This window comes from Triticum urartu, chromosome 3A (assembly GCF_056163025.1).
Source record: "Triticum urartu cultivar PI428250 chromosome 3A, HENAU_Tu73, whole genome shotgun sequence".
Classification (NCBI taxonomy): domain Eukaryota; kingdom Viridiplantae; phylum Streptophyta; class Magnoliopsida; order Poales; family Poaceae; genus Triticum; species Triticum urartu.
Window position 1 is genome coordinate 729310599 of NC_141875.1, and position 72089 is coordinate 729382687.

The window sequence follows — 72089 nt, forward strand, 5'->3', positions numbered from 1 at the left end:
ATGGTCTAAGGAAAAGATACTTGACATTGGAAAAACTCTAGCAAACGAACTATACGATCTTGTGCTATGTTTAGGATTGGGTCTTGTCCATCACATCATTCTCCTAATGATGTGATCTCGTTATCAATGACATCCAATGTCCATAGTCAGGAAACCATGACTATCTGTTGATCAACGAGCTAGTCAACTAGAGGCTTACTAGGGACATGTTGGTGTCTATGTATTCACACATGTATTACGATTTCCGGATAACATAATTATAGCATGAATAAAAGACAATTATCATGAACAAGGAAATATAATAATAATCCTTTTATTATTGCCTCTAGGGCATATTTCCAACAGGGGAGCCCCCACCCCTAGGGTTTCCCAACCCTAGGCGCAGGGGGGGCCCAAGGGGAGGCGCACCAGCCCACCAGGGGCTGGTTCCCCTCCCACTTCAGCCCATGGGGCCCTCCGGGATAGGTGGCCCCACCCGGTGGACCCCCGGGACCCTTCCGGTGGTCCCGGTACAATACCGGTAACCCCCGAAACCTTCCCGATGGCCGAAACTGTACTTCCTATATATAAATCTTTACCTCAGGACCATTCCGGAATTCCTCGTGATGTCCGGGATCTCATCCGAGACTCCGAACAACTTTCGGGTTACTGCATACTAATATCTCTACAACCCTAGCATCACCGAACCTTAAGTGTGTAGACCCTACGGGTTCGGGAGACACGCAGACATGACCGAGACGCCTCTCCGGTCAATAACCAACAGCGGGATCTGGATACCCATGTTGGCTCCCACATGCTCCTCGATGATCTCATCGGATGAACCACGATGTCGAGGACTCAATTAATCCTGTATTCAATTCCCTTAGTCAATCGGTACGTTACTTGCCCGAGACTCGATCGTCGGTATCCCAATACCTTGTGCAACCTCGTTACCGGCAAGTCACTTTAATCGTACCGTAATGCATGATACCATGGCCAACCCCTTGGTCACATTGAGCTCATTATGATGATGCATTACCGAGTGGGCCCAGAGATACCTCTCCGTCATACAGAGTGACAAATCTCAGTCTCGATTCGTGCCAACCCAACAGACACTTTTGGAGATACCCATAGTGCACCTTTATAGGCACCCAGTTACGTTGTGACATTTGATACACCCAAAGCACTCCTATGGTATCCGGGAGTTGCACAATCTCATGGTCTAAGGAAATGATACTTGACATTAGAAAAGCTCTAGCAAACGAACTACACGATCTTTGTGCTATGCTTAGGTTTGGGTCTTGTCCATCACATCATTCTCCTAATGATGTGATCCCGTTATCAATGACATCCCCATGTCCATAGCCAGGAAACCATGACTATCTGTTGATCAACGAGCTAGTCAACTTGAGGCTCACTAGGGACACATTGTGGTCTATGTATTCACACATGTATTATGATTTCCGGATAACACAATTATAGCATGAATAATAGATAATTATCATGAACAGAGAAATATAATAATAACCATTTTATTATTGCCTCTAGGGCATATTTCCAACAGATGCTTCACCATCGCACGGGGTCAGGTGGCTACCTCAAAGGCCGGCCTAAGTGGGCAAAGGCTGAGACTGATCTGCTTGATAAAGGGATCGAACCAGAGACAATGAACTGGCCAGACCATTGCCGTTCTTGGTTCTTTGGCGCTGGAGGATCCTTGGACCCTGTAACAGGGAAGTGCTTTTGGACGGACGAGCAACTTGACATACCCTTGAAGAAGCTTCGGTACTATATCGATGCAGCGCAGAAAGGGACGTTCCTTCCAGACAGAGAGAACGACGAGCTCACATAGGCCCTCGGAAATCCTGAGCACCCTGGACGAACACGAGGCACGCCAGGCTCCATTCCGTGGAAGGCTAGGTTTCCGGATGCAGGCGGTTACAAAAGCTACGAGAGGAGGAAGAAAGTGCAGCAGACCGAACTGCAGGCGCTGCACGCAAGGGTACAAGTGATAGAGGAACGAGAAGCAAATCGCAGCAAACGACTTGCCGAAGCTTCCCCTGAAGCTACCCCGCCATCTCAGCGGAGAAGCAGTGTGGCTTCCACCGAGCTGCTTCAACCGGAGCATGTCTTGATGGCTCCTGCCAGCTATCCCGTGGATGCTATCACGGAGACTCAAAATTGCCACCTTATGACGCAATGGATTAATATGAAGGTCAAGGCGGCTGTTGGCTCTGTTTTTCCTAATGAACCCGGCGCAACTTTTCACTGCCGGCCGATTCCAGAAGGATATGCTAAGGTGATGGTGGATGAAATAACGGAGGGATTTGAGGACCTCCCGCTTGACCACCCTACCGGAGAAGGGGAGACTCGGTTGGGTTCTTCTCTGAAGACTCCATGCCTATGGCGAAAGGAGCTCATCAACCTTCCGAACTGGACGCCTCTGCCTCCTCCTCCTCCTCCGGCGAGTCAGGGCACTCTGCCTCCTCCACCGCCTCCTCCTCCGGCGAGTGACGATCAGGGCCCTCGGCCGGCTCCTTCTCCGGCGCATGGCGGCACTCCGCCTCCTTCTCCGCCTGCGCCGATGCGCCCGAGCAGCCAGCCTCCTCCTTCTCCGCCTCGTCAGCAAGGGCAGAAGAGACCCGCCGCCGCTCCGGCAGCTGCTCCGGCGCGTCGTAGTACTTCTCCTCCGCCTCGTAAGCAAGTAAAGAAGATAGCCGCTCCGTCTGCTCGGCCGGCGTCTAGCAGTACAGCCAGAGGCGGGACGAAATACAGATTCGGTCCTTCTCTGAAGACTCCAGAGAAGTTACCATACAAGATGAGCCCGGAGGAGAACGCGAAGATCGCGCGAACCGAAGTGAAGGAATGGTTTGAAGGGTTGAAAGCACAGAGACATCCACCTCTGGAGGAGAAGGTAGATCCGGTGAAAGCGAAGCGCACTCTGGCTGCCCTGGCAAAACCACCCAAGTCTCCGCCGAAAGGCAACTATGAGTGCATTATTGGAAAGACATGGGCCGAAGCGGAGCAGTCGGGAAGTACAGTCAGTGATCAAAGGATGAAAGAACGACGAGCAGCTGGGAAACAAATTGCCCAGCTCGGCGAACAAGGGAATCAATCGTGTCCCCCGCTCAAGGTGCCTAGCGACATCGTCGATCCGAGGATGGTGCCCGATTATAGCAATCTTGGAGATTACTTGCCCGACGATGTACATTATGATTTCATGGACGTGCAGATACACAGATACGAGTACGGGAAGCCTCTCGTCAAAGATGAAAGATCTCTATCAACGATGATGCGAAGATTGCATGATTGGTACTTGAAAATCTGCAGAGAGTCTAGGGGAGGAGTACTTTGTATGTGAGAGTTAAAAAGGAGCATGACCTCGTTGGAATTGATCTGTTGCCTATTCCATTTGAGGAGTTCTATCAGTTTTTCAATCAATTGGCCCTCGATAAAGCAACGGTCACCTGCTACTGTCTGTAAGTAGTACTACTTCTGTCATTAAGTCTCTCTATATAGCTCAGCTCTTTCATTGCATGTATTTATAATTATCCTCACTATATTATGCAGATTGAAGATCGCCGAATTGAAGAAAAGACAAATCGGTGATATTGGGTTCATTAACACATATCTCATAGATGCAACTGAGGTTAAATTTCATGCCGCGTATACCGAGGCCAACTTGCTACGATCATTAAAAATAAATGAAAACAAAGATATAATACTCTTTCCTTACAACTTCAAGTGAGTGTTACTGTCTTGTGCATATTCAGTTTCCCTTATATATTAGTCCAGGTTATAGTAATGTAATTGATGAGTTATGCATGCGTGCGCAGGTACCACTATATTCTCCTAGATATTAGGCTTGAGCAGGGAGTAGTAACTGTCTTGGACTCTAAACGAAAAGATCCCCAGGAGTATGCGGACATGACTGAAATCCTCGAGAAGTAAGTTAAATCGATCATTATCCACCATATCAGCAACTTTGTTCATTTCCTGATATCAAGTAATTGTTTTCTTTTGTCTGGCAAGGTTTGGAGAAAATTCACCAAAAAATCTCCGGGACTGCCGAAGATGCTGCTATTTAGATACCTGAAAGTAAGTACTATAGTAGCATGTTCCGTGTGTCTCCTAGCTATTGATTCAAGCACTAGTTTCATCAATACCATTTGGCATTCTTGCTTAACTGTTTGATTGACCTCTATTTCTTGTAAAGTGGTTGTGGCAGGAACAAGGGAATGATTTCTATGGATACTACGTTTGCGAGTCCATCCGCCACACGACCTGTGAGCGGGGAGGGTACTCTGACGAACAATATGAAGTGCGTAAGAAATAATATTCACAATTTTAGTTTATTACCATCATTTGTGTTGAATTTCATTTATTCATATATATATATATATATATATATGTATTAACCCCCTTCTTCAAATTAGATGTTCCGGATGCGGGATGAACTCCTACCACCAGATCGCATGCGAGCAATTCAAGAGGAATTGGCGGCATTCTTTCTTGACCATGTGATCGCTGAAGACGGAGAATACTATGTGGACCATGCGTCCGTAGTTTAGGAGATTATATTTGTAAGAGATAATTATTGTATATATGTAGCCGGTAGTGTCGGATAGATATACGAGAACTTGTTGTTCGACCAATCTCTCGGAGTAGGAGAGGTGGTCGATATCACTTCTCTGTGTATGCATATATGTTCATGACGATCTTCTGTTTCCTTCGTTTGCTTACTAGCTAGCTAGCATGTCTAGTCCTCTCTATATGTATGTAGTACGTAGCGTCGACCAAGCACGGACATAAGAGAGGACACTTCTCTCTATTAATTAGCTATCTAACACAATATATACCTAAATTAACCCCCCAACACCCCCCCCTTTCAAAAAAACAAAAACCCCAGCCACAGAAATGCTAACACGTGGATGCCTATTGGTCCCGGTGTTGGGGAACGTAGCATAAATTCAAAATTTTCCTACGTGTCACCAAGATCTATCTATGGAGTCATCTAGCAACGAGGGAGGAGTGGATCTACATACCCTTGTAGATCGCGCGCGGAAGCGTTCAACAGAACGGGGTTGATGGAGTCGTACTCGTCGTGATCCAAATCACTGATGATCCTAGCGCCGAACGGACGGCACCTCCGCGTTCAACACACGTACGGAGCAGCGACTTCTCCTCCTTCTTGATCCAGCAAGGGGGGAGGAGAGGTTGATGGAGATCCAGCAGCACGACGGCGTGGTGGTGGAAGTAGCGGGATTCCAACAGGGCTTCGCCAAGAGCTGCGGGAGGAGGGAGATGTGTCATGGGAGGGAGAGGGAGGCGCCAGGGCTTAGGTGTTGCTGCCCTCCCTTCCCCCACTATATATAGGGCCAAGGGAGAGGGGGGGCGCAGCCTTGGCCCTTCCTCCAAGGAAGGGTGCGGCCAAGGGAGGAGTCCGTCCTCCCCAAGGCACCTCGGAGGTGCCTTCCCCCTTTAGGACTCTTCCTTTCCTTTGACTCTGGGCGCATGGGCCTCTTGGGGCTGGTGCCCTTGGCCCATATAGGCCAAGGCGCACCCCCTACAGCCCATGTGGCCCCCCAGGGCAGGTGGCCCCACCCGGTGGACCCCCGGGACCCTTCCGGTGGTCCCGGTACAATACCGGTGACCCCGAAACTTGTCCCGATGGCCGAAATAGCACTTCCTATATATAATTCTTTACCTCTGGACCATTCCGGAACTCCTCGTGATGTCCGGGATCTCATCCGGGACTCCGAACAACTTTTGGGTTACCGCATACTAATATCTCTATAAGCCTAGCATCACCGAACCTTAAGTGTGTAGACCCTACGGGTTCGGGAGACATGCAGACATGACCGAGATGACTCTCCGGTCAATAACCAACAGCGGGATCTGGATACCCATGTTGGCTCCCACATGTTCCACGATGATCTCATCGGATGAACCACGATGTCAAGGACTTAATCAATCCCGTATACAATTCCCTTTGTCTAGCGGTACGATACTTGCCCAAGATTCGATCGTCGGTATCCCGATACCTTGTTCAATCTCGTTACCGGCAAGTCTCTTTACTCGTTCCGTAACACATCATCCCGTGATAAACTCCTTGATCACATTGTGCACATTATGATGATGTCCTACCGAGTGGGCCCAGAGATACCTCTCCGTTTACACGAAGTGACAAATCCCAGTCTCGATTCGTGCCAACCCAACAGACACTTTCGGAGATACCTGTAGTGTACCTTTATAGCCACCCGGTTACGTTGTGACGTTTGGCACACCCAAAGCACTCCTACGATATCCGGGAGTTGCACAATCTCATGGTCTAAGGAAATGATACTTGACATTAGAAAAGCTTTAGCATACGAACTACATGATCTTGTGCTAGGCTTAGGATTGGGTCTTGTCCATCACATCATTCTCCTAATGATGTGATCCCGTTATCAATGACATCCAATGTCCATGGTCAGGAAACCGTAACCATCTATTGATCAACGAGCTAGTCAACTAGAGGCTTACTAGGGACATGGTGTTGTCTATGTATCCACACATGTATCTGAGTTTCCTATCAATACAATTCTAGCATGGATAATAAACGATTATCATGAACAAGGAAATATAATAATAATCAATTTATTATTGCCTCTAGGGCATATTTCCAACACCCGGTTGGTGCCACCAACAGGGACCAAAGGCCCTCCTGTCTGGGCTCAGCGCGCAGGCCACATGGAGGCCCATCTGTCCCAGTTCTGGTTAGAACCGGGACTAAAGGATCAGGGCATTAGTAACGACCCTTTAGTCCCAGTTCTAGAACCAGGACAAAAGGCCCTTATGAACCGGGACAATAGGCCCGTTTTCTACTAGTACAAGTATCTAATTAGGGCCTGTTTTGAACCTCTCCAAACTTCTCAAAATCTGAAAATCTGCTTCTCAAACCAGCTTCACGCTTCAGCTCGCGAACATAAAGCGTTCGGTGCTGTCCTGGCTTCTCCCCGTGCTAGGCCTGTTGGGCGCCCCTCTTCGGCTTGCTGGAGAAGGCCTAGTTCGGCTCTTGGTTCTAAAGAGGCCTAAACAGAGCACAAAAATGGGTTGGTCTGCACCACTTTGTGTTAGTTTGGGCTGAAAATAGTGCCCAAAGTTTTTTTTACATGAGCTATTGCTGCGAATTTTTCAGTACAGAGAGATATACAGAGACCTTCTCAATATTTCTTAGTTAACATAAGGTATTATTTTGAAGACAATTTAGTTTTATCATGTGTCATACAACAAAAGCTTCATTTGCATATAAGTTTGCAAATCAAAATGGCCACACATCTAAAGATATGAACATGATTAGGTAGCTAGTTCGTGCCTAAACAAATCAATGTTAGGACCACTTTCCGCCGGTGTTGAAGCATCGGATGCATTTGCATCTACAGTAGCAGTACACTTTGAACAAAAATGCACATTCAGCAGCCATTCAGGAGCACACTTCACACATTTGCACACATGGCTTAATATTTGCACACATTTAGCACTAGAGTTTTGAACTTTTTGGCAATTTGCATCAACAGTACTTCAAACATTTGCACACAATGCAGCATATTTGCATATTCATCAGTATATATGTGCATTCAGCAGCCATTCAGCAGCACTACAAACATTTGCACACATTGCAGCATATTTGCACACATATAAGCACTAGAGTTCTGAATTTTTGTGGCAATTTGCATCAACAGTAGGAACATCCCTGCACCTTGCTCGGGACAATAGGGAAGAAGACCTCAACTTGCTGCGGTTTGGGGGAGGGGGATCGTCCACTACTAGAAAAAAGGTTGTTAGTGGCGCACCTATTTTGGCTATTAATGGCGCATTATAGGTGCGCCACTATTATCACGCCACTACTAATAAATAGTAATGGCGCACGCCTGGTGTGCCACTGTTAATCTACATAACAGTGGCGCACCACCTGGTGCGCCATTACTATCCCAGACACTAATGGCGCAGCTAAAGTGCGCCATTACTAGGCCCAGAAGTGCGCCACTGTTGTTACTCCAAGGGGTCATGTGTACCTTGTGCTCTAGGTTACTAATGGCGCACTTTTAGATAATGCACCACTGGTGTGTTTATTTCTGTGCGCCACTAAAGTGCAATATGGTGCGCCACTACTATGAATATTAGGAAAAAAAATTGCTTTTCTGATATTTGCACAGGTTACAAAATACATTACAGCACAGAATATAAAGAGCACAACATATAAACAGCAGATTTATCGAATACAATAGAAGATTAGTCTCCGAATACAATTCATCATATTAGTCTCCGTATTCAAAATACCAAACAAAGTTAGAACATTACAAGTCTCGAGACCGCGAGTAGTGAGTTTGTCTTCACATTACAAGTCGATATCTAAACTACCATCACATAGAAGAGGGTTGCGGTCACGATGAGCATCATCGCGATGAAACTGATCTTCATCCGGTTCCTCCTCCGCTCCCTCCTCTCTCCCGCTAGATAGCGCGCGTATCTAGTTTCTGCCTCCGCCCTAGTGGTGTACCCTTTGTAACTGTTACCGCTGAAACAGTGAACCTATCTCTGACACTCCTCCCAGTCGTCGTAGACTCCGGGAACCTCACACTTGTACACGACATACGGCGGCATCTCTATGCACTAGACAAACAAAATATTAGTAGCAATTCATAGATAATATATAAGCAATATATAAGTATGCAACAAAAGGATCGGAAGAGAAAAGCAACACATTAATAGCACGATTCATGGTCCTACTAATAAATAGCATCGATTACATATAAGTTGAACGACTGTCCAAACTAAAGAGACATACAAGTTCATTAAAGTTTAATTACAACATGAGCTAATCGATATTTCAGAACTACATAGCATCAATACTTTCGACTCGACTTAGGGACCGGAGCATGGATGAAGCCACCGTCTTTCGTGATGGTCATGAATGTGCGGTCGTTGTCAGCCTGCATTTGTAGCGTTTTTTCTATTTCACTATTGGACGGTTGATATTTGAGGTAGAACTGCCCCAAGGTACGAAGGACATCTTGATAGATGATTTCCGCAAACTTCGACTAGATGCGAAAGAATTCTTGTCTGATGTCCTCGTCCTGGATTGCCGACAAGCGTGCGGCCCATTCTTTGAGATTATTTGGTAGCATAAGGTGATTATGGTCCCGTACGATCGCTCGCATGTGATGGAGGGCGTAGTAGGCATCCTTCTGACTGCCAGGCGGCTGCTTGACGCAGGAGAACGTCGTTACGTGGGTGAACACATGCTTGTCGTACCTACAAATTGGCCTCCTGAAGGTGCCTCCAGATTTGGCGTAGCCGGGGAGAGCATCATCAAGAACTTTCTTGATATTTGTGTATTCTTTCTTTGACTGACGGTCCGAGTCGAAATACGTGGCCATGGAATATTTCGGGCTTAAGAGGATGAGTGTGCAATGTGTGTCACTGCACAAAACACGGAATGTTAGAAAAAAAAAAGAACGATCGAAATCTAAGAAATCATATGTTACGAGGCGGTGAGGGGATGACTTACTCGGAAAAGTAAGACACGAGGAAGTTATCCTTATCTGGGTTCGCCAGAATGACGTCTTCGAGGTATGAACTCGCGACTTGCCGGTCCCCAGCGCTGCCCAAGATCTTGGCACGCATGTAGAAGGGGTCGACTATCACAATGTCCGGGGTCTTGTCTCTAATGATCCGCATCTCCATACTGAGAGAAAATAGCCAAATGAAGGTGTAGTGCAGCGGATAAAGGTTAAACATAGCGAAGATGTCATCAAACCGCAGGACGATCATACGCCCGATGGTGCTATCGACAAAGCCCTTGCCCTCTAGCACCTTGGCCACGAAAACCGGGTATGTCACATCATTCTCGGAGAGACGCCGGTTCTCCATAAAAAGAACACAGTCATGCAGACTCCGCATAGCACCGGTTGCAGCATTGAGCAGATTAGTCGGTAGCATCGGCCTACCCGCCACATGCACCTTCCTCGAGATATCCTTAGGTATTGGTGGCCCGTCCTGAGCACGAATCGTACTCGGTGCCGGCTGGCTCGCACCCTTGTTATTTTTTTCTTTTCCGTCTCTTCTGCTTCTTCTGCTGTAATGGGATCGAGTTCTGCTCAGAGACCACCTTCCTGAATGTGTTGGGGCTGATAATATTTTGCACCTCGGCTATTTGAGTCTCGGTGAAGGCGGCAGCTGGAGGCGTCTCCTGAGAACTGAACGCCAGACGACGCCTGTTGCAATTGGGTTTCTCCGTGGTACCAGCCAGATCGTGATCGTGTTTTGAAGTGTTGGGTTCTTGAGAAGGAGGCCCCAAGAATTCGTCACCGTACCCATGTTCGTTGATGTACTTATCGACGTATTGCTCAAAAAAAACTTATCGATGTTGGAAAATGTACTGTCGTCATCGTCCGGATCCTGTGCCATATGCATGTCCGGATCAGCTGACGGCGGTACCGTTGCGGCGGTCTTGCCATGGCTTGGCGCCGGCACGACTGGCGGTGTTGTCTGTGGGGTGGTGTCCCCTGCCCCCAAACGAATCTAGCTCTTCAGCCAAAGCATGGACCAGTTTAAGCAGGCGCTGGGGGTCATCACATCATCTTCGTCGGCCCCAGGGGGTCGATACGGAGGTAACAAGTCGTCGCAGCCCCGCAACACCCGAACCAGTTGAACCCTATACACGGTGGGTGGGTCGGATTACTGTGGAACACGCGGTTGCCCGGTTCAACGATTTTGACCTTGGCGACATCGATCAACTTGCCGTCCACGAAGTGCAGGAGAGTGCATGGAATGTTGGCGGCGCCCTGCGAAAACATGTAGGGCGTCAGGGATGCCTAGTCAAAGGCAAGGAGATGAAGTCATCGGCCGAGGCTTAGTTACCTTGATGGCGTCAAGCTCGGCTAATGTCGAGGCACCGCCAACGATGGGCCTACAAGTAACGAAGGGGCCGCTTGCTGCCGAGGTGTCGGCCGACGTCGGAGACACCAATGCCGCCTCCGCCGGAGACACCAATGCCAGCGCATTGTGCGAGTTGCGCCCGTGAAGCTGGGAATCGGGGGCGGCCCCTGTTGGTCGCCCGCAATCCACCCCCGCAGCCCCTCAAGCAAGGAAGGCACAATGGCGGTGATCGTCGCTCCCACTTGGTCTCGCACTTGCTCTTGGACTATCTTCGGAATCCGCGCCACTTGTGCCTTGAGTTCTTTAACCTCGCGCTCCTGGCTTTCCGAGCTGGTCTTTCTCTCCTTTCGCCTAGCCTTATAGTATTCCGACCATTTCGTGGACAAGCCTTTGCCGGCCACACGACCAGCTGACGACGGCTTACTGAACTTATCCTTGTGTTTCATTACGTTCAACGCCCTATTTAAAGTGGTGTCCCAAGGGGTAGACGGGGAGCTTTGAGACCCCGCGCTACTGCTTTCAGTTTCTTGCGGAAGGAACGTGAACCATTTAGAAATTTGGCTTCATTAATTAGAATGCAACCATATGGAGCTAATTACGCGGGGGTGTATTCCTTACCAGAACAAGCTCAAGCGCCTTCACCTTCGGATCCGTGGTAAGCTCCTTTGTTACCGGGTCCACCTTGTACCGGGCCCTGACATAGTTCCTGGTCTGCTTTTCATGGTATTTATCGAAGAGGGGCGGTAGGCCTTGCTCGGCACGCTCCGCGTCATCCTTGTCCCATTTAGGTTCCGCCACTCTCTAACCGCCGGGACCGAGTTTGTGGACCCCTAAGTTCAAGTCCCGCATATCTTTCCCCCACTGACTTGATTCCGCGGATGCGTTGCTCTCGCACTTGATCTTGAACTCCAGGTAGTCAGCTTCGCTGATCGAAGGATTTGTCTCCTTGATCTTCTCATAACTATCACCACTTAGAATCCTTCACTTCACCGCAGCTCTCCAAGTAGCCAGGGCCATGCTCATCTTTGTGAGGGCGGCACTGTTCACTTTATTCCCTGAGAGGCGTGTGTTTGCGAAGTCACCGGGGAACTTGTATCGTTCGTGCAGCTTCGTGAAGAGGAGGTTGCGCAAATTCCCTCGGTCACGATGCCTTAGGTTCTCGGAGTTGATCGAGACGGTGCTCCGGATAATGCACCCGAGTTGTCCCGCGTACCCACTGACTAATTCTTTGGGCCCCGTTGGATGCCCACTGGAGGACACTTCAGTGAATTCCTCCTTGACGGTGCCGAGCATGTTCGGGCGCCGGTCCTTTCGTTGCCTCTTTGGTTGGCTTCCATCTGTGTGTTCGCTGCCATCATCAGTGGTGGCATCCCCGGCGGCACCATCAGTGGTGTCATCCCCGACGCCACTAGGGGTTTTGTAGTCGGGATCGGTGTCTTCCGCGGCGTCCTCATAGTGGTGAGGTTCTTCCTCCATCTCCTGGGACAGCTCCTAGAATGGCTTGCCCGAACCGCCAGCCTCATCGTTGTCAGCCATGTTCGCTCTAAATAGGAAAAAAGGCTACTAGAGTTATTGGATGAGATCAGGGTAGTATCTATTCTTCTATCCTATATATTTTCACATTACAGGTTATAAACACCACTTTACCCAAAAGATTGTTCCAAGTGCACTATTGCTATCCTACTAAGTGCACTATTGCAGGTTATATATTTTCTATCCTACTAAGTGCACTATTGCTCTTGCTGCAGGAAGAAAAAATAGTTTGCATTTCAACTTAAGGGAAAACTATAAAAGCCACTTAGAAATATTTGCTTTGTAGAAATAACATTGTCTATAAATGTTGATTAATTTTTGTTTCGGTTGAGAATCGGGCACCTTCTAGGTCAAGAAAACTGGGCATGACCTTTGCTAATTTTCTTGACCTAGGAGTGCCCCATTCTCAACCGAAACGGAAATTAATCAACATTTCAGGAGAAAGGCGTAACTATTTGTCCCTGCACAAAATATTGAACTGTAGGAGCCTCAGTTCAGTTGTGGCGCCCCTGAAATTTTGGGGAACTTGCAGCAAATAGACATTTTGCTTTGCATCAATCATACAGATAGCATACCTAATACAACGAACATTATGCAAACCACAACATTATGGCATCAATGCCCTATGGCATCTACGAAGTCTGACATGCGTTATAGATTTCATGATTCATCACAGCATTATGCAAACCACAGAAGCAGCATTGAGAAACCAGATACAGCCGAGATTCTCGCAAACACAGACACCATCATTCACTAATAATTCCCTTAAGCAAAGAATATTTATATGTTGACCATGAAGCAAAGCAAAGCAAATCATGGTCATATGTTGATCATGATGCAAAGAAAATCAAAATTAGGACTACTTATATCCAGTTACTCCAGAGCTTGCTGTAGATGTACTTGTTGTAGCTTGTTATAGGAGTAGCCTGGTGTAGGATGAGGAGTTGCAAATTGACTTATAGTACAAGGACAAGGAGTAACTTACAGTACTCATGACTACTCCATTTTGTTACAAGATGTACTCCATTTAACAGAGTAGGAGTAATATTCAGTTACTTTACAAGATGTACTCCATTTAACAAAAAAATCAGTAAAATTTACAGATCCTACAGCAGATAATGGTTTGTTAAATTGAATTTCTGTCAATGTTACTAATTTTTCTGTATTTCTGAATATCGAGCATGCAAGCACATAACAAGCAAAATTTACTGAAATTACAACTACTGAAACTCCAGTGAGAAGAGTACTCATAGCATTAACTGAAATTAACCTTCTCATTGTAATACTCCTTCTCATTGTACTCCTGGAGTAATTTAACTAAAATACTCCATTGAGAAGAGTACTACAACTCCATGTACTCCTAGCAGTTCAGAACTGCAACTACTCCTACCGCAAACAAAATTCAGTAAATTTCAGTGCATTTACTGCAAACAAACCTGGAGATCTAGAGGGGCGAGGGGGAGGGGGGCTTACACTTGCGGCCGTAGCGGATCCGGCGGGGAGGAGGTGCGCGAGGCTGGCGTGGTGGTAGCGCGCGACGTGGGCGAGCACGGCGGAGGCGGCCGCGGGTGTGAGGAGCGAGAGCGGTCGGAGCTGGAAGAGCGCGGAGGGAGCAGCGCCAGAAGGTGTCGGAGGAGCCCCGCTTGGCGAGGAAGTTGTTGGTGGCGGCGGCGAGCTCCTGGAAGGAGTAGAGGACGGGCTGGTTCGGGAGGGAGGCACGCGCCGCGGCGAGGCTGGAGCGGCTGGACCTCAAGGATGTGGAGGAGGCCAAGGCGGTGTTTGTCATTGTTGTTGTTGAAGGGGTGGTGTGGCGGGGTCCCGAGAAGGTGGAGGCCGTGGCCGCGGAGGAGGAGGAGGAGGCAGAGGTGGATGCCGTGCCGGTGCCGGTGGCGGTGGTGGTGGAAGGGGATCGGCGGCGGTGGCGAGAGGCGAGGGGCGAGATGCAGATTGGGGAGAAGGATGACCGGCTGGGTCGTCTTGGATATTTTAGTGGGGGGGGGGGGGGGGGGGGGGGGGGGGGAGGGTTAGCAATGGCGCACCTTTTAGGGATGCGCCATAAAAATTGGTATATCAAATTTTTTTTGCAAGAAATTTCTAATCTATTCATCTTCAATCATGACAGTATAAAAAACAACAAAAGTAATAAAAATTACAACCATATCCATGAACCACCAAGCGATAACTACAAGCATTGGAGCCAGTCGAAGGCGCACCGCGGTCATTGCCCATCCCTCACCGTTGTCAGACAAACATTTTTATAGTAGACAGTCAGGAAGTCGTCGTGCTAAGGCCGCATAGGACCAACGCACTAGGGTAGCCATCATCGCTGATGAAGAAAGTCATAGATCAGAAGGATCAAATCTATAAACACCCAAACAAAGACTAGAAAAGTTGCTAGAATGGAATAAGAGACATATCAAACTAGGATTCAACAAATTGGACGGAAGAGGGAATTAATTCATATTAACTGAAAACTAATTACTTAGTAATGTATTTCTTTAAAATGAATTAATAGGTAATAATTACGCACATGTATGAAATCTATTACTGTTATGCTCCACCAAGGGAAGGAATTAATAAAAATTGACGAATTAATCCTGACAGATTCACGTTACCAAAACAAATATACCTAATTGGTTGGGTGTGATTAATGAGTAACACTATAAATTAGAGGTAAATACACCATAAATCATAGAACTTTTACGTGACGGTCAGTTTGGTGCACAAATTTGTAAGATACATGTTTCTGGTCATCTAACTTATCCTTCCATTCATATACTGCTTTCTACTGTATCATGTGCATGCATAGCTTGCCAACGTGGCAGGGGTCGTGGAAACCAAGTATACAATGTGACATAATTGTTAGTCGCGACGCATGTGCAACATGAAAATTAAGAATTAAAAATAAGAGGCATAAAAAACATATGAAAATACAAGGCCTACACAAGCAGAAGTGAAGCTTCGTAGAACAACAAAGAAGAAAAAATTAATCTCCATGGTTGAGCAATAAAAATCTCATTTATTCGCAAAAAGAAAACCAAAGAAGAAAAAACTCACACATACCCTAGGCCCAAATCAGCAGACTAGTAAAAAAAAGCCCATGCGTTACGAACGAGCTGTGTTACAATTATATTAATGAAGTGTGTGGTTAGCCTAAAAAATATAAAAAGGACAAACAACAAGATTCAACATGAATCTTGGCAGCCCGAATCCGACGGTTATGATGTTGACTTGAATTTAGGACCCTCTTGACGTGTGGCACAAGCACATGGCAACTCCGAACGTTTTTTTATGGCAAGTTTAGTGATGCGAGTAGGGCAACTTTAGTTGTCAAGCATGGCAGTTTCCGTGCTTCAGTTTATTTTGGCAAAAACTTGTCGCGTGTCATCAAAAAACATGAGGGTCGGAGTGTCTCGCACCTGATGTGTGTCACTTGTCATATGGGTAAATTTACTTATTCTCATCTAGCTTGTAAATTTGATAAATTAATGTATTTTTTGGGTGTGACTAATTCTCGGTCGAACGAGAAGTAAGTTATAGCCGCCTCAGCTCCAAAAAAAAGCCTAGGGTTGCCCTGCCTCCCAATGGCACCGTCGTCGGTCCGTCTCGTCTCCGATGGCCTTAGGGCCGTGGGTTCGCGGTGGATCCCGGCTCTTGCCGGTAGGAGGACTTCGTTTTTAGATGTTTTTTCGAGTTTTGTCTGGGTTTGTGTGCTGCTCAGGAAGACGAAATGGTGGTGGATCGCTGAAAATGGAATAAGGTTTTTTCTTGCCTAGCACCCGCCCGGATGTCACGTCTACCATCATCTGTGGACGTGTGGAGGTGTGTCTCCGGCGGATCTGTTTTTGTGGATTTGCTTGATCTATTCGTCGTTCATCTATGTTCTTGTGTCTTCGGGTTGAAACATTTCAATATACACTATTCTTCATCGGCAGCGGTTGCTGCTCTGGTGTGTTGATCCTTTGGGACCTTAGCATGACAACTCCCGATTGTATACTACAACAATTTTTTTCCTGGCTTCGGCGAGGGCGGGACGATAGGGTGGCGCGACTTCGGCTCGATTGAAAATGTATAGATCGGAAGTTTTTCAAAAAAATAAGTAAGTTCATTCTCATTAAGGCGACGTCATCAAATCTCCGTTGCAGACCATCAAGCCATGCATGCGCGGGTCCAGTAACGGAAGGAATTGACTACAGTAATAAAGATTGACGAATCAATCTTGACTGCCGGATTCACGTTATCAAATCAAATCCCTAATTCACTAATTGGTGGGTTGTGACCTACGTCTGTGCTGTGCCCCTACCCAAGAAATCTGCAGAATCCACCATAGAATAGAATAGAATAGAAGCTGCAATGGCCTCCTCCTTCAATGGCGGCAGTGTCCTCTTCGTGCTCTCCGCCCTCCTCCTCTGTGGCGCCACTCAGGTCACCCCCATGGACTATCTGCTCCCCATATGCAAGACCGTCGGCGGCGGCAGCACCTTCGTCGGCATCCAGTTCTGCATGGACACCTTCCACTCCGATCCCCGGACCGCACACGGTGCGACGTACCAAGAGCTCGCCGCCATCGCAGTCGACCTCCTGACGGTCAACGCCACCAGCACCAAAGCCAAAATCGGCGGCCTTCTCGGCGGCAAGACGGCGGACGCCGCCACCGCGCAGTGCCTCAGATCCTGCCAAACTCTTTACGGCGGCATATTGCAGCGGCAGCCTGGCAGCGCCGCCGCGGTCAAGGACGGCAAGTTCAGCGAGGCAATCTCGCCCCTGGAGAAATCGGCGGCCGCGGCCAAGGAGTGCGAGGATGGCTTCAGCAAGAGCCACGTGCCGTCGCCGGTGACGGTGGAGAACGGCAACGCTTTCCAGCTCGCCAAGCTCGCCGTCGCCTTACTCCAAGTCTAGAACGTACTCTCTCTCTCTTTTCTTTTTGTTGAGAAAATATATATATTCGAATAAGATGCGATGCTCTTTTTCGAATAATATGTACTCATTTTGGCAGAAAGTAAGGTTCGATTGCTCAATAGTTTTCCACTGAAGATTGCAAAGGAGAGGGCCAAACGTTTTGGCACTAGTCGGAGTTGAACGAATGAGATAATTTCTCATAAGGCATATACAAGGCTTGAGTTTAGGGTTCAAACATAAGGAAAATTTCCGTTTGTTCTATTCTCGTTCTGAATAAGCACGAGACATTTTATTCTCATCCTCAAATGACACGCAGATACTAATTCATCAAATATAGCATAATTTCAAGCTTGAGAATAAAATGTCTCATCTTCCAGCCAATCAAATTCAAGGGCCTTACAACTCTGTTTTTCAGCTTAGATATGGGTACCCCATCGAAAAAAAAAAGTTTGAGCACTGCTACACAGACGATATCCTAGAGCCGATTTATGCACGACACGTGATCGATGCCATCCATCACTTTGGCTCCATGAGTTAGAGCCATCGATCACAGCATCGTCCATAAATCGTCCGCCAAGGTGTCGTGTGCACAGTAATATCGAAAAAGTTTAGACATGGAAAAAAGTGAGAGCTCAGAAGCCGATATTTGTTTCCTTTCAGACTAGCGCATTTGGCCGTACGATTGAAAGAGGCGTGGCCTCCGGATTTTCAACCAGGCCCCGCGCGGCTCTCTGGGTGATTCCAAATCAAATTGGATCCGGCAATGCACATCCCATCTCTATCTGAAACAATCCCTTACTTTTAGGAAATAAATTTGCGAAATTATGAGTAGTTTCCTAGTAATATAGGAGTAATAAAAACAAAAAATCCTTTTCTGAGGTCGGGCTCATCTGCACCCGTGTTGAATAAAAAATTCAAAACAAATACTAGAAAAAATTAAAAATTTCTAAAAAAAATTCCCATGGTAGACAATTTGGTGAGTGAGATCCGACCCAATTTTCATATGATTTGGACAACTGAGAAACTCTCGGCAAAAAAGACAAATTCAGGGTCTGTAAAATAGTTTACTGTTCACGTACTGTTTTGACTCGATTTGTCTTTTTTGCTGAGAGTTACTCAGATGTCCAAATGAGCTAATATTTGGAGTGAGTCTCACGCAATAAATTGTCTACCATAGGAAAAATTGGAATTTTTGAATTTTTCTAGTATTTGTTTTGATTTTTTTCTGATCGGATGCAGATGAGCCTGGACATCGAATCGCTGCACTCAAAAACAAATAGCAAATTATTACGTTTTATCCCCAGTCACATAAAAAAATCATACAATCAGTATTTCCACCAATGGAAGCGATATTTTTTTGATAAAATCATATTTTTTAAATAGCCGCTATAGCATCGCTATAGCACGCTATAGCGTTTATAAGAAGTCTTGCACTAAGGGACCTTAATTCAAACACATGGACAAACATTCTAAATAGCGGACTTTGATTCAAACACATGGACAAACAGTCTAAATAGCGCGCTATAGCACGCTATATCGCTTAGAAGAGGTCCGCCGCTAAGAGGCTTAGCGCACTATTTAAAACTATGGATAAAATATACTTGCTAGTGCAACTTAATGTGGCTTCCTACCGACAATATTTTGCTTCTGTTGGCCAGCTAGATTGCTTCCAAGAAAATATGAGATTATTACCTTCTACTCCATCCGTCCCATAAGATAAGATAAGAGTGCTCAAGAGTGCTCTTATCTTATGGGGTGGAGGGAGTACTATTTTATTTCCATCTTAAAAAGGATGCAACAAATATTCTTATGTCGCAATAAAAAACTTCCAACGGAGAATATAATTTTCTTACAAATTTTCTTCCAATGTATGAAATATTTGTTTCTACAAACATTTGTTAAGTAAGAGCATATAATTTTCTTCTAAAGGAGATAGTATCTACTTTGAATGAAACTAATATTTGTTTCCTATAGAGGTTATCATTTTCTTCCAAATGAAGTAGCGTTTGCTTTTCTACTCGTCCATCATAAAGGAAATTAAATACCTTATGTCTCTTCGTGAAAATTGTATTACTCATGTAAATCGTAGCAAGAATAATTAGTGTTAGCCTAGCTAATTTTGCTCGCATTGAGGGTAGAGTTTTGAGTAATACAAGTTTTTCACCCAAAAAAAATCATAATTTGCTTCTTATATGAAGAGCGTATACACTAGGCATACAAAAGGTTGCACGGTAGGTGTGCCAACTCGTACAAGAACTTGAAAATGGGGTGAACCGGTCCACCAACTTGTGATACAGATGCAAAACTGGTCGAAATCATTCTCATGTGGACACGTGGCAGTGGTAATTTTTTTTAAACGCCCCTGAATTGTTTTATCGAGCACAGGTGACATTTTTTAGAAAGGCCATCATGACTAGCTTTATTAAAATCAAAACAGCCGATATATTGTCTACGAGTTTACTGACAATACAATCTGGAGCTCGCCCAACCAACTAAAAGTAGTTTATTAGAATAACTGGAATTTGCTAGCACATGAGCTACTTTTTTTTTTACAACAGGAGGATTACTCCCGGCCTCTGCATCCGAGTGATGCATGCAGCCATTTTATTAATTATTCTCATAGACTTTACAAATCATTACATCAATAAGCCCGAAGCCACCATCTTGGCGACACATATCGCTACTCCTATCCCCTTGATGCAGGGGTGCCGAATGCCCGAGCCTAATACCAAACAAACATCACACCAAACTAACATTTAATGTCGGTTGCCTCATCCCAGCGACATACCGGGAATGGGTCACACACCGGTCCGGCGCACTCACCGATGCTACAGCAGCCGTCATCCACATAACCATTTTCAGAGCAGGTACCGGCACAAAGACCTTGCCAGGTCAGCTGTCGACGCCACCATGGCGCCAAACAGCGCCGCCGCCCTGTGCTCGTCCATCCAGCTGCATCTGTCATCGATATCCGCACCATGCCGCCAATACTTGTCGTCATCGTCGCGGTAGAAACAACGCCGCATCTCCTGGAAACCTCCACACTGTCGCCGTTGCTGAAGCTACACGGAGTCCATCACCCACAGCATCTCTCCGCCGAACAGCAGAACCTCCCAAGATGGCGCCTCCATGGAGTGTACGATGAGAAGGACGCCGCCGCCGCCCAACCCAGACTGGATTTTGGACTTTCGTTCGGGAGGGGTTTGGAGGTGGATAGGAGAGACCTGGACAACGCCTCCACGGAGGGTAACAACGTCGAAAGACGTTGCCGATGCCAGACCAAACAAGCCGGTCAAAGTTTCCTCCGGTCCTCATCCTATACTACCAAACCTCCGTCGGCTCCGGATCCGGCAACGGAGCATGAATCGAAACCTGCAGAGATCAAAGAGCCATGGGGCTCAACCCACCATGAAGGAGGATCGAGAAGAATCCATTGTAATCTCCACGCGCCGAATCCAGCGACCCGCGCGTGGTCAGCGACGACCACCACCACCCGGCGGCGGCTGACGGCGGTCAAGCCCAAGATCCAGATTGGATTCGATATAAACCCCGCAGTGCCCACGACCACCGGTCTTTCCCACCACACAGTTGTCACCATGCCGCGAGCAGGCCACCGCCGCTGCCGTGCCACACACGGAGTCGCCAAGAAGCCCGACCGCCGCGCCGCTCGACCCCATGTTAGTCCAGCGCCTCGCCCGATCTGGCTGCACCGCGCCAGCCGTGACAGACAAGGGGGAGAGACGCCCCGCAGCCGCCCAGCCGGCCAAGCTTTGCCCAGAAGCGATGCGGACGACGGCGAGGAGAGGTGGAGGTGAGAGGAGGGCCGAGAGGAACGCGGCTAGTGTTCCCCTGGGTCGCCCGCGGGGGCGACACGAGGGGGACGAGGAGCCTTTAGGGTCCCCAACTCTGCACATGAGTTGCTTGATTACAAGAATGAGAACAATTCTTAAAAATGACCTTTCCAAACAGGGTACGTAAGTTCACATGTTAAATAAAATTGCCGCTGCCGCATCCCATCATCTAGGTTGTCCAGTGCAAAGATTTATGACTTGTAAGGGATATGACTCCGCCTCAAGACGATTACACCCCAAAAGATTCAGCAAGGGCAAGCCCATACCTCATGCCCATCACTTCTGTACTCATCACGTCAGCTGCATGCGGGAGAAACTTATATTGGGCCGCCAAAACTTTTCCCCTGTCATCTTGTTGTATTACAGCAGCAGTCGCACCTGGCCTTTAATCAGGAAAGAATGCTGCATTCACATTCAGTTTTGTGAATCTAGGGTCCGGCCTACTCATTTATTTTCAGATATAACAAGCGTTGGGAATGAAGACTTTTGGAAATTGCTTGCAATCGATAAAACTGAATGTGTCCATCTCCATGTTGTCCATCTCCATGTTGTCCACTGGCAGCGCCTGGTCAACCATCTGTATCATGCCGAGACATGACCAGAGGTCCCTCGCATGCCTGCATTGGAACAATAAATGCCGTATGTCCTCAGCTCCCTGGTGGCAAACTGGACAAGCTCCATTGGACCCGACATGCCTGTTAGTTAGGATAACTCGGAGAGGGATTATTCCATGCAAAACCCGCCAGTACAAAAATCTGAAGTTTACCTGGAACATGCAGTTTCCATAGCATACTCCATACTGCCGAATAGTTTGATCCACCAGGGATATCCATCACGTTTGCATGAACCCGAAAAGTATGTAACCATTTAACATGATAAGCATTCTTGAAAGAAAATATCCATGTTCTGTTCGGCTGCCGCACAATGAAATCATCAAAAGCTTGGAAATTAAGTGAAATTTGTAAGATCCTTCGGACGTCAACATGACTGAATATTTTAACAAGCAAAGCCTCATCCCAAGTCCCGCTCACCGGATCAATAAGTTCACACACCCTGGATAAGATTGTTGGCGTGATGACATTCTTGTTTGGGCGAGATGGGATCCATGGGTCCTTCCAAATATTTACCTCCTCTCTTGTACCACTTCTCCAAATATATCCTCTCTTAAAACTATCAAAACATTTGAGTATACGTTGCCATGTAAACGAAGACCCGTTTTTTTGAGTAGCATGCACTAAAGAGCCATTTGGATAGTATTTAGCCTTCCACACTCTCAAAACCGGTGAGTCTGGATCAGTAATTAATCTCCTGCATTGTTTTGCCAACATTGCCAGATTAAAAGAGTAGAGATCACGGAGTCCCATACCCCCTTCTGACTTAGGATAACAAAGTTTCCACCACGCTATCCAGTGGATCATTCTATGCTCTTCACTGCCGCCCCACCAGAACTAAGCAATTATATCTATTATTTCCTTACAAATCCATTGGGCAAGCTGAAAATAAACATAGCAAAAATAGGTATAGCTTGGTCGATAGCTTTCAATAATGTTTCCTTCCGTCCTACGGACAACTATTTGTTCATCGATCCCAATAGCCTTACTTTAATTCTTTCTATAAGATGCCTGAAACAATCACTCTTGTCTGCAGCAACCAAAGTAGGAAACCCAAGATATTTATCTGACAGGGCTAGGGCTTCAGTATCACAAATTTCTCCTTTAGAGATAACACTTGTATTTGGGCTGAAAGGTTTAGCCAAACTCACCATTTTTCCTGAGTTTTGACAATAGGTTTCTAGTATATGTTGTAAGGAAGTTGCATTTAACACATTTGCTCTCATAAAAATTAGAGTATCATCAGCAAATAAAAGGTGTGAAACTAACAGTGCGTTCGCACACTCTAATCTCATCTATGCCACCAACATACTAGAAAGGCCTTCTACATAAAGAAGGAACAAATATGGGGAGAGCCCCCCCCCCCCCCCCCCCCCCCCCCGAATCCCCCTTGTTCGGGTGAACACTTCAGTTTCCTGAGAATTATATGTCTCTTTATATCTACTGAGCTCACAGAAGCCATTATCATTTCAATCCATTGACCGCGAATGTCTTACATATGTGGTATGTGACAAGTAACCTGATAAACCATGTCTATTAACATAACAAGCAAGTGATTATAACCTGATAACTATTGAGAATAGTATTATTGAAACATTTGAATATGAAATCTAGTTCCAAAAATCTCATCACAACGAAACCGATGGTGATATCAGATCGTTTGTAAGATACGCGATGTGAGAAATAAAAGAGTTTAAAAGTTAAATGGTTTAGAGAATTTGATGATGTCATGGTACTGCCATATGTTGCAATGTCCAAGAATAAAATAAACAAGAAGATGAGAAATACTCCCTCCGTTTCTTTTTACTCCGCATATAAGATTTGGTCAAAGTCAAACTACGCAAACTTTGACCAAATTTATATATAAAAATATGAACATCTACAATATTAAAACTATAAAGTATGAAAATACATCTCATGGTGCATCTGATAATGTTGATTTCATATTGTCAATCTTTATATTTTTTAATATAAAGTTAGTCAAACTTTACAAAGCTTGACTTTGACCAAACCTTATATGCAGACTAAAAAGAAACAGAGGAAGTAATAAATACAAAAACCACAAACCAAAACGATTGAAACAAGCAACCTTGGGAGTTGGATGAAATAAAAGACTATTACTATTTGGGGGATTGGATGATTTGCCCCCCTTGCCCCACTTTACAAGGGGTTGGATGATTTGCCCTGTGATTGTCTCAATGACAGTGGCCCCGGACCCCACCCGGTAGCCTCTCAGGGAGGGGGGGGGAGCAAATGATCAAATGGAGAAGTAAATGGGACAAAAGATCCAATTTCTCATTACTATTTTTCTAAGAAATACAGTACAAACACAAACACTCACATATATGACGCACTGTCGTGGACGTCTATATACATGACTGGACGTAAGATGAAGGCAAAAGGGAGGTAGTGCTTCTTCCTCCCGCCAATGAAGCCAAAAGGGAGGTAGTGCTTCTTCTCCACGAAGTCTGCGACGAGGCGTCATGGAGGCCTCACTGTCCCAAGTGGTGCCGTCCCCAGCGACGATGAGGTTGCGCCCGTGAGGAAGATGCAAGGAACCCAATCACATTTTCCATCAGTTTGTTGGGGTCTTTTGTGTCAAAGTCAAGGACCAGTTTGTAATTTAGGTTTAATTTTGGGTCCTTTTTGTAAATCGCTGTGTACCACCACTTTCGTATTAATGCCCTTGTTTGTCAAAAAAAAGGGTGACGTTAACGTTCCCAATTCCGCTCCTCATTTCGTCATGCCCTGTGTGCTATAGTGGTCGTCCAAGATGCACACGAAGGAGTTTCTCGTGAAGGAGATGTTGGATGCCAAGAAGATTTGACTAGGTAAAGTGTAGTTATATCATACACGATGTACACTAACGGTGACGGAGAGGAGGAGGATAAGTTGCGACACACGTGTTGCACTTGCACCATGTCGAAATAGAGGATCTGGAGGGATCTTCAGCGATGCTCATTGGACTAGGAGTGTGTGAAATATTTGCAATGCACGGACATGTTTTTAGTGAAAAGAAGAAGAATTAGCCCTAGCAATCCAAGCCATACACGAGCGTACATACATGGCAAGTTTAGATCTTGAAAAATTGAAAATCTCCTAAAGATAAGAATAGCAATTGGTTGTATTGGCGTACCCCTTGGCTCTCACATACGAGGGCACCCTAAGCGCTAGGGCTTCTTGTGCCTCTTGTCGGCGCTGCCGCCGGTCTATCTCGTCTTCTATGGTCTTAGGGCCATGAAACGACGGTGGATCCCGATCCTTGAAGGCGGAAGGGCTTCGTTTTCAGATAGTTTTTCGAGTTTTTTTGTGTTTGTGTCCTGCTCGGAGAGACGAGACAGCGGCGGCTCTCTGAAAATAGAATAAGGTCCTCTCCGTCTAGCCCCCGTCCTGATGGTGTTTCTAGCATCGTCAGAGGGCGTCTGCAGGTTTGTCTCCGTCGGATCTCGCGGGATCCGGTCGGCATTTGTATTCGATGGATCCATGTGGATCCGATCTTTGTTCGTCTGTATTCATGTGTCTACAGGTTGGATCCTTCTGATCTACGCATCTTTTCATCAGCGGCGGTTGTTGTCCTGATGCGCTGGTTCTATGGGGCCTTAGCACGACGACTTGCTGACTGTCTACTATAATAAGGTTTGCCCGGCTTCGATGAGTGAGGAGCGGTGACGGCGGCGTGATTTCGGCTCGCTCCAGTACTTGTAGTCGTCGCTAAGTGGTCTAGATGTATTTTTTTACTTGGTGTTCTTTTTTACTACCTTAACAGTTGATGAATAGATTGAAATTTTTTTAAAAAAATAATAGCAGATAACTAGTTGGAAATTTATAATTAATTCAGTAGTCAGGAAACACCTAAAATATGTTCAACCTCCACTAGACGCCCCCTTTCCTGGATGGAACCGTATAGTATATCTAAATCTGATTCGATTCATGCACGTCACCAAACAAAAATATCTCCGGTCTTCTCACGTTTTGTTCTCTCCTCGTGATCGATGGATAGAGGGAGCGCCGCCGAGATGCCCACGCGGCGCATGGGGCCAGCCAGGACGACGATGCGGCCTTGCCCGTCGTTCTCCACGCTCCCCGGTGATCTCCTCCTCGTCGTCTACCGGTTGCTGGCCAAGTCCACGAGCAGCCGGGCGCGGTTCGCCGCCGTCTGCAGGTCGTGGCGCAACGCAGTCGCCGCGGAGCCGCGGGTGCCCGCTCTGCCATTGCTGCTGCTCTCGCCGCGCGACGAACACGACAGGACGTGGCTCGCGCACTGCCCCGAGGACGGCGCCACGATGCGTGCCCAGCTGCGGCACGGGGCTGTCGGGAGGTACCTCGTCGGCGCCTACGACGGAGGATGGGTCGTCTCGTCCAAGCCGCCGCCGCTCAGGATCGTCAACCTCTTCACCGGCGCCGAGGTTGGGCTCTCTGAGAAACAGAGGACCATCGCCTGTTCGTGCTCCTACCATAGGCGCGGTGATGCTTGCGGGCCGATCGTCTCGAAAATCGTGTTCTCCGAGACGCCCACCTCGGACGGCTGTATCATGGCCGCCATGACCGAGAACTGCAGAATCGCGCTATGTAGGGTTGGTTGTCCTGGTGGCGGGTGGACGACATATGGATGTCGTATGTTGAGATTCATGGACATCACCTTTTGCAACGGTGAGCTCTATGGCATCGAAGATAATTACAAGAAACTTCTCAAGTTTGTGATCGGTGTGAACAAGGATGGCGCGCCAATGGTCATGGCTAGGTACCAGATAGACATGGGAATGGTTAATCATTCCACATCCGCCAACAGTTGCAACGAGTATGCTTGTTACATCGTTGATCTACATGGAAAGCTTACGATGGCCGTGATTAACCAGTGGTGGCCTAAACCCAAGCCTTACTTTAGGGTCTTCGAGCTCATCGACAGTAACACTTGGTCGGAGCTCACAAGCTTGGGTGACCATGCCTTGTTTTGGGGACCGACATTTTCCAAGGCAGTGCACATGCCAGCGGATAGGCATGGCGACGTAGAGAGAAACCACATCTACTACTGCAGCCGTCGCCTTCTAAGTCCAAACTCTACCTTCCATAGTGATGCAGTAACCTTCACGATCTCAAACAACGATGGCGATCTTAAGCATCACAAGGAACACAAAAAGAGCATTGCCGACAATTTTGTGATTGCATCGGTAGGCTACTTCGTGGAAGATGATCGATATGATAGGATGTGGCTTCTTCCTCCTGATATCTAGCTAGCTGCTCATAAGGATGTGCACCTCCTTACTTGTACTTCAAAGAAAAATTGACGGTATTAAAAAAATGAAGGTTCAGGTCTTTCAAAACAAAAGGTTAGTATCTGAGCTAAATATTTATATAAAATAAAATAAGGGTCTGTCCATATGTCATCTAGATGTGAGATACTATCTCACATCTAAGTATGACATCATCAATTATTTGTGATATGTTTGTTTGTTTTTGTCACGATCGCTAACCTCGCTCATGTAGCTAACGTCCAGCCCAAATGTTTGTTTCTGTCATGATCCTTAGTCCAGCCCATCACTAACGTGACTCACGACTCCCACTTGGGCTGCTCCAACAAAAAAACGATCATGAAAACAACAGTCGGTTGTACCTTGTATCACATAACCTTAAGAAAAAGCACAAAAATCATGTATGTCCCCAAAAAAATATCTAAGCGGGCATTAAAAATTATTTTTTTCTTTTCAAATGATGAGAGTGCATTCGGGTAAAAGAGCTTACATTTTTCAAGTAAATACTTTAATAAAAGTTGATGAATTTAAATATTATGCACTACTTTAAAAAATGTTCGTGAACTTGGTGAGTACAAAAAATGTTCAGGAGTTTGAAAAATGTTTGCGACTATAAAAAATGAAGAATATGAAAAAAATACTCACGAGTTCCGAAAATATTTGTGATTTCAAAAAAATCACGAGTTCAAAATTTGCTTGTGGATTCAAAAACTAGTCGTGAATTTGGAGCCCAGTTGTGAGTCACGGATGATCGACTTGCAATTGAGGTGAAATTTAATTGAGGTGGCAATAAAAAACTTCAAAGCCTTGTTGCAAGTCGATGGTGGACTTGCAACTTGGGCAACAACAAAAATTAGAACCTGGTTGTGAGTAGAGGTGGACTTGCGATTGAGTGTGAACAAAAAAAATGACAGGCCATGTTGCAAGTCGAGGGCGGGCTTGCAACTAAGCGCGAATAAAAAAGGTCGGTCCCAGTTGCAAGCCGAGGGTAAGCTTGCAACTAAGGCAACAACAACTACACTCCTAGTTGTGAGTTATGGGTGGGTTGCAACTGGGGTGAGAACAAACTATGGGCTTGGTTGCGAGTCGAGGGTGGAATTGCAACTGGGATGATAAACACACTACATGCCTAGTTGCGAGTCGAGGGTGGGCTTGCAACTGGGATGAAAATAAACTACAGGCCCAGTTGTGAGTCGAGGGTGGACTTGTAACTAGGGCAACTACAGCTACAAGCCCTCGTTGTGAGTCGAGGGTGGACATGCAACTTGGGAAACTACGACCACAAGCCCAGTTGCGAGTCGAGGGTGGACTTGCAACCGGGACACCTACAACAATAAGGCCAGTTGCGAGTCAAACATGGACTTGCAACCCGGACAACTACAACTATCGGGCCAGTTGTGAGTCGAATGTGGACTCCCAACCGGGACACCTACAACTACCAGGCTAGTTGCGACTCGAACATGGACATGCAACCGGGACACCTACAACTACTGGGCCAGTTGTGAGCCGAGCATGGACTTGCAACTGGGACAACTACAATTATAGGGCCAGTTGCGAGTTGATGGTAGGACTGCAACTGAGGCAACAACAAAAATGGGCCCAGTTGTGAGGTCCAGGGTGTTGGAAATATGCCCTAGAGGCAATAATAAATTAGTTATTATTATATTTCCTTGTTCATGATAATCGTTTATTATCCATGCTATAATTGTATTGATAGGAAACTCAGATACATGTGTGGATACATAGACAACACCATGTCCCTAGTAAGCCTCTAAATGACTAGCTCGTTGATCAATAGATGGTTACGGTTTCCTGACCATGGACATTGGATGTCATTGATAACGGGATCACATCATTAGGAGAATTATGTGATGGACAAGACCCAATCCTAAGCATAGCACAAGATCGTGTAGTTCGTATGCTAAAGCTTTTCTAATGTCAAGTATCGTTTCCTTAGACCATGAGATTGTGCAACTCCCGGATACCGTAGGAGTGCTTTGGGTGTGCCAAACGTCACAACGTAACTGGGTGGCTATAAAGGTACACTACGGGTATCTCCGAAAGTGTTTGTTGGGTTGGCACGAATCGAGACTGGGATTTGTCACTCCGTGTAAGCGGAGAGGTATCTCTGGGCCCACTCGGTAGGACATCATCATAATATGCACAATGTGATCAAGGAGTTGATCACGGGATGATGTGTTACGGAACGAGTAAAGAGACTTGCCGGTAACGAGATTGAACAAGGTATCGGGATACCGATGATCGAATCTCGGGCAAGTGTCGTACCGATAGACAAAGGGAATTGTATACGGGATTGATTAAGTCCTTGACATCGTGGTTCATCCGATGAGATCATCGTGGAACATGTGGGAGCCAACATGGGTATCCAGATCCCGCTGTTGGTTATTGACCGGAGAGTCATCTCGGTCATGTCTGCATGTCTCCCGAACCCGTAGGGTCTACACACTTAAGGTTCGGTGATGCTAGGGTTATAGAGATATTTGTATGCGGTAATCCGAAAGTTGTTCGGAGTCCCGGATGAGATCCCGGACGTCACGAGGAGTTCCGGAATGGTCCGGAGGTAAAGAATTATATATAGGAAGTGCTATTTCGGCCATCGGGACAAGTTTCGGGGTCATCGGTATTGTACCGGGACCACCGGAAGGGTCCCGGGGGTCCACCAGGTGGGGCCACCTGCCCCGGGGGGCCACATGGGCTGTAGGGGGTGCGCCTTGGCCTATATGGGCCAAGGGCACCAGCCCCAAGAGGCCCATGCGCCAAGAGAAGAGGAAAAGGAAGAGTCCTAAAGGGGGAAGGCACCTCCGAGGTGCCTTGGGGAGGAGGGACTCCTCCCTGGCCGCACCCTTCCTTGGAGGAAGGGCCAAGGCTGCGCCTCCCCCCTCTCCCTTGGCCCTATATATAGTGGGGGGAAGGGAGGGCAGCAGCACAAAAGCCCTGGCGCCTCCCTCTCCCTCCCATGACACATCTCCCTCCTCCCTCGGCGCTTGGCGAAACCCTGTTGGAATCCCGCTACTTCCACCACCACGCCGTCGTGCTGCTGGATCTCCATCAACCTCTCCTTCCCCCTTGCTGGATCAAGAAGGAGGAGACGTCGCTGCTCCGTACGTGTGTTGAACGCGGAGGTGCCGTCCGTTCGGCGCTAGGATCATCGGTGATTTGGATCACGACGAGTACGACTCCATCAACCCCGTTCTCTTGAACGCTTCCGCGTGCGATCTACAAGGGTATGTAGATCCACTCCTCCCTCATTGCTAGATGACTCCATAGATAGATCTTGGTGACACGTAGGAAAATTTTGAATTTATGCTACGTTCCCCAACAGTGGTATCAGAGCTAGGTCTATGCGTAGTTTCTATGCACGAGTAGAACACAAAGTAGTTGTGGGCGTTGATTTTGTTCAATATTCTTACCGTTACTAGTCCAATCTTGATTCGGCGGCATCGTGGGATGAAGCGGCCCGGACCGACCTTACACGTACTCTTACATGAGACCGGTTCCACCGACTGACATGCACTAGTTGCATAAGGTGGCTAGCGGGTGTCTGTATCTCCCACTTTAGTCGGATCGGATTCGATGAAAAGGGTCCTTATGAAGGGTAAATAGCAATTGGCATATCACGTTGTGGTCTTTGCATAGGTAAGAAACGTTCTTGCTAGAAACCCATAGCAGCCACGTAAAACATGCAAACAACAATTAGAGGACGTCTAACTTGTTTTTGCAGGGTATGCTATGTGATGTGATATGGCCAAAGGATGTGATGAATGATATATGTGATGTATGAGATTGATCATGTTCTTGTAATAGGAATCACGACTTGCATGTCGATGAGTATGACAACCGGCAGGAGCCATAGGAGTTGTCTTAATTTATTTATGACCTGTGTGTCAACATAAACGTCATGTAATTACTTTACTTTATTGCTAACCGTTAGCTATAGTAGTAGAAGTAATAGTTGACGAGACAACTTCATGAAGACACAATGATAGAGATCATGATGATGGAGATCATGGTGTCATGCCGGTGACAAGATGATCATGGAGCCCCAAGATGGAGATCAAAGGAGCTATATGATATTGGCCATATCATGTCACTATTATTTGATTGCATGTGATGTTTATCATGTTTTTGCATCTTATTTGCTTAGAATGACGGTAGTAAATAAGATGATCCCTCATTAAAATTTCAAGAAAGTGTTCCCCCTAACTGTGCACCGTTGCGACAGTTCGTTGTTTCAAAGCACCACGTGATGATCGGGTGTGATAGATTCTAACGTTCACATACAACGGGTGTAAGACAGATTTACACACGCAAAATACTTAGGTTGACTTGACGAGCCTAGCATGTGTACAGACATGGCCTCGGAACACAGAAGACCGAAAGGTCGAGCATGAGTCGTATAGAAGATACGATCAACATGAAGATGTTCACCGATGTTGACTAGTCCGTCTCACGTGATGATCGGACACGGCCTAGTTGACTCGGATCATGTAATCACTTAGATGACTAGAGGGATGTCTATCTGAGTGGGAGTTCATTAGATGAACTTAATTATCCTGAACATAGTCAAAAGGTCTTCGCAAATTATGTCGTAGCTCGCACTTCAGTTCTACTGTTTAGTTATGTTCCTAGAGAAAATTTAGTTGAAAGTTGATAGTAGCAATTATGCGGACTAGGTCCGTAAACTGAGGATTGTCCTCATTGCTTCATAGAAGGCTTATGTCCTTAATGCACCGCTCAGTGTGCTGAACCTCGAACGTTGTCTGTGGATGTTGCGAACATCTGACATACACATTTTGATAACTACGTGATAGTTCAGTTAAACGGTTTAGAGTTGAGGCACCGAAGACGTTTTGAAATGTCGCGAAACATATGAGATGTTTCGAGGGCTGAAATTGGGATTTCAGGCTCGTGCCCACGTCAAGAGGTATAAGACCTCCGATGATTTTCTTAGCCTACAAACTAAGGAGAAAAGCTCAATTGTTGTGCTTGTGCTCAGATTGTCTGAGTACAACAATCGCTTGAATCGAGTGGGAGTTAATCTTCCAGATGAAATAGTGATGGTTCTCCGAAGTCATTACCACCAAGCTGCTAGAGCTTCGTGATGAACTATGATATATCAGGGACATATATGATGATCCTTGAGATATTCGCGATGTTTGACACCGCGAAAGTAGAAATCAAGAAGGAGCATCAATTGTTGATGGTTGGTGAAACCACTAGTTTCAAGAAGGGCAAGGGCAAAAAGGGATGCTTCATGAAACGGCAAATCAGCTGCTGCTCTAGTGAAGAAACCCAAGGTTGAACCCAAACCCGAGACTAAGTGCTTCTGTAATAAGGGGAACAGCCACTGGAGCAGAATTACCCTAGATACTTGGTAGATGAGAAGGCTGGCAAAGTCGATAGAAGTATATTGGATATACATTGTGTTAATGTGTACTTTACTAGTACTCCTAGTAGCACCAGGGTATTAGATACCGGTTCGGTTGCTAAGTGTTAGTAACTCGAAACAAAAGGCTACGGAATAAACGTTGACTAGCTAAAGGTGAGCTGACGATATGTGTTGGAAGTGTTTCCAGGGTTGATATGATCAAGCATCGCACGCTCCCTCTACCATCGAGATTGGTATTAAAACCTAAATAATTGTTATTTGGTGTTTGCGTTGAGCATAGACATGATTGGATTATGTCTATCGCAATACGGTTATTCATTTAAAGAGAATAATGGTTACTCTGTTTATTTGAATAATACCTTCAAATGGTCTTACACCTGAAATGAATGGTTTATTGAATCTCGATCGTAGTGATACACATGTTCATGCCAAAAGATAGTAATGATAGTAAGACCTACTTGTGGCACTGCCACTTAAGTCATATCGGTATAAAACACATGAAGAAGCTCCATGTTGATGGATCTTTGGGCTCACTCGTTTTTGAAAAGTTTGAGACATGCGAACCATGTCTATTGGTGTATATGCATGAAGAAACTCCATGCAAATGGATCGTTTGGACTCACTTGGTTTTGAATCACTTGAGACATGCAAATCATACCACATGGGTAAGATGACTGAAAGCCTCGTTTTCAGTAAAATGGAACTAGAAAGCAACTTGTTGGAAGTAATACATTTTGATGTGTGCAGTCCAATGAGTGCTGAGGCATGTAGTGGATATCGTTATGTTCTTACTTCACAGATGATTTGAGTAGATGTTGAGTATATTTACTTGATGAATCACGAGTCTGAATTATTGAAAGGTTCAAGTAATTTCAGGATGAAGTTGAAAGATCGTCGTGACAAGAGGATAAAAGATCTATGATATGATCATAGAGATGAATATCTGAATTACGAGTTTGGCACATAATTAAGACATTGTGGAAATTGTTTCACAACTGATACAGCCTGGAACACCATAGTGTGATGGTGTGTCCGAACATCATAACTGCACCCTATTGGATATGATGCATACCATGATGTCTCTTATCGAATTACCACGATAGTTTATGGGTTAGGCATTAGAGACAACCGCATTCACTTTAAATAGGGCACCACGTAATTCCGATGAGATGACACCATATGAACTATGGTTTAGAGAAACCTAAGCTGTCATTTCTTAGAAGTTTGGGGCTGCGACGCTTATGTGAAAAAGTTTCAGGCTGATAAGCTCGAACCCAAAGCGGATAAATGCATCTTCATAGGACACCCAAAACAGTTGGGTATACCTCCTGTCTCAGATCCGAAAGCAATAAGGGATTGTTTCTAGAATCGGGTCCTTTCTCGAGGAAAAGTTTCTCTCGAAAGAATTGAGTGGGAGGATGGTGGAGACTTGATGAGGTTATTGAACCGTCTCTTCAACTAGTGTGTGGCAGGGCACAGGAAGTTGTTCCTGTGGCACCTACACCAATTGAAGTGGAAGCTTATGATAGTGATCATGAAACTTCAGATCAAGTCACTGCCAAACCTCGTGGGATGACAAGGATGCGTACTACTTCAGAGTGGTACGTAATCCTGTCTTGGAAGTCATGTTGCTAGACAACAATGAACCTATGAGCTATGGAGAAGCGATGGTGGGCCTGGATTCCAAAATGGCTCGAGGCCATATAATCCGAGAGAGGATCCATATATGAAAAACAAAGTGTAGACTTTGGGAGAACTACTTGATGGTCGTAAGGCTGTTAGGTACATATGGATTTTAAAAGGAAGACGGACAATGATGGTAAATGTCACCATTAAGAAAGCTCGACTTGTCGTTAAGATGTTTTCCGACAAGTTCAAGGAGTTGACTACGATGAGACTTTCTCACTCGTAGCGATGCTAAGAGTCTGTTGGAATTATATTAGCGATTACTGCATTATTTATGAAATCTTGCAGATAGGATGTCAAAACATTGTTTCCTCGACGTTTTTTTGAGGAAAGGTTGTATGTGATGCAAACCGGAAGGTTTTGTCAATCCTGAAAGATGCTAATAAGTATGCAAAGCTCCAGCAATCCTTCTAGGGACTGGAGTAAGCATCTCGGAGTTGGAATGTATGCTTTGATGATGATCAAAGATTTTGGGTTTATACAAAGTTTATGAGAAACTTGTATTTCCAAAGAAGTGAGTGGGAGCACTATAGAATTTCTGATAAATATATGTTGACATATTGTTGATCAGAAATGACGTAGAATTTCTGGAAAGCATATAGGGTTATTTGGAAAGTGTTTTTCAATGGAAAGCCTGGATTAAGCTACTTGAACATTGAGCATCAAAATCTATAAGGATAGATCAAAACGCTTAATGGTAATTTCAAATGAGCACATACCTTGACATGATCTTGAAGGTGTTCAAGATGGATCAGTCAAAGAAGGAGTTCTTGCCTGAGTTGTAAGGTATGAAGTTAAGACTTAAAGCTCGACCACGGCAGAATAGAGAGAAAGGACGAAGGTCGTCCCCTATGCTTAAGACATAGGCTCTACAGTATGCTATGCTGTGTACCGCACCTGAAATGTGCCTTGCCATGAGTCAGTCAAGGGGTACAAGAGTGATCTAAGAATGGATCACAGGACAGCGGTCAAAGTTATCCTTAGTAACTAGTGGACTAAGGAATTTTCTCGATTATGGAGGTGATAAAGAGTTCGACGTAAAGAGTTACGTCGATGCAAGCTTAACACCTATCCGGATAGCTCTGAGTAGAAATACCGGATACGTATAATGGAGCAACAATTTAGAATAGCTCCAAGTAGAACAGTTATTTGAAATGGCTCCAAATATAGCGTAGTAGCTGCATCTACAAGATGACATAGAGATTTGCGAAGTTCATACGGATCTGAATGTTGCAGACCCGTTGACTAAAACCTCTCTCACAAGCAAAACATGATCAAACCCAAAACTCATTGAGTCTTAATCACATGATGATGTGAACTAGTTTAGTGACACTAGTAAACTCTTTGGATGTTGGTCACATGGCGATGTGACCTGTGAGTGTTAATCACATGGCAATGTGAACTAGATTATTGACTCTAGTGCAAGTGGGAGACTGTTGGAAATATGCCCTAGAGGCAATAATAAATTAGTTATTATTATATTTCCTTGTTCATGATAATCGTTTATTATCCATGCTATAATTGTATTGATAGGAAACTCAGATACATGTGTGGATACATAGACAACACCATGTCCCTAGTAAGCCTCTAGTTGACTAGCTCGTTGATCAATAGATGGTTACGGTTTCCTGACCATGGACATTGGATGTCATTGATAACGGGATCACATCATTAGGAGAATGATGTGATGGACAAGACCCAATCCTAAGCATAGCACAAGATCGTGTAGTTCGTATACTAAAGCTTTTCTAATGTCAAGTATCGTTTCCTTAGACCATGAGATTGTGCAACTCCCGGATACCGTAGGAGTGCTTTGGGTGTGCCAAACGTCACAACGTAACTGGGTGGCTATAAAGGTACACTACGGGTATCTCCGAAAGTTTCTGTTGGGTTGGCACGAATCGAGACTGGGATTTGTCACTCCGTGTAAACGGAGAGGTATCTCTGGGCCCACTCGGTAGGACATCATCATAATATGCACAATGTGATCAAGGAGTTGATCACGGGATGATGTGTTACGGAACGAGTAAAGAGACTTGCCGGTAACGAGATTGAACAAGGTATCGGGATACCGATGATCGAATCTCGGGCAAGTGTCGTACCGATAGACAAAGGGAATTGTATACGGGATTGATTAAGTCCTTGACATCGTGGTTCATCCGATGAGATCATCGTGGAACATGTGGGAGCCAACATGGGTATCCAGATCCCGCTGTTGGTTATTGACCGGAGAGTCATCTCGGTCATGTCTGCATGTCTCCCGAACCCGTAGGGTCTACACACTTAAGGTTCGGTGACGCTAGGGTTATAGAGATATTTGTATGCGGTAACCCGAAAGTTTTTCGGAGTCCCGGATGAGATCCCGGACGTCACGAGGAGTTCCGGAATGGTCCGGAGGTAAAGAATTATATATAGGAAGTGCTATTTCGGCCATCGGGACAAGTTTCGGGGTCATCGGTATTGTACCGGGACCACCGGAAGGGTCCCGGGGGTCCATCGGGTGGGGCCACCTGCCCCGGGGGGCCACATGGGCTGTAGAGGGTGCGCCTTGGCCTATATGGGCCAAGGGCACCAGCCCCAAGAGGCCCATGCGCCAAGAGAAGAGGAAAAGGAAGAGTCCTAAAGGGGGAAGGCACCTCCGAGGTGCCTTGGGGAGGAGGGACTCCTCCCTGGACGCACCCTTCCTTGGAGGAAGGGCCAAGGCTGCGCCTCCCCCCTCTCCCTTGGCCCTATATATAGTGGGGGGAAGGGAGGGCAGCAGCACAAAAGCCCTGGCGCCTCCCTCTCCCTCCCATGACACATCTCCCTCCTTCCTCAGCGCTTGGCGAAGCCCTGTTGGAATCCCGCTACTTCCACCACCACGCCGTCGTGCTGCTGGATCTCCATCAACCTCTCCTTCCCCCTTGCTGGATCAAGAAGGAGGAGACCTCGCTGCTCCGTACGTGTGTTGAACGCGGAGATGCCGTCCGTTCGGCGCTAGGATCATCGGTGATTTGGATCACGACGAGTACGACTCCATCAACCCCGTTCTCTTGAACGCTTCCACGCGCGATCTACAAGGGTATGTAGATCCACTCCTCCCTCGTTGCTAGATGACTCCATAGATAGATCTTGGTGACACGTAGGAAAATTTTGAATTTATGCTACGTTCCCCAACACAGGGTGGGCTTGCAACTGGGATAAAACAAACTACGGGCCTAGTTGCGAGTCGAGGGTGGACCTATAACTAGGACAACAACAAACTACGAGCTCAATTGCGAGTCAGATGGTGGATTGCAACTAAGATGAAAAACATAAAAGAGGCACAGATCCCAGTTGCGAGTCGAGGATGGACTTGCAATTAGGATAACTACGAAACAACACACCCAATTTCCAGTCAGTGGTTGACTTATAACTAGGATGAAACAAACTATGGTCCCGGTTGCGAGTCAAAGGTGGGCTTGCAACTAAATGAAAAACAAAAAACATGCCTAGTTGCAAGTCGATGGTGGGCTTGCAACTAGGAGAACTATGAGCCCACTTGCGAGTCAAAGTGGACTTGCAATTGGGACACCTACAAAACTACGAGCCCACTTACGAGTCAAGGATCGACTTGCAACTAGGATCAAACAAACTACAAATCCCAGTTACGAGTCAAGGGTGGACTTGCAACTAAAATGAAAGACAAAACACAGGCCCAATTGCGAGTCAAGGGTGGGCTTGCAACGAGGATAAAACAAACTGCAAGCCTAGTTGCGAGTCGAGGGTGGACTTGTAACTGAGACAACTATACAAAACTATGATAGGAGTTGCGAATCAATGTGGACTTGCAACTCGGACAACTGTAAACTATGAGCCGAGTTGCGGGTCAATTGTGGACATGCAACTGGGATGAAAAATAAAGCACATGCCCAGTTGTGATTCAATGGTGCGCTTGCAACTAGTCAACTACACAAAATTACGATACCAGATACGAGTAGAGGGTGGACTTATAACTAGGACAATTACAAACGATGGGCCGAGTTACGAGCAGAGGAATGACTTGCAACTGGGATGGAGAACAAAACATGAACCCAGTTATGAGTCTTGGGTAGACTTGCAACTGAGACAAATGACATGCTGCCTCTTTGACTTCTACGACACATGCCGGATAAAATGGGTACACAAGAGTGCAGCAGGAAAATGTCCAACAAAAGAATATTTGTACAACACGGACGGGCCGACAAACGAACAAAAAGGAACAAGGCAATAGAGGAATACATCGGCTGACGACGCAAGATCAAGAATTTGTATGAAATTATAATAGCAAGATCGAATGGACAACAACTTAGATAAACCATTGCTAAATCTTGTCTTGATAAAGCGTAGAAGAAATGGAAGACAGTGTCAAAATAAACAGGGAAGATAATGACCGCGATAGAGCTTAAATTTTCTTGTCTCTTCCAATTCTACGTCGTGGTCTAGAAACAACACAACAAAATGGCTTGCGAGCGCGCCGTGATAATGGCCGAAAAATGTGAAGCCAAACATGCCAACAAAAGGATGCGCAACAAACAAAACATCGACGAGCAAGGCGGGGATCTAGCGCTTGCATGGAAACTACAAAAACTAAATCGAACAATGAATAACTTAGATGAGACATCGTAAAAAATCACCTGAATGTTATTTTGCAATTAAGTATAAAAAATCATGAATTTAGAAGGTTTTTTGAAAAAACTAAAAATATTTACAAATTTTATAAAAAAAATCCACAAATCATATTAACGAATTTGAAAAAAGGAAATAATATAAGCAAAATTAAAAAGAAAGAAAGAAAGAAGCTAACAGAACATAACATTCTTTTTAATAAAATTACGAACAACTATCATTTTTTAGGCAAACGTACAACTCACTTTTTTATTGAGGTGATCAAACAATTCACATGGACATTTTTTTTAGGGGAACTCACATGGACATGCAAACCAAAGTGAGCGGGGGACAAGCAAAAAAGAAAAACGGGCCCAAACCCGGCCGCAGGGGACAACAGGCCAACAAACAGCGGCTAATACGAACTGGGCTGAAGAAACAAAGCAGCGACACAGGCAAAAAAACGACAGCACCAGCGAGGGCATTCCCTAAACGCCGCCCGTTACCCCCGTTACAGGCATGGGCGCAAACGGGCGCACACCCCCGCGTCAGGCTGGGCCGGCCCATCTAACGTGTCTTCGTTTGTGTCTTAATCCGCAAAAAAAAAGGCGCTGCTAGGATTCGAACCAAGTACCTCTCCCGTCAAAGAACGCCAGTGTAACCACGCGGCCGCCGGGAGGGATCTGGTTACCTTTTAATATTTCCGTCTATTATTCGTCCTCCTCCCATTTTTTCGTTCTCTTTTTTTCTTTGTCTTGGTCCGATGAGTTGGTTCGCAAGTACATGAACGTTTTGTTCAAATCGATGAACTTTTTTAAAAAATTCATAAACTTTTTTAAATTTTTTATGAACTTATTTTAAATTCGATGAACTATTTTTCAAATTTGATGAACTATTTTTGAATTTCGATGAACTTTTTTCAATGTCGATGAACATTTTTTTCAAAATCGATGAACTTTTTTTCAAAATTGATGAACTTTTTTCAAAATCGATGAACCTTTTTTGAATTTTGATGAACGTTTTTCAAATCTGTGAACTTTTTCTCCAGATTCATGAACTATTATTTCAAACGATGAACCTATTTCAGAATCGGTAAAATTTCTTCTCAAAATCGTGAACGTTTTTTCAAAATCGATTAATTTGTTTCAAAACAAATGAACTGTTCTGTAATTCATGAACTTTTTCCCAAATGTTTTGAAAAAAATTAAAAATCAAAGCGCTACAGTAGTGTACTTAAAGTCCTTTGCCTGTATTTGGTCAGTAGCGCAAAGAATCTCAGGTGGTTAGCATTCTTGTTCGCTGTTCTAATGGCGAGAGTTTGATACTTGCTGAGAATGAATTTCAGGGTCTTTATTTGCTTTTTTCGCGCTACCCCTGTACCAATAGATTGTTGCTGGGCCGGCCTAGTCTGATCGGCTTCGGGCGCCGATACGAGAAACCGGCGCTGAGAGCGCCGGTTAGGAGCTCCCGCCAGCGAGACAATCACGTTTGCGTGAAAATTAAAGACAGGCGAGACCCAACGGAAAGAGTTGTGCAAACTAGTCATCGGTAGTGGTTATTCGGGGTCTTGTAATCTCAATGTACTTTCTATTATATTTGAGGTGTTTTATACTTCCGGTGAATTTTGATAATAACTGTGAATCACTTTTGAAAGAAAAAAAGTGAAATAATTTGTAGGTATGTTTTGTTTAATAAAGACACCCAAGTGGCATCTTAGATCAGATTGATAATGAGGAAAACAAAAGTCGGTACAAGGATAAACAACTAGACGTAGAACGATCAGTAAAAAAATAAACTTACATTTAAAAACATAATAGTCTTCTTCCTACGATTGTACGCCGTCCGTCAGAGACTAAAAACTGCACTATCAATAAAGAAGAAGTGGCACATACAAACACCCTCGCCATACCAGGCCTTGAAAACCGCAACTCACTCGCTCCTTGAGAGGGGATCTATAAATCTGTGAAGCAGCATCGGATGGAGCATAACCCATGCGGAACAAATTTGCAATCCATCACCACCGTTTCAAATGGCTGAAAAAAGGGGCCAAGCCACAAAACAACACGTAAAAGATGTCAAGTCCTTCACACCGATAGCGAGCTAATAGCTCCCCATGAAAAATACATGAACTGGCAAGATCTGAAGGTAACCCACAGATCAGGGGACACGAACTCTCACTTAGTCGACGTTCGATTAGACATCGTCAAGGTAAGAAGAGACCCAGGAGACTTTATTCCAACAAGTTGTCGCCAGAACCACCTCGTCGATGTTGCGAGGGAAACAAAAAAAAGAAACATAAGACGAGGTATCCACCACTTTTTCGACCGACGAGGCCGCTGGGAGGGAAAGAGGAGGGAGGCCGAGGCGACGACATATAGGGAAGCTATGGCATCATCGGCTAGGGTTGGTAGGAAAAAGGCACGCATGGGTTTGGTTATGAACCCCGAGTGTCTAGACAATTCATCAAATAATATAACTATTGTGACTAGACAAAAATTCGGGTGTCATGTTTGTGCTTGTGTGATTTCCTATGCTCGACGGATCGACATGCCTCAAGTTATTCTATGACAATTATCTAGTGTAAAGAAAACAAAGTAGACCTAGCAATCCAAGCCATACACAAGTGTACAACTGTACATACATGGCAAGTTTACATCTTGAAAAACTGAAAATCTCAAAAGAATATAGGGGCCTGCTATGCGTCAGCCGCCGGCTCGGCGGTCGTTAGATCTAGAGTCATCCAGCGGCCCAGCCCCGTCCTCATCATTGCAACAAACATAGTGTTGCAGAAGCCTTTGCAACAGAGCTCGTGTTGCGAAAACATTTGCAATAGAGATTGTGTTGCCGATCTTTGCAACAGAGCTCGTGTTGCGGAAACATTTGCAACAAATATTGTCTTGCCGATTTTTTTTGTTGCCACATGGACTTCTGCAACATATGCCATGTTTAATAAACATCCCGCCACAGAGGTTGCCTTGTCTTGCTGCACCGCCGTTCTTGTTGAAGCACGAGGGATGTTTTTGAAGCAACTATGATTCTGCAACACAGACTACGTTTCCACAGTACCGGTTATGTTGCAATCCTAGTGAGCGGCTCGCCTGATGTATCTGAGGATTTACCGAAGACACACAAGGCGCTTGCCGCGTCCACAAGACCTCCATCGCAGCAGCGCGGGCATCCCCTGAAGCACCTAGGTGCCCCTCATATCCCCTTCATCATCGTCAATCAAGGTATGCCCGAGTAGCAGCAAAGAGCTTGGCAATTGGAGGGAGATATAGGTGAAGGAGAAAGGCAGGAGACATAATGGAGAGAAAAGGTTGGAGGTGAGCGGCTATCAAGCGGTGCATGGTCCACACCAGGACGCGTGGCACCCGGCTGAGGCAGCGGATTTCTTTCGAGAAATCAGCCGGTTGAAGTTAAACATTTTTCAAGAATAAATAGCAGATATCTAGCTGGAAATTTATAATTAATTCAGTACCCAAAAAAAATCAGTACCGAAGAAACACCGAACTTTGGATCGGTGCCAACATATATCTCCAGGCTTGGAGGACTATATATATAGTATACATATCTGAATCTGATTCGATTCATGCACGGCACCCAACAAATATCTCCGGTCTTCCCACGTTTCCTTCTTTCCTCGTGAGTCGTAACCGATCGATAGAGGGAGCGCCGGCAGGCGAGATGCCCACGCAAGTCTGCAGGTCATGGCGCGCCGCCGTCGCCGCGGAGCAGCGGGTGCCTGCACTGCCATGGCTGCTGGTCTCGCCGTGCGACGCTGGAGACAGGACGTGGCGCGCGCACTGCCCCGAGGACGGCGCTGCGATGCGCGTCCAGCACCGATGCGGGGACGTCGGGACGTGCCTCGTCGGTGGCTACGACGGAGGCTGGGTCGTCTTCTCCCAGCACCAGCAGCCGTCGCTCAGGATCGTCAACGTCTTCACCGGTGCCGAGGTGGCGCTCTCTAAGAAACAGAAGAGGATCGCCTGCCTGTACCATGCGCGTGGTGACGACCACAGCCCGGTCGTCATGAAAATCGTCTTCTCCAAGACGCCCACCTCGGACGGCTGCATCATGGCCGCCATGACCAACAACTGCGGAATCGCGGTTTGCAGGGCTGTGTTTTGATTTTTGGTTTGAGCTTTTTTTCGCCCTAGGCCGAAATGGCCGAATTTCGGCCATTTTCAAAATTTTCGGCTGAAATTTAACCAAATTTGACTGCAAGTTGACATAAATTTAACCAAAATTTGCCAAATTTGAGTAATTTCGGCCTAAATATACTTTTCGCCTCACGCCGAGATGGCCGAAATCCATTTTTTGCGGCCGAAAATCAAAACACAGTTGCAGGGTTGGTTGTCCACTTGGCGGGTGGACCATATATGGATGTCATATGTCGGGATTCATGGACATTGCCTTTTGCAATGGTGAGCTCTATGGCATTCAACCGGGTTGCGATAAACTCATCAAATTTGTGATCCGTGTGAAGAAGGATGTCGCTTCGGTGGTCACTGAAAAGTACCGGATAAACATGCTTAGAGTAGACCGTCCATCACCGTGGAGCACTTGCAATGAGTACGCATGTTACATCGTGGATCTACATGGGAAGTGTACGATTGTGATGATTAACCGGCGGTGCTTTTCCCCGAGGCCTTTCTTTAGGATGTTCGAGCTCATCGACGCTACCACTTGGTCTGAGGTGACCAGCTTGGGCGACCATGCCTTATTCTTGGGACAGAAATTTTCCAAGGTGGTGCACATGCCAGCAGATAGGCTTGGCGACATAGAGAGAAATCACATCTACTACTGCAACCGCCGCTACCTACGTCTAAGCAATACAGTCAATGGTGATGAGGTGTTCTTGACGATCTCGCAAAGCGATGGCGACCTTAAGTATCACAAGGAACATTACATCAAGAGCATTGCCGACTATTTCAAGATCAGATCGGTAGGTTACTTCATGGAAGATTGTCGATATGATAGCATGTGGCTTCTTCCTCCTGATATCTAGCTAGCTGGTTAGAAGGATGTGTATACATGCTTGCTTGTATTTTTTAGGGTATTCAAAAATTAAGGTTCGGGGCTTCCAAAAGAAAAGGCTTAGTATTTTAGAAAAAACATTCATGTAAAATAAAAGAAAAACAACTAAAAGAAAAACACACATTATAAAGTGAGGAAAAGGAATAACAACAAAATGAAAACAAAGAATAAACCTAATATAATAAAAAGTTCAAAAGAAATTGTAAAGTGAAAAATAGAGGGAAAGGCCAAGATAATAAGTAGAGAAGTGTACTCTCAACAATTATTTTTATATATATTCCTGGGTACGAGCTCCCAAGGATACTAATTTCGATTCCATAGAGTACATCGCAAGGTCAAATTATTTTTTAGATGGGTCTGATCATGAGGTGATTACCTCTTCGTGTACGTTAAACTGGGCTGTGTTATTAAGTGTTAGGTGGGACTCATCGTATCGACCGATTCTGGTGATTTTCAATATAAAAGGTGAGCAATCCCCAAAAACTCGCCCTTGATCATTGTCGCGGAGAGCCGGAGATAGGGTATCAATGGCGGCCTCCAACGGCGACGGGAGCTTCATGGCGTGGATAAGGAGCAGCACGGACTGCCTCTGCGGCCGCTGGGCAGACGACAAGTGCATCCATAGCAAGGCACAGCTGCTGGCAGAACTCCAAGGCTGGCGGACCTACCTGAAGGAAATCGTCGAGAAGCTTGGCCTTTGGAGCACCCGTCGAAAGAGCTTTGCCCTCGGCAGAGCGAGACCTTGCTGGTGTTGAGAGGCCGCGTAGAGCGCCTCGGGCTTCTCGAGGAGAAGACGGACGGCTGACGGACGGTTGTGGACTTGAACGTCGATCAGATCATGAAGGACATCACTACGGGAGAGGAGGCAGAGCAGATTAGCCCGAACGATGATGGTGTTGAGGAGGAAGATCAACAACCCGGCCTTCCAGTTGCCGATGGGTCCTTCAAATATGCCCATTTTGAGGAATGACGCGGCGGTGGCAGCTGCCATTAGTGGCCGAGTGACCCCTTTTCACATGGAGACGTTCCACCTCAAATCTATGGTGGTGGACATGTCAGGGGTAAAGCTCAAGATGCTGGCGGAGACCAAGCACGAGGCGTTCCTCCTACAAGCGTAGTGGAGCTGCGCTACGCGGCGGTTCATATTGAAATATATTGCCTGCCTCCCTCCATTAGTTCGGACTTTTAAATGAGTTGGCTAAAGCATGAATTCAATATGGTACTAGAGCCAAAAGGTCTTGAGTTCAAGACCATGCCAACGCAGTATTAAAATAAAAAGATCATGCGGCTCGCCTCCCTCCGTCAGTTTGGACTTTTGAATGAGTTGGCTGAAGCATGAATTCAATAGTCCGGAGCGTGATGAGTGCACCGTCGAGATCCAGGTCTGTAACACCCTCGATGCGACTATAGCTCCCACGTGTCGAGATACGACTTAAAGACATAATCGCATTGAAGGCATATGTCGCAAGTTAGGCAATCTTCACAACATCCCATGTAATATAAATAATAAAGGGGAGAGAACATAGTTGGCTTACACTCGCCACGTCAATCAAGATACATAAATAACATTACATCATCCAAACACTCATGGCCCGACAACGGCGCCAAAATAAAAGATAACCCAACATGCGACACGGTCCCGATCACCCCCAACTGGGCACCACTACTGATCATCAGGAAAGGAAACATAGTATCGTTGAGAGTCCTCGTCGAACTCCCACTTGAGCTCGAGCGGGTCACCTGGAGCGGAATCATCAGGCCCTCCATCCGGTGTAATAGTAATCTGTGAGCCACAGGGACTCAGCAATCTCGCACCTCGCGATCAAGACTATTTAGGCTTATAGGTAAGGCAAGGTAAATATATGTGGAGTTGTAGCAAGCGACTAGCATATATGGTGACTATCCTGTTCGCAAAAGAGAGCGGGAAGAGGAGGCAAAGCGCGAGCGAGAAACTAGAGAGCAACCTGCGCAAGCATTACTCCAACACCGTGTCCACTTCCCGGACTCCGCCGAGAAGAGGCCATCACGGTAACACACTCAGTTGATTCATTTTAATTAAGTTAAGGTTCAAGTTATCTACAACCGGACATTAAGAAATTCCCATCTGCCCATAACCGCGGGCACGGCTTTCGAAAGTTCAAATCCCTGCAGGGGAGTCCCAACTTAGCCCATGACAAGCTCTCACGGTCAACGAAGGAATAGACCTCCTCCCGAGACGTTCCGATCAGACTCGGTATCTCGGTTCTTTAAGACACTTCGATAGGTTAAAACAAGACCAGCAACACCGCCCGAATGTGCCGACAAATCCCGATAGGAGCTGCACATATCTTGTTCTCAGGGCACACTCAGATGAGACTAGCTACGAGTAAAACCAACCCTCAAGTTTCCCCGAGGTGGCCCCGCAGGCACCTCAGTCGGACCAACACTCAGAGGAGCACTGGCCCGGGGAGGGTTTAAATAAGATGACCCTCGGGCTCCGGAAACCCAAGGGAAAAAGAGGCTAGGTGGCAAATGGTAAAACCAAGGTTGGGCATTGCTGGAAAAGCTTTAATCAAGGCGAACTATCAAGGGGTTCCCATTATAACCCAACCGCGTAAGGAACGCAAAATCCAGGAACATAACACCGATATGACGGAAACTAGGGCGGCAAGAGTGGAACAAAACACTAGGCGAGAGGCCGAGCCTTCCACCCTTTACCAAGTGTATAGATGCATTAAGATAACAAGATAATATAATGATATCCCAACAAGTAAATAAATGTTCCAACAAGGAACGGTCTCCAATCTTCACCTGCAACTAGCAACGCTATAAGAGGGGCTGAGCAAAGCGGTAACATAGCCAATCAACGGTTTGCTAGGACATGGTGGGTTAGAGGTTTGACATGGCAATTTGGGAGGCTTGAAAACAAGTGGTAGGCATCGTAGCATTGGCATAGCAAAAGAGCGAGCAATCTAGCATAGCAAAGATAGTAGTGATTTCGAGGGTATGATCATCTTACCTGCAAAGTTGTCAGAGTTGACTGGATCCTCGAAAGAAAACTCAACGGGCTCCTCGTTAGCGAACTCGTCTCCCGGCTCTACCCAAACAAGACAAACAAGCAACAAGGACACAATCAACCACGTGCAAGGCTCATACAATATGATGCAAACATGGTATGCTATGCGGGATGCATATGCAAGATTTGACAAGGGATGCAAGAACCTGGCCTCAACTTGGAAATTCAAGTGTGCCACTGGAAAGATGAGATTAAATCGCTTGAAAACGATATAAAGAACGCCGGAATCGGAGTTACGGTTTGGAAATGGCAAGCAATTCAAATATGACACCGGTCTGCGATTTACAGCAAGTAGCCATCTAAATGCAAAGAGATGAACATGCTACAGCACCCAAACATGGCAACAAAATACATGGCAGGGATGCATTCAAGATGCTTAACAAAAGTATAACACTGAACTACGGCCAATTCATCCATTAACAGGTTCAAACAAGCATGGCAAAAATGCATATGGTAAACATATCTCAGACTTTGTGAAATTAACACTTGTCTGGAATTTCAGATCAGGTAGCACACTTCGGAGCAACAAAACTACATGCTACAGGACCTGAACATGGCAAAGTAAAACATGGCATGGAGCTACTCAAAAAGCTTAACAAAAGTCCCTTAGTGACCTTGAGCCAAAAGGGATCAGAAAACATACTAGCAAGCATGTGAACATAGCAAAAGCATAATCAGTTTTCAGACTTAGTGAAAACTGGCACATGCTGAAACAGATCTCAAGTAGGCATGTTTACGAGCTCGATGCACTCACTACGGAGCAAGTCATGACGATATAAGCATACACCCATCAAGAATACACAAAATGCAAGCTAGACATGGCAATAACAATAGCATAGCATGCACGGGTCAACTACAACATCATCGGCAAAATCGCTAACAAGTAGACAATCTGTCCAGATTCACGAAGTAGCAAAAGTAGAGCTCGATTGACTCAAGCTAGGGTGCTCCAAAATTGCAAACAAAGACATGGATGGATAGAGCACTACAAGATTAATAAAACATCCTTACTGATCATCCTCAAAAGAGGCAGGATCACTAGGAAACATCATGAACATATGGCAATATGAGATAAACAGGTCAAGGACTTAGTGGAAATGCTAAGTCCCTGAAATCAGCATTACCAAGTGCCTCACTTTGCAAGCTTGTGCTAGTCACCACACACATCACAAAAATACATGGGTTGCACATCTGGAAAGATGGCAAAACCCTTAACAAAACATATGTAGAGCTCATGGGAATATCATGCACACAATGATCATGGCAAAAATGACAATTATCTAAATGGAGCAGCAGATCTGACAATTATCCCAAGTAGCACTCTTCTAACAACATTTCGGGCATTAAGATGAACTCAAATGAAAATGATGCAATGGAATGAAATGATGTACTCTCTGAGACGAACATTTTGATATGCTATATGCCCAAAACGGAGTTACGAATGCAAAGTTACGATGCAATGAACAGGAGCACATGAGCTAGGGTTTCGGGCAAAAAGTCAACCGAGGTGGATCTCAGATCCAGATCCAGATCCGGATCTCGCCGGAGTTACTGTTCATGCATGGACTTCGAGGATCACCGGGGGAACTTGGAGCTCGCCGGAGTTGGGAGGAGGCACGCCGGAGGAGGGGAAGACGTCCGGGGCGGCGGTGGCGATGCCGGTGGCCGGCGAGGCAGGCCCGGCCGCCGTAGGAGGAGCGGGCGGTGCCGGCTTGCTCCGGCCGGCGACGAGGGCTGCGGCCGGCGCGGAGGCGTGGCGGCTCGGTGCCCGGAGCTGGAGAAGGCGGCGGCAGGGCGACGCGCGGGGCGGCGCGGCGGATCCGGGCCGCGGGGGCCTCGCCTGGGCCTCCCGGGCCGGCGCGGAGAGAGAAGGTGGCGGCGAGTGGCGGCTTGCCACGTGGCGGCGGCGGGGCGGGCCGGACCCGTCCGTCGGCGGGGGAGTTTTGTCCGGCGGGCGACGATGATGATTTGGATCTCGGTTTTCGGGAGGAAGGGGAAGGAGAAATTCAGGGGTGTCTTTAAATAGGCATAGAGGGAGTTAGGAGTGTCCAAATGAGGTGCGGTTTTCGGCCACGTGATTGTGATCAAACACTCTAGATGATGGAGAGGGTTTTGTTGGGTTTTGGGCCAAATTGGAGGGGTGTTGGGCTGCAACGCACACGAGGCCTTTTCGGTCCCTCGGTTAACCGTTGGAGTATCAAACGAAGTCCAAATGGTACGAAACTTGACAGGCGGTCTACCGGTAGTAAACCAAGGCCGCTTGACAAGTCTCGGTCCAATCCGGAAATGTTTAATCCCCACACACGAAAGAAAGGTAGAAATGACCGCCGGAGGAGAACGAAGCGCCGGAATGCAAAACAGACAACGGGGAAAATGCTCGAACGCAAGAGATGAACACGAATGCACATGATGACATGATATGAGATGCATGACAACGATAACAACACACGGAGACAAAAACCCGAACCCGAGAAAATAAAATAACTTAACGCCGGAAACGGCAAGAGTTGGAGTACAAATTGGGAAAGTCACATCCGGGGTGTTACAACAGTCCACCACTACGAAAGGATCTCGTCCCGAGATCTAGGACTGAAAAAACGCCGGGTATTCAGAACGGAGGTGATCCTCGCGTTCCCAGGTAGCTTCACGGTCGGAATGGTGTGACCACTTGACTTTGAGGAATTTGATTGACTTGTTGCGAGTCTTGCGTTCAGTCTCTTCGAGAATAGCAACGGGGTGCTCACGATAGGATAGATCTTCTTGGAGCTCAATGTCCTCGAAGTTGACGGTGCGGTCAGGAGTCTTGAAGCACCTTCGGAGCTGAGAGACATGGAACACATCATGAACATTTGCAAAGTTTGAAGGAAGCTCGAGTTGGTAGGCGAGGTCGCCTCTCTTGCTGACAATCTTGAAAGGTCTCACGTATCTGGGGGCAAGCTTCCCTTTGATACCAAAGCGACGAGTACCTTTCATAGGAGAGACGCGGAGGTACACATGATCTCCGATCTCGAAAGCCAAATCACGGTGCTTACTATCATAGTAGCTCTTCTGGCGGGATTGGGCTGCTTTGAGGTTATCTCGAATGACTTTGCGCATTTCCTCTGCCTCTGTGATTAAGTCATTACCCAAAAGCTGACGTTCACCGGTTTCGGACCAGTTGAGAGGGGTACGGCACTTCCTGCCATACAGAATTTCAAATGGGGCCTTGCCCGAACTTGCTTGAAAACTGTTGTTGTAGGAGAATTCAGCATAAGGAAGACAATCCTCCCACTTCATGCCGAAGGAGATAACACAAGCCCTGAGCATATCTTCAAGAATCTGGTTGACACGCTCGACTTGACCGCTAGTTTGAGGATGAAAAGTTATGCTGAAGCGGATGTTGGTGCCCATGGCCTTCTGAAAAGAATCCCAAAACTTGGAGGTAAAGATGCTACCATGGTCTGAAGAGATCACTTGTGGAATACCGTGCAGAGAGACAATCCGAGAGGTATAGAGTTCCGCCAATTGAGCTGCAGTGATTGACTCTTTGATAGGCAGAAAGTGAGCCACTTTAATGAGTTTGTCGATGACAACGAATATAGCATCATTGCCACGCTTGGACTTTGGAAACCCAGTCACGAAGTCCATCTCAATATGGTCAAACTTCCATTCTGGAATGGCAAGAGGTTGGAGGAGACCAGCTGGCCTTTGGTGTTCTGCCTCCACTCTTCTGCAGACATCACATTCATTCACGAACTGAGCAATCTCGCGCTTCATTCAAGTCCACCAGTAAGCCTGCTTGGGGTCCTGATACATCTTCGTGCTCCCAGGGTGGATGGAGAGGAGAGAATTGTGAGCCTCGTTCATGATCACTTTACGAAGTTCACCTTTGGGCACAACAATACGATCCTCGAAGAAGAGAGTATCCTTGTCATCAAGGCGGTAGCACTTGTACTTGGGTTAACTCTTGGCAATCCCAATCTTCACCTTTTTCACCATAGCATCAAGAAGCTGAGCTTGGCGAATCTGGTCTTCCAAGGTAGGAGAGACTTGAAGGTTGGCGAGGAAACCTTGAGGAACAACTTGCAGATTAAGTTTGCGGAAAGCTTCACAAAGCTCGGGTTGATAAGGCTTGAGAATCAGACTGTTGCAATAAGCCTTCCTGCGCAATGCGTCAGCAATCACATTGGCCTTGCCTGGAGTATACTCGATACTCGGATTATACTCTTGAATCATTTCGACCCATCGAGTTTGCCTGAGATTGAGATTAGGCTGAGTGAAGATGTACTTGAGACTCTTGTGATCAGTGAAAATATCCACTTTTCTTCCCAATAAGAGATGTCTCCAAGTCAAAAGAGCATGCACAACTGCCGCCAAATCGAGATCATGAGTGGGGTAGTTCTTGTCGTTAGGTTTCAACTGGCGAGAGGTATAAGCAACAACTTTCTTCTCTTGCATCAATACTGCGCCAAGACCTTGGAGAGAGGCATCACAAAAGACCTCGTACGGCTTGGATTCATCGGGCGGAGTCAGAACTGGAGCAGTGATCAATTTCTCTTTCAAAGTGTTGAAAGCAATGTCACACTCCGGAGACCAAATGTACTTGACGTGCTTCTGGAGAAGATTTGAGAGAGGCTTCGCGATCTTAGAAAAGTTTTTCAACGAATCTTCGACAACAGCTTGCGAGACCGAGGAAGCTACGGAGTTGCTTCACATTCCGAGGAGGTTCCCAATTCACAATTGCAGACACCTTCTCAGGATTCACCGCAATGCTCTTGGAAGAGATGATATGACCAAGATAAAGAACCTCATCGAGCCAAAATTCACACTTGGAGAACTTGGTGTAGAACTGGTGTTCCCTGAGCTTATCGAGTACCAAACGCAGGTGCTTGGCATGATCTTCCTTGTTCTTCGAGAAAACCAGAATGTCGTCGAGATAGACCAAAACGAAGTCATTGGTGTAGGCGTTGAAGATGAAGTTCATCATGCGAGAGAAAGTCGGAGGAGCGTTGACGAGGCCAAACGACATGACAGTGTACTCATATGAACCATAGCTTGTCCTGAAAGCCGTCTTGGGAATATCTTGCTCACGGATTCAAATCCGATGATAACCCATACGGAGATCAAGCTTGGAGAATACTTGGGCACCTTTGAGTTGTTCGAACAACTCGTTGATGTTGGGAAGTGGGTATTTGTTCTTGATGGTCTTCTTGTTCAATGGACGGTAATCAACACAAAGTCGGTCCGTTCCATCCTTCTTCTTCACAAAAAGAACACCACAACCCCACGGAGAAGAACTAGGCCGGATGAGACCCATTTTCTCTTGAATATCGAGTTGCTTCTTCAGCTCCTTCAACTCTTCAGGTCCGAGCTTGTAAGGACGCTTGCACACAGGTTCCGTGCCGGGCTCAAGATCAATAACGAATTCAACTGGCCGGTGCGGAGGCATTCCTGGAAGCTCTTCTGGAAAGACATCTTGATATTCACAAACGACTGGAATCTGCGAGATAGCATCCAGTTCACCCTTCTCATTGAGAGAAAACAGACGGATGGTATTATCCTGAGCGGCAAAGACAATTACATCCTCAGACGAATGAGTCAATTGAATCTGTCTGGCAGCACAATCAAGCTGAGCCTTGTGCTTAGAAAGACAATCCATCCCGAGAATAAGATCAATATCCGAGTTACCAAGAACCATTGGAGAAGCCAGAAACTTGAAATCACCCATCAAGATAGAAATATACGGAACCATCATACTAGAACTCAGACGCTTAGCCGGAGAGACGACTTGCATAGCTCTAGGTAAAGCCTTAGTACTAAAATTGTTCTCCGATGCAAATGGGAATGACATGAAGGAATGCGATGCACCAGAGTCAAAAAGTACTTTTGCAGGAATATCATTAATAGGAAGGTTACCCATGATGACATCTGACAAACCCTCTGCCTGAGCTGCATTTATCAAATTGACCTTGGCGTGCTTGGGGTTATGCTTGACCATAGCTGTACTTGCCGATCTCACAGGAGGAGGAGGAGGGAGACGCCTCTGGTTGAAACACTTGTTGGCATAGTGACCCTTCTGTTGGCACTTGTTGCACGTGACCTCTGAAAGCGGATGGTGATACGGAGCACTCGATCTTGGAGGTTGGGACGAAGTCTTGTTCTGAAAGCCTGGGTTGGGTGGATGGGAAGAACCACTGCCACCTTTGCTCTTCTACTGATACGGCTGACGGAACGGAGGAGGAGGAAGCCAATACTTCTGCTGCTTGGCCACTTGAGTAGAGAAAGAAGGAGTAACATCTCTAACTCGCTTCTTGGAAGCATCACACCTCAGTTGAGCGGCCTCTTGCTTCAATGCCATGTTGTAGAACTCATCGTACCTCAAGGGCTCAAAGAGAACAAGAGCTAGCTGAATTTCTTCTCTGAGACTACTCCTGAACTGGTATATCATGCTCTTCTCATCAGAGACGTCCTGCTTAGCAAAGCGGGCGAGTTTCTGAAACAACTTGTTGTAGTCATAGACAGACAAAGAGCCTTGCTTCAGGTTGCGGAATTCCTCACGCTTGCTTTCAACCACGCTCTGAGGGATATGGTGAGCTCTAAAATCTTGACGGAATTCATCCCAAGAGATCACACGTCCACCTCTGGAATCCTTGTACTACTGGAACCATTCTGCAGCTTGATCTTTGAGTTGGAAGGAAGCGAACTTGACAAAGTCCTCAGGCCTAACGTTACTGCACTCGAAATGCTTGCACAGATCCACAAGCCAATCGTCAGCATCGGTTGCCTCAACACAATTGCTGAAAGTCTTTGGCCCGTTAGCAAGGAACTGGTTGAGTGTAGCAAAGTGATTCTAATTGTTGCCTTGGTTTCCTTGGTTGCCTTGATTGCGCTCTTGAAGAATTTGCATGATCAACTGTGTGTTTGCATTGGTTGCGGCCATCACAGCTTGCCATGCCTCCGGAGGAGGTGGAGGTGGTGGCGGATCAAGATTCGGAGTCGTGCGCGTTGGAGGAGCCATCCTGAAGAGGTTGACATCCATTAGCACATTGATAGACAAATATTGAAGCTGAATCCAACGAAATGAAAATTGCAACATATAGTCTTCACATCCGAACAAAATGAACGAATGCATTCCTCTTGAAATGGTCACATATCCATAAATTGAGAAGCCACTTAGAATTTAGGTAGAGAAATAAATCAACAAGGTACGGATCAAGAACGAATAATCGGTAAGAAATCCCAATCTCAAACCAATATCCGTGGAAGAAGAACTAGAGCTACAAGAATTCCCACCTATGAAACTCCCAAACCTTTCCGGTTATGCAATGAGGTGTTGGGGATACAGGGGAAGAATAATATCTCACCCAAATCTAGCAAATCCTACATCCAGTTGTATCCATCCTTCAACACATAACCGAGAAAAACTTCGGAAACCATCTACCTCAACCTTCGAAAAGCATCTGTTATACAAGTTATGGCGATACTCCCGAACTCCCGCCCCAGCACTGGGTGGCGTCGAGGTTATCTCACCAACGAACTGCATAAAAGAGATTTTTTATGTCGGCGTACTAAACTCAGGTATTCCAGAACTGCAACGATAAAATTATGACGACAACACCTCAGAGCTCAACTCCCCGGGACACTTCCACAAAACCCCTGACAGGAGGCACCAAGACAATGTTCTCATCATAAAACCATTGGAACGATTCCAAGATACCCGCGTGATCCTAAAAAAAATTTAGTGAAATTTGAGAAGAGAAGAGTCAAAACCCTACGTCAGGATGCCTTACCAGAGCGATGAGGAGACTGGGAAGTAAAAAGAATTCCTAAACTCTCCGATATATAATTCCTAAATGACTCAAAACATTTTTCTAGACACAACTCGGCCGCTAACAACGATCAAGCAATGGGGCTCCTAAGGTCGGGGAAGGCTCTGATTACCAACTTGTAACACCCTCGATGCGACTATAGCTCCCACGTGTCGAGGCACGACTTAGAGACATAATCGCATTGAAGGCATATGTCGCAAGTTAGGCAATCTTCACAACATCCCATGTAATATAAATAATAAAGGGGAGAGAACATAGTTGGCTTACACTCGCCACGTCAATCAATATACATAAATAACATTACATCATCCAAACACTCATGGCCCGACTACGGTGCCAAAATAAAAGATAACCCAACATGCGACACGGTCCCGATCACCCCCAACTGGGCACCACTACTGATCATCAGGAAAGGAAACATAGTATCGTTGAGAGTCCTCGTCGAACTCCCACTTGAGCTCGAGCGGGTCACCTGGAGCGGAATCATCAGGCCCTGCATCTGGTGTAATAGTAATCTGTGAGCCACAGGGACTCAGCAATCTCGCACCTCGCGATCAAGACTATTTAGGCTTATAGGTAAGGCAAGGTAAATATATGTGGAGTTGTAGCAAGCGACTAGCATATATGGTGACTATCCTGTTCGCAAAAGAGAGCGGGAAGAGGAGGCAAAGCGCGAGCGAGAAACTAGAGAGCAACCTGCGCAAGCATTACTCCAACACCGTGTCCACTTCCCGGACTCCGCCGAGAAGAGGCCATCACGGTAACACACTCAGTTGATTCATTTTAATTAAGTTAAGGTTCAAGTTATCTACAACCGGACATTAAGAAATTCCCATCTGCCCATAACCGCGGGCACGGCTTTCGAAAGTTCAAATCCCTGCAGGGGAGTCCCAACTTAGCCCATGACAAGCTCTCACGGTCAACGAAGGAATAGACCTCCTCCCGAGACGTTCCGATCAGACTCGGTATCTCGGTTCTTTAAGACACTTCGATAGGTTAAAACAAGACCAGCAACACCGCCCGAATGTGCCGACAAATCCCGATAGGAGCTGCACATATCTTGTTCTCAGGGCACACTCAGATGAGACTAGCTACGAGTAAAACCAACCCTCAAGTTTCCCCGAGGTGGCCCCGCAGGCACCTCAGTCGGACCAACACTCAGAGGAGCACTGGCCCGGGGAGGGTTTAAATAAGATGACCCTCGGGCTCCGGAAACCCAAGGGAAAAAGAGGCTAGGTGGCAAATGGTAAAACCAAGGTTGGGCATTGCTGGAAAAGCTTTAATCAAGGCGAACTATCAAGGGGTTCCCATTATAACCCAACCGCGTAAGGAACGCAAAATCCAGGAACATAACACCGATATGACGGAAACTAGGGCGGCAAGAGTGGAACAAAACACTAGGCGAGAGGCCGAGCCTTCCACCCTTTACCAAGTGTATAGATGCATTAAGATAACAAGATAATATAGTGATATCCCAACAAGTAAATAAATGTTCCAACAAGGAACGGTCTCCAATCTTCACCTGCAACTAGCAACGCTATAAGAGGGGCTGAGCAAAGCGGTAACATAGCCAATCAACGGTTTGCTAGGACATGGTGGGTTAGAGGTTTGACATGGCAATTTGGGAGGCTTGAAAACAAGTGGTAGGCATCGTAGCATTGGCATAGCAAAAGAGCGAGCAATCTAGCATAGCAAAGATAGTAGTGATTTCGAGGGTATGATCATCTTACCTGCAAAGTTGTCAGAGTTGACTGGATCCTCGAAAGAAAACTCAACGGGCTCCTCGTTAGCGAACTCGTCTCCCGGCTCTACCCAAACAAGACAAACAAGCAACAAGGACACAATCAACCACGTGCAAGGCTCATACAATATGATGCAAACATGGTATGCTATGCGGGATGCATATGCAAGATTTGACAAGGGATGCAAGAACCTGGCCTCAACTTGGAAATTCAAGTGTGCCACTGGAAAGATGAGATTAAATCGCTTGAAAACGATATAAAGAACGCCGGAATCGGAGTTACGGTTTGGAAATGGCAAGCAATTCAAATATGACACCGGTCTGCGATTTACAGCAAGTAGCCATCTAAATGCAAAGAGATGAACATGCTACAGCACCCAAACATGGCAACAAAATACATGGCAGGGATGCATTCAAGATGCTTAACAAAAGTATAACACTGAACTACGGCCAATTCATCCATTAACAGGTTCAAACAAGCATGGCAAAAATGCATATGGTAAACATATCTCAGACTTTGTGAAATTAACACTTGTCTGGAATTTCAGATCAGGTAGCACACTTCGGAGCAACAAAACTACATGCTACAGGACCTGAACATGGCAAAGTAAAACATGGCATGGAGCTACTCAAAAAGCTTAACAAAAGTCCCTTAGTGACCTTGAGCCAAAAGGGATCAGAAAACATACTAGCAAGCATGTGAACATAGCAAAAGCATAATCAGTTTTCAGACTTAGTGAAAACTGGCACATGCTGAAACAGATCTCAAGTAGGCATGTTTACGAGCTCGATGCACTCACTACGGAGCAAGTCATGACGATATAAGCATACACCCATCAAGAATACACAAAATGCAAGCTAGACATGGCAATAACAATAGCATAGCATGCACGGGTCAACTACAACATCATCGGCAAAATCGCTAACAAGTAGACAATCTGTCCAGATTCACGAAGTAGCAAAAGTAGAGCTCGATTGACTCAAGCTAGGGTGCTCCAAAATTGCAAACAAAGACATGGATGGATAGAGCACTACAAGATTAATAAAACATCCTTACTGATCATCCTCAAAAGAGGCAGGATCACTAGGAAACATCATGAACATATGGCAATATGAGATAAACAGGTCAAGGACTTAGTGGAAATGCTAAGTCCCTGAAATCAGCATTACCAAGTGCCTCACTTTGCAAGCTTGTGCTAGTCACCACACACATCACAAAAATACATGGGTTGCACATCTGGAAAGATGGCAAAACCCTTAACAAAACATATGTAGAGCTCATGGGAATATCATGCACACAATGATCATGGCAAAAATGACAATTATCTAAATGGAGCAGCAGATCTGACAATTATCCCAAGTAGCACTCTTCTAACAACATTTCGGGCATCAAGATGAACTCAAATGAAAATGATGCAATGGAATGAAATGATGTACTCTCTGAGACGAACATTTTGATATGCTATATGCCCAAAACGGAGTTACGAATGCAAAGTTACGATGCAATGAACAGGAGCACATGAGCTAGGGTTTCGGGCAAAAAGTCAACCGAGGTGGATCTCAGATCCAGATCCAGATCCGGATTTCGCCGGAGTTACTGTTCATGCACGGACTTCGAGGATCACCGGGGGAACTTGGAGCTCGCCGGAGTTGGGAGGAGGCACGCCGGAGGAGGGGAAGACGTCCGGGGCGGCGGTGGCGATGCCGGTGGCCGGCGAGGCAGGCCCGGCCGCCGTAGGAGGAGCGGGCGGTGCCGGCTTGCTCCGGCCGGCGACGAGGGCTGCGGCCGGCGTGGAGGCGTGGCGGCTCGGTGCCCGGAGCTGGAGAAGGCGGCGGCGGGGCGACGCGCGGGGCGGCGCGGCGGATCCGGGCCGCGGGGGCCTCGCCTGGGCCTCCCGGGCCGGCGCGGAGAGAGAAGGTGGCGGCGAGTGGCGGCTTGCCACGTGGCGGCGGCGGGGCGGGCCGGACACGTCCGTCGACAGGGGAGTTTTGTCCGGCGGGCGACGATGATGATTTGGATCTAGGTTTTCGGGAGGAAGGGGAAGGAGAAATTCGGGGGTGTCTTTAAATAGGCATAGAGGGAGCTAGGAGTGTCCAAATGAGGTGCGATTTTCGGCCACGCGATTGTGATCGAACGCTCTAGATGATGGAGAGGGTTTTGGTGGGTTTTGGGCCAAATTGGAGGGGTGTTGGGCTGCAACGCACACGAGGCCTTTTCGGTCCCTCGGTTAACCGTTGGAGTATCAAACGAAGTCCAAATGGTACGAAACTTGACAGGCAGTCTACCGGTAGTAAACCAAGGCCGCTTGGCAAGTCTCGGTCCAATCCGGAAATGTTTAATCCCCACACACGAAAGAAAGGTAGAAATGACCGCCGGAGGAGAACGAAGCGCCGGAATGCAAAACGGACAACAGGGAAAAATGCTCGAACGCAAGAGATGAACACGTATGTAAATGCAATGCACATGATGACATGATATGAGATGCATGACAACGATAACAACACACGGAGACAAAAACCCGAACCCGAGAAAATAAAATAACTTAACGCCGGAAACGGCAAGAGTTGGAGTACAAATTGGGAAAGTCACATCCGGGGTGTTACAAGGTCCTCGAGATGGAAACCAGAAAAGGACCTTCTTGTTGTTGTTGACAGATGAAGATTGCGATTTTCGACAGCAACGTGTCTGGCACCGCCATCACAGTCGGGGAGGATGGCGTGCTCGAGCTCTCGCGTCTTGTCATGGTGGTGTTGGCAGGGGATTCCTTGGTGATTACGGTTGGGACATGGGATGGTGACGGTGCTGACTTGCACATAAAGTCATCCTTCGCGTTCACGCCTCTTCTCTATGGTGAAGGGCGCGTTGTCTTCCCTATGCTGGTTACATGCAGATTAAGGTTGTCTAGTCAGCTTTATTCGATCCAAATGTTGACGGATGACCTTATTCTCTGCATATTTTCATGGTTTTAGTTGTCACGGTGATTTTGCTGCTGCCCGAAGTTTTGCTCAAATGGTTCTCGCTAGGGTTCATATGTGATGTTTTGTTCTTTATGTTGATGGCTTGCGGTTTTAGCACGTTGCTAGTGTTTGAGGAGCCGCCTTTGCGGTCGCAGGGTTTCATGCTTTGGGAGTAGTCTGCATGTGGTCGTGTCTGTAATGATTTTCGCCTATCTTTTCGTTAATTAACTGGACAACTCTCTTGTGATTAATTGATTAAGAAAGCAAGTCATTGGACTCTGTTTAGAAAAAAGAATTATGACAATGTCATATTTACGTTTTCAAACTGCAGTCACTCTTTTGTAATGTTGGACTAAGTGATACTAAATTTATATAATGTACATTGATCAGCACAATCGCCTGACTGTAAGGTAGAAAAGTTGTGCAAACTATTCGCCATTGCAAACCCATATTCTAGTATCTATCAAATGTGAAATGATGCATACTGTAGATGTTAGTAATGCCATGCAGTTGTGCACTTGTAACAATTCATCCAATAATATAACCATTTGTGACTACACAAAAAAGGACAAATACTCAGATGAACAGTGCCAAGTTCACTAATAATAACATGCAGTGTTTTTTTGTACAGTTCACATTATTTTATACCGAGTATTTTTGTTATGACTTTTTTAATATGCAAATTATATAGTACTCCACTTGCACCCATTAAATTGTGAACAATATTCAAAACTCAAAAAACAAAAATAGAGATGAAACATGGGGAGCATGGGCAACTTGTTGCCAAAATTTCACCGCAAAAAAGAAAAGAAAAATTGCCAAAATTACTTTCCGTGAAGCATATATATAGTCTTCACATGATGCTCAAGACTGAAACTGCAGATTAATAGATGCTGTCACCTCATGATGCTCACCAATACCAATTGGGGTTAGTTACATCAGCTAAGGTGGTTAGTGCGGCAAACCAGCAAGGTAGCGCTTGCTAACACAGCATCAAGAATCATCCAATTATATGCACATATATATAATGATATTTACTATAGCTCTCATCTCACATGAACCCTAGCTGGGTGAGATCGTCGTCCGGGATCTCCAGGCCTCCGGAGAAATCAAAGTCTTGCAGCGAGTCGTCCAGGCCGTCCGTGAACCAGGCACTAATGTCGTTGCCCTCCGGCACGTCCAGGATGTCCACCATGGGGTCCATCGGTGGCAGGTTCATGGGGGCGTCCAGGGACTCCGGAGCGACGTTGGCCGCGCTGTTCCTTGGTTGCTGGGTAGGTCTTGTGCTCAGAGGGTTGTTCCACTCGTTGGATTCTCGCGGCGACGGTGATGGGAAGCTGGAGTTGGATGGCTCTGTGACTCTGCCAAGGACGTTTCCAGATGTTGATAGCTGCGCTAGCTTCTGCTTTGGCTTCATCTTGGTCTTGCGCTCGTTCCGGCCGCTGCCAGACGAGTTCCGGCCACTGCCTGATTTCGAGCTGGAGTTCTTGGCAGACCCATCTCTGCTCTGGTCCCTTTCTCTCTCGCCCTTTTTCAATTTTGTGCTACCTGCAAAAGGATCAGCAGAAGTTGGGATACCTCATGAAAAAGGATCTCTGACAAAATCATCATGCCAAAGTTAAGTAAAATTTGTTCAAGGGTGCTAGAAATACCTTGGCTCAATGGGCTTCTGTCAAGCTTTAGGGCCTTTGGCCTATCTGCAGATCCTGGAGGGACACCTGGAGCATAAGAAGGCAGATTAATTATATGGAAGTTCTTACAACTATAGTGTCAAATAAATAGGCGGGTTTGTGTGGCTTATTTCGATATCCACAATTGCATGTGCATTACCATCAACTGGGTCACTCTTTGGCAAAGGCGCGGACAGCACACTCCAAAGGAAAGGCTCCCTGAAGCAGCTTTTCTCTGTTTCCTCAAATTTCTGGCACCGGGCAAGTGTTCGCTTTGCAAAAGCCAATGCAAGCTGTTTTGCAGCCTTACTGGCTGCTTTACTGAGACCGCCCTTGTGACTAGAACTACCTCGACCACCCTGTGAAAAAGATCAAGGTTAAGGTTACTACTTGTAGTGGTTTCTGAAGTGGTAAACAAAAAAACCATGCATAGAAAGAAACATGCAACACTGGAAACCAACCAATAAAATATTTCCTAGTTATACAGAATGGACTAATAGTGAGTGCCAGGCCAAACATTGCTATCAACAAGACTACACTATGAAGGTGCCAGGCCAACATGCATCACATCACCCACCTCAGTTGTTCAGCAATCAGTTAAGACACGAAACCTATGGGAAGCAGAATGCCCTAATCGTCCAATTCCTTAAAAAATTTAATGCTAACAAAAAGTAGGTGGTAATACAACTAATAGAGTATTCAGGTACCAGCAATTTTTTGTATGCCCTCTCTACTAATTTGTTCATTGCGTGTTGCTCCAGGCTCCTGCAAACAAAATTTTGGAATTAGACACCGCAATAGTTTCTACTCAGTTACATTAATAAAAAATAGACATAGGTAGAACCATTAATACCTTTCCTCCATGTTTTTAGTATTTCGAATTGCTTTTTCTAGCTTATTTAATTGGCATTTCTTCTGATTCACCTGAAACAAGTCGAGAAGCATACATATTAATTAGAAAAGCATATCCTTTCCTACAAAAATGTGCAAGTTGCGCAAGTACTAAGAAATATGCCAAACTGAATGTTGTCAAAAGGACACGTGCAGGGAGGTATTTTTGCATTATGCATTTTTTTAATGTTTTTAATGCATAGAACTGCTGTAAATCCAATGACAAAAGGAAATCATCAACACGTGAAAAATGAGGATAAGGCTGCTAGAATTAGTTGAAGTGTGGTGCATAATCTCATTTGGTTTAAAGCTCCCTATGTCGGACCGTTTCAAATTGACTCAAACAATTCCAAGTTATGCAATATTGCCATATTCAAACAGCCCAAAAAAGTGACTTTCTCACCGAACCACTTATCTATTGAAATCTGCTAAGTGGGTGAGACCTGCTATTTCACTAGTTTCAGGTACTATCAATTTGTCACATGAGACTCAACATATCAAGCAATTCCACCATAATATTCTCATCAGTCTCACTACTTAAGCTTGAAGCCTCGAATGCAAGTTCTAGAACTACTAATACCAATGCTAGTTCAGTATGCTCTAAGTTTTCACAGTAACTTCATGTCAACTCTAGAGAGGATGAAATGATGACTTGATAACTTTAATTATCCGAATGATCGTTTGAGTTTAACCAAAATTGAATGCTGACTATACCCACCTGATCAAAGAGTCTTTTCTGCAGCTCCAAAATAACTTTATTAATATCCTCATCCTCTCCCTCGTCCAGCTCTGGCTGCAGTCAGAAAAAATATCGCCACGATCATGATTTGAGTTAATAAGGAAACATATGGAATAACACGCAATTACTGAAAACAATGAGGTGACGATCTATGATGCATCTGTTTTCTCAAGGATCATCAAAATATGTTTGCAGTTGGTTCACCCTAAATGAACATACGATGCAAAATGAGGGTCGACACTCTCACGACAGGTCAACACCCACTGAACCACACCCCCTCAAGGTTTCGAATTCACAGCCTGCTTTCAGCCCTGATCACGGCATACTTCCAAAATTTGTCTGATCTAGTTGAAGTAATTGGCTTATATCATGTACATAATGTACTGATAATCTCTTGTCAGCTCCCAAGAAAACGAAAAGAAACAAAAAATGGAATCAAATAAGAAAGGATAGCAATTTCCTTTAGCAAGCATGGCAAATCCTTGCCATGTTCAGTTTTTTGCCAGGAATTGCCATGCTTGCTAAAAGATATTGCCATCCTCGCGACAACATAACTTGCCATCCTGACATCAGATTTTTAGCATTTCCATATAAAAATTGTAGCTAACTACTCCCTCCATTCCATATTAGTTGTCGCTGAAACGGATGTATCTGGACGTATTTCAATGCTAGATACATCTGTTTGAGCGACAACTAATATGGAACAGAGGGAGTACATGACAAAGAAATAACCTTCAAATAGACAACTTATCATGAATCGGGCTTTTAGAAACCATACCATCTCTGGAAAAATGTCAATACTGTGCAACTCGACCAAAGTCCTATCATGCAAAGACATCTGCGCATACTGATATCCATATAATGGTAAAGATAAATCTTTTCCGGGAGTTTGATACTGCTGTGTAATCTGCGGTACTGATCCATGCAAAGAGCCGTTTTCTGGGTACCCCATAACATTTATCCCATCTGATAGATTCTCACTGCAAACTGAACTTTGACTATATGAGCCCCTCAAATTACTGGAAACTGTGAAACCATTGGACATGCTGTTATATGCTGGGTTACTGTTTGAATGCTTGAAATCAGGAGACATTCCAAAACTGGATTCTAGCCCCGTAGCTTCAAATTCAACTGAGGCAGCACGAGGAAGGTAGTCATTTGAGAATTCCAGAAGTATATCTCCTTGGACACCATTGGACTCGGGAAAGTCATCAACATCTTCTACAATCAAGGCAGAGAGCAGTCTACTTGTCAGGGGAGCCATTTCACCAAATATTCCTTGCCCCTGTGCCTTTTGAGATGTGTTGTTATGATTCTCGCCATTATTATAAGACAAAATGTCAACAGATTCCCTTGGTCCAACACCATTTGCTTCCCCTTGATCCAGCAACAAAGAAGAATTGGATGGAGGCAGAACCTGGGAGGAATGCTCAACCTACAGATGAAAATAATATATAAAACATGGGTATCAAATTCAGATCTTTGCAGTACAGGGTAGACAAATAAAGGAATACAGAAGTTGAGGATTTTACTGGAAACATCTTGCACGATAAGAGTAGGGAGTAGACATATAAAGGAATACAAAAGTTGAGGATTTATTGAAAACATCTTCCACGATAAGAGTAGAGGAGTGGCAGAAGGTAAAGTACCATTGATGGTGGCCCATTGTAGTTAGCTGATGCATTTAACTTATCTTCATCGTGCTTATTAGACATGCCCATCTCAAGTTCTTCCAAGAATATTATCTGACCAGAGACTCCGGTAAGTGATGATTCATCCCAACAAGGCAACAGGTCCATTATACCAACTTGTAAGGAAAATAAAATCGAACCTGGTTTTTCAAGAAGGATAAATCTTCAGAGCTGATGAAAGTAAGCATGGGTTCTATTTTCTTCCAAAAAGGGCCAGCATATGCACCAACTGCAGAAAAGGATAAAGAATTCATCAACCATGAGACATGAAATTGCAGCTCTTTGCATGGCAAATAGATAACTACGATGTGTGCAATTGCACACCTATTGCACCACGGGCAGCATTTGCGGCAGCTAGAAGTTCTTCTCGGTCATCTTCAGATTCACCTACAACAAACAGCTTAGCATCAGGATCAACTTTCAGAGAAAGAAACCAAAGATCTTCAATGGTAAATTAAAATGTCTATCAGCAAACCTGTAGTATCCATTGACCCACAATTCAGAATTTCTGGGTGACGAGATGATGCTTTGCGGTCCGAGCCTTTCTTTGTTGGAGGACGGCCTAACTTACTGCACCAAATTAAAGAAGACCATAAGTTTCAGATACAAAATACAATACATGTGTTCGCTAGAATTCAGTCATTAAGCACCTTTCATTCTTTTCAGATGCAGGTCTTACGCTCTTTACCAACTTCCTCGTTTCAGTGCTGTCCAACTTCTCTTTTGGTATGGATGAACACCCTTTAACATGCATAGTGCCTCTTCCACTCCTCCCTTGACGACGAATACTACCATCTTCAAGTTCTTCTTTCAACGGAATCCTGCTTTTCTTGGACGAGAAAATTAAGTCTGATGCCATATGAGCTGAATTTGCCCCCTCATTCTCAAAGTCGCCACTGTTTGTGACTTTTTCCTTATTCCTGTGTTCAGTAGCAACAGACCCTTCACTTTCTGATAGACCAGCTGGAGATGTAACATTATCCATTCTAGATGCAGCTTGTGAATTATTGCTAGCTGCACCCCTTGGAAGTGAAAGGCCAGGCGTTTCTAAAGCTGGCCTAACAGCAACATCAACTGGTGATCCTTCAGATACGGGTTCATCAAAATTTGACACCGGTGATACAACATTTGCTCTTCTTGTCCGTGACATTTTCTGTGGACGTTGACCCACCCAAGCAACAGGAGGTGAAGAGGCAGTTGCAGCCATGGGACGCTTGCGATTTGTGGTGCTTGCCAATGGTGAGGCTTTATTTGTGCACGGTGCTTCTTCCCATTCATCAATTCCTCCAGCTGAGCGTAGCAAAGTAGATGATGAGTGGATACCGACAAGCGAACTGGTTCTTGGTGCTCTGGTTGCTTTACCCTTGGTCACAGGACTTAAGGTTCCTGGTTGCATATCCTCGGAAATATGTGCCCTGGAATCACGATGGATACAAAACATCAGAAGAATGAAGAAGCACATAACTATTCATATTTTGCAAAAAAAAAAAAATTGAAAGTTCGAAACTACATGAACTACAGCAGCACAAAGAGGTTTCAACCATTCAAATCAGTCTGATCATGTTATAGAATGTGTTGCTACAATATTGACATCAAGCTATCAATGCTTACTTGTTTCCTTTCACCAAAACCCGTTCTTTGTCTAGCCCACCATGGCGCTCTCGTCTTTCATTTGGAAGAGGGGTGGAATCCATCTCTGTCTTCAGAAGATACCGTGAGCCAGAACTACTCAGTTGAGAGCTTCCATCCATCTTGCTACCTCCAGATGCTCCAGCAGAAGCTCCATGTCTGTCATACAACAATTAAAAGGAGGGATAAGATAAGTGCCCCTGAATGCGGAGATGACTCACCATGGTCATGAACCTGAAGACAATAATCTGAGGTTGGACCTCTGAAGCTATAGCATTCTTAACCTCATAATGCATCTCCATAATGATCCATTTGAAGCTTATGTGGAAAAACTATAAATACATAACAAAGCTGATGACAGTGCACGAAGATTACCTAAATGGAATAGCATCACTAGATCGTCCACGTACTTCACTGTTTGATCTATGTTGAACTGATGGTTTAACATCTCGGTCTACATCACTGCCTCTATTGAGCATAGTTCCAACAGAACGCTTACGTTTCATCTTTTTCTCCCATCCTTCACCACCAGGAGCTAGGCCTCGTAATTTGTCTTCAGAAAACCCTGATGTGGCATTGGCAATTCTAACGGAGCTTTTGTCCTTCTCCAAAGATGGGTTTTTCTCAGTATCAACCAAAGGACCTCCTTGCCTTGTAGAAACACTAACACGCCCTTCCAACTGAAATATGCGGCCAAAGAGTCAAAACAAAAGCAAATGGTAGCCTTTGAAGACATAATAAGGATGAACGCACTCATAGTCAAAAAAAAGTAAAAATGCACTATTGTCTAACAATTGAACAGGCCACAAAAAAAATAAGTGTGGGGACTTTAACTCAACCACTGAGCAACAAAAGGGAATTCGGTAGAGAGACATGGTATTAAAGTGTTGCTCAATCTTGACACATCTCTACCTAGGGGAACTGGTCCACTCAAAGATTAATCGACCTAACGGTTCTGTCTCCACAATGTTTTAATTCAGTCATGAAATTCGATACACTGAAGGAATAGTTGGGCCTAAGCGCATAGTTATCAGCATCATAGAAGTATACAAAGATTTGTCATTTAAGATGAAATCACTTCCATGACCTGTTGTCCCATGTGATTTGCGCACGCACACTGACATGCCATGCCAACCACCAGTTCACACAAATTTATCTGTTTAGAAGAGGAATAACGGAACCTCTAATATGTCATAACGCATAACCCAAAGTACCAACTCAAACTAACTACAACCGTGGAAGCAATGGCATACAAGCGAAATGGAGTTGCTGACTGAAAGCATCGGTGAAGTAGCAGAAGTACAAACCCGTGCATCTGCCGTCAGCGACGACCGGACACGCTTGCTCATGGTCGAGCTCTTAGCCCTCTCCTCGAGCCTCTGGGCGGGGTTATCCCCGCTGTTCTGAGCCCCGATCCTGAGAGAGCCGCCGACATTCCCCGACGACCTATCCACCGACGCGCCGTCGCTCCTCTGCCGGCGCCGCGTGACCACGTTCTTGTACTTGTCCAGCTTCTGGATGGACTCCTGCAGCGACTTCACCCTGTCCCTGCAACCCCATTCCATTTCAGGCCCCACCGGAGCAGCAATGCACGCGGAAGAAAAGCACGGCGAAAAGATACGAGGAGCAACGTGTACTTGGCCCTGGCCGACGACTCCGCGACGCCGCCCCGGATCCGCCGGAGCTCCTCGGCGGCCGCGGGGGGGAGCGGCTTGCCCTGCGCCAGCGCGGCGAGCGGCTGCTCCGCCGAGTCGGCCAGCGCCCGCCGCAGCTCCGCGGAGCGCGAGTGCCGGTGCTCGCCGACGGGGAACTGATCCAGCGAGATGTACTGCGCGAGCGACGGCGGCTCCGTCGCGGCCCCCGGCGCCCCCCTCGCGGGGAAGCCCCCCGCGGCGGCGTCGGGCCTCGAGCCTCCTCCTCCTCCTCCCGACATCGCGCCTCGTCGTCAGCCCCCTCCGAAGCTGCACTGCATCAAGGTCAAGAACGAATCCCGCCGACCGGCCGGACGAGGGCGGCCAATCCGGCCGTCGAGCGGCCGGGATCGGCCGGATTGGGGATCGAGGGGCCCGCGGGTTGGGGGAATTCGGGGCGGGCCGGGGGGCAAAACCCTAGAAGCGGAGGTCGCCGGCGGCGAGGGGGAGCGCGTGGGGGAATTCGGCCGGGTTGCGGGTACAGATGGGAGAGAAAGATCGGTCCTTTTTAGGCACGAGGGCAAATTCTGACACTCTTGGACCCGGGGTCAATTTGGTCAATCATCATTTCATTTCTCTTTTGTAGTACAATTTTTTTCAAGGGTAGTGTAGTACCACCTAGGTTTTCTATACAACAAAACGTTTTTTTCAAGCTCACTTTCTTCGATTTATTGGGCCTCAAAGCCAAAATATGATATCAAGCCGTAACTAATTTCGTTGGAAACGAGTGCACGTGCCCACCCATGTCGCTACTTAATAACCACGCTCTCTCGCGGCAATCATGAGTCGCATGCTCTCTCCCGAAACTGACCACCTATGTTGCTACTTAAATTCGTTGGAGTTACTGCTAGTGGAGGATAAGGTGGATAGTTGGAGGCGAAATGGAACATAAAGATGTCGTGTGGGGTAATTATTCAAGAGGATCGAGGATTCAAGGTGAATAACACAAAGGGGGCGAGGGAAATCACTACACATAACAACCACGAGTTTAGATCGGGAATGGGTCCAAGCGCATCTTTATCGCTTATTAATTTCGTTGAAAGTAGCACGTCGCTCTGCATCCCGCAGAACTGGTCACTCACATTTCGACTTAACTTTGCTAGAGTTACACGTAGAGGGGACCAATGGAGAGCGGGATCGAAAATGGAAAATGGACACGCATCGGTAAACGTCAAGGAGGATAACATGCGGAATGGGAGGATGAAGAGAAATCAATGCACATAATAACCATTGCCTTGCAAATCTGAACTCTGCCCGTCAACCCTACGTCCTTCTAATCCCCAAGTCAGTAGTATAAAAGAAAATTAGCAAGTTCCATAGCACGATTAAGAGCAAATGAGTACTAAAGTTGTACCATGCAAAAGAAAAAATCTACAATGAAACACCAATCATAATATTTGATCTCAACAGATGCATTACACGTGTGATCTATGTGAAGATACCCTAGATCCATACAAGTAGCTACTAATGTCTTTCTACAACGAATAGATTACATGTAGAAGACATATAAGAAATTCTTTAAAACAAATATGGGAGTGTGTACATAGTGATGTACTACTACCCTAGGGTTGAGATGGTTGCACATACACAAACAATGACATACAAAAAAATCTTTAGAATAAATACGGGGAGTGCCTACATAGTGTTGAACTACTACCCTAGGCTTGAGATGGATTGCACATACACAAACAATGCCACAAGGGTTTTCATTTTTATATCCACATTTTGCAGTTCCATTTCCAGTGAGACCAAAATATGTCAGGTAGGGAAAATTTTAAAAAGTTAAGAACATAGATTCGTCCTTGAGATGATTCCGAGGAAATGAGTAAGATATTTATAAGTATTCCTTAGTTTCATTGATGTAGACATCCTACCTTGGGGAATAAAAATCAACAATCCCGCTGCCATGGATAACCAGATATTCCCATCTTTCAAATAGAAAACCTCCTTAAATTTGACAGTTGAAGCTTCTGGCAAAATATGTACGATTCTTCATTTGGATACATGCATGCATAGGGGTTTACTGAGCTGAGGAGAAAACTTCGCCAACCATGTAATGAGCATGGTTAGTTATATCAAGACAACACACTTAGAAGAGGAAGAAATTAGCAGCATAAGATTTGATCATAATCATTTATGTTGGATTCATTCTCGAAATAAGTACATTTAGGTTATCACCGAGAAGAAGAAACTACGGAGCTTGATAAGTCTCCGGTTTATCTATTTTTTTTAGTTTATCTTATTATATTATCAATCTTCTATGCTTTATATGCCATTTTATATCATTTTTATGCACTAACCAATTAACTTAGTGAGTGTCAGTTTCTATTTTTTCCCTATTTCTTTTTTCGCAGAAAAAACATACCAAATGATGTCCAAGCACGACAAACTTCACGGTGATTTTTTCTAAACCAGAAGAAACCCTCAAAGTTTCGGGGATGCACCGGATGATGAGCGAGGGAGGCACAAGCTCAGGTGGCTTGCCCTGCTTTCGCACTCCCTACTGATGCCTATTGCATGAATCTCATTCAGTCAAACTAGAAATTGTGTTTTTACAGCTGGAACGATGAATGTAATCCTACTATTCTTTAAGGGTAGGGTCGTCTGAGTACGGTACTATGGACATCAGGGCATATTGAATATAGTCATATAATTTGGTGTGCTGACACACCATTCAAGGTAGAAGGAAGCAGTGGGGGAGGCGTGCCTTATGAGCTTATGGGTCCCACGTGTTCCCGTTTGACCTAATTACAGCGCTATAAATTCCCTAAAATCCAGAAACCCCTAGAGCAAGACCCGAAACAATTCCTCCACTGCCGCAAGCCTCTGTTATTCCCTAGTCCCATCTGGAGTCCATTGTTGGTACTCTACCGAAGGGGAAAACCATTGGGGAGGCGATCTTCATCAACTTTGCTGCCTCCATGATGATGTGTGAGTACTTCCCACAAGACCTACGGGTCCATAGCAGTAGTTAGATGGCTTTTCTCTCTCTTTGATCTTAAATACAATAATCTCTTCGAAGATCTATTTGATATAATTCTCGCGGTGCGTTTGTTGGGATCCGATGAATTGTAGGTTTATGATCATATTATTCATTGAAAGTATTTCAGTCTTTTCTAAGATTTATTTGTGTGTGATTTTATAGCCTTGTATTTCTCTCCGATCTATCCATCTTCTTTGGCCAATTAGATTGATTTTATCTTCAGTGGGAGAGGTGCTTGGTAGTAGGTTCAATCTCTCGGTGTCCTTACTCTATGATAGAACGAGTTGCAAGACATGTATTTGTATTGTTGCTACTAAAGGTAACATCTTGTTGTGTCTACATTATGCTATTATGCTTCAAGCATTACTCTGTTTATTATGAACTTAATACCTTGCGATGCATGCTGGATAGCAATCAAGAGGTGGATTAATAGTAGTAGATACAGATGGATTTTGTTCTATTTGTCTCGGACGTAATGCCTATATAGTGATCATGCCATGAAGAATCATCATAACTATGCGCTATTCTATTAATTGTCCAACAGTAATTTGTCTACCCACTGTATTATGCTCATGAGAGAGATGCCTCTAGTGAACCTTGATACGTCTCCAACGTATCTATAATTTTTTATTGTTCCATGCTATATTATATTCTATTTTGGATGTTTAATGGGCTTTATTATACACTTTTATATTATTTTTGGGACTAACCTATTAACCGGAGGCCCAACCCAAATTGCTGTTTTTTTGCCTATTTCAGTGTTTCGAAGGAAAAGGATATCAAATGGAGTCCAAACGGAATGAAACCTTCGGGAACGTGATTTTCAGAACAAACGTGATCCAAAGGACTTGGAGTCTACATAAAGCAATCAACAAGGAAGGCATGAGGTAGGGGGGCGCGCCCACCTCCCCCAGGCGAGCCCTCCACCCTCATGGGCCCCTCGTTGCTCCACCGACGTACTTCTTCCTCCTATATATACCCATATACCCTAGAAACATCAGATACGGAGCCAAAACCCTATTTCCACCGCCGCAACCTTTTGTACCCATGAGATCCCATCTTGGGGCCTTTTCCGGCGCTCCACCGAAGGGGGCATTGATCACAGAGGGCTTCTACATCAACACCATAGCCTCTCTGATGATGTGAGAGTAGTTTACCTCAGACCTTCGGGTCCATAATTATTAGCTAGATGGCTTCTTCTCTCTCTTTGGATCTCAATACAAAGTTCTCCTCAATCTTCTTGGAGATCTATTTGATGTAATCTTCTTTTGCGATGTGTTTGTCGAGATCCGATGAATTGTGGGTTTATGATCAAGATTATCTATGAACAATATTTGAATCTTCTCTGAATTCTTTTATGTATGATTGGTTATCTTTGCAAGTCTCTTCGAATTATCAGTTTGGTTTGGCCTACTAGATTGATCTTTCTTGCAATGAGAGAAGTGCTTAA

At 45.7% G+C, this 72089-nt stretch overlaps 3 protein-coding genes and 1 long non-coding RNA gene across 5 annotated transcripts; 2 read left to right on the forward strand and 2 right to left on the reverse strand.

The window, feature by feature from the left end:
• Positions 1-8186: 8186 nt before the first annotated feature.
• LOC125547353 (uncharacterized) lies at positions 8187-14197 on the reverse strand. The gene is made up of 2 exons (XR_015599148.1): positions 13909-14197; positions 8187-8634 (listed from the first exon to the last, which is right to left on the reverse strand). It is a non-coding gene; the product is annotated as an uncharacterized LOC125547353 (long non-coding RNA).
• A 2469-nt stretch (positions 14198-16666) lies between these two features.
• LOC125549494 (uncharacterized) lies at positions 16667-17501 on the forward strand. Its single transcript, XM_048712898.2, has one exon. The coding sequence runs from the start codon at positions 16789-16791 to the stop codon at positions 17332-17334; it is 546 nt and encodes a 181-aa protein (XP_048568855.1). The 5' UTR covers positions 16667-16788; the 3' UTR covers positions 17335-17501.
• An 8287-nt stretch (positions 17502-25788) lies between these two features.
• LOC147982310 (uncharacterized) lies at positions 25789-27027 on the forward strand. Its single transcript, XM_087516268.1, has one exon. The coding sequence runs from the start codon at positions 25789-25791 to the stop codon at positions 27025-27027; it is 1239 nt and encodes a 412-aa protein (XP_087372394.1).
• A 33122-nt stretch (positions 27028-60149) lies between these two features.
• On the reverse strand, positions 60150-68154 carry LOC125546282 (spectrin beta chain, brain). Of its 2 annotated transcripts, none has more exons than XM_048710497.2 (16): positions 67597-68154; positions 67273-67513; positions 66341-66645; positions 65948-66124; positions 64987-65751; positions 64812-64906; positions 64661-64723; positions 64477-64565; positions 64295-64390; positions 63424-64080; positions 62625-62699; positions 61869-61939; positions 61723-61780; positions 61176-61374; positions 60998-61063; positions 60150-60893 (listed from the first exon to the last, which is right to left on the reverse strand). In XM_048710497.2, exons 1-16 carry the CDS (start codon positions 67896-67898, stop codon positions 60397-60399), a joined length of 3756 nt encoding a protein of 1251 aa, XP_048566454.2. In that variant the 5' UTR covers positions 67899-68154; the 3' UTR covers positions 60150-60396. The 2 variants fall into 2 exon arrangements, with proteins under 2 accessions (XP_048566454.2, XP_048566455.2); XM_048710498.2 differs by having other exon boundaries at positions 67603-68153.
• Between the last annotated feature and the right edge of the window lie 3935 nt (positions 68155-72089).

Coding starts and splice junctions, on each gene's coding strand:
- LOC125549494 (XM_048712898.2), top strand. CDS start 16,789: ATGGCCTCCTCCTTCAATGGCGGCAGTGTCCTCTTCGTGCTCTCCGCC.
- LOC147982310 (XM_087516268.1), top strand. CDS start 25,789: ATGGATAGAGGGAGCGCCGCCGAGATGCCCACGCGGCGCATGGGGCCA.
- LOC125546282 (XM_048710497.2), bottom strand. CDS start 67,898: ATGTCGGGAGGAGGAGGAGGAGGCTCGAGGCCCGACGCCGCCGCGGGG. Junction 66,646..67,272: donor CGCTGACGGCAGATGCACGG/GTTTGTACTTCT, acceptor CGCATATTTCAG/TTGGAAGGGCGTGTTAGTGT. Junction 64,566..64,660: donor TGCTGCCCGTGGTGCAATAG/GTGTGCAATTGC, acceptor CCTTTTCTGCAG/TTGGTGCATATGCTGGCCCT.